The sequence below is a fragment of the Sprattus sprattus genome, assembly GCF_963457725.1.
Source record: "Sprattus sprattus genome assembly, chromosome: 2".
NCBI classification, from domain to species: domain Eukaryota; kingdom Metazoa; phylum Chordata; class Actinopteri; order Clupeiformes; family Clupeidae; genus Sprattus; species Sprattus sprattus.
Window position 1 is genome coordinate 45,003,294 of NC_137921.1, and position 68,565 is coordinate 45,071,858.

At 40.9% G+C, this 68,565-nt stretch overlaps 1 protein-coding gene across 1 annotated transcript; it reads right to left on the reverse strand.

Moving 5' to 3' along the window:
* Positions 1-28,084: 28,084 nt before the first annotated feature.
* On the reverse strand, positions 28,085-54,433 carry ptprc (protein tyrosine phosphatase receptor type C). The gene is made up of 33 exons (XM_080860241.1): positions 54,392-54,433; positions 54,182-54,285; positions 48,052-48,066; positions 47,847-47,882; positions 43,459-43,509; positions 42,114-42,176; positions 41,979-42,011; positions 41,527-41,871; positions 41,199-41,363; positions 40,170-40,283; positions 39,953-40,072; positions 38,007-38,147; positions 37,648-37,785; positions 36,363-36,562; positions 36,077-36,140; positions 35,847-35,955; positions 35,658-35,692; positions 35,459-35,559; positions 35,236-35,326; positions 35,060-35,133; positions 34,863-34,899; positions 34,646-34,743; positions 34,388-34,513; positions 32,906-33,063; positions 31,617-31,752; positions 31,139-31,285; positions 30,888-30,978; positions 30,589-30,725; positions 30,294-30,428; positions 30,058-30,180; positions 29,485-29,645; positions 28,761-28,896; positions 28,085-28,567 (listed from the first exon to the last, which is right to left on the reverse strand). Exons 2-33 carry the CDS (start codon positions 54,243-54,245, stop codon positions 28,241-28,243), a joined length of 3,771 nt encoding a protein of 1,256 aa, XP_080716367.1. The 5' UTR covers positions 54,246-54,285; positions 54,392-54,433; the 3' UTR covers positions 28,085-28,240.
* Positions 54,434-68,565: the final 14,132 nt, after the last annotated feature.

Consider the following 68,565-nt stretch of genomic DNA (forward strand, 5'->3'; position numbering starts at 1 on the left):
GAAACTACGACAACAGGACTGCGACTGTCTGCGTATCCACGCAACTTTTAATGAAGCGGCTTTGCGTTTCAGCGGTCTTTGCTTGGTGCCAACGGACTTTCTGGGACGACACAACCTACTTCTCCGCTGCAATAAAAACTGAACCGTAAGTGACGATATTTCTATTCTCCAGAAAATATATCATACTTTCATTTGATACGGTCTTTAAATTGTACCATGCGATGGTGCACCACCCCAAAATGGAAACACATTAGACAGTGCTGATTTTAACGTCTTATTTTTAGTTTTTTTTGTGTGGTTAGCCTAAATGAAAAAACATATTTCGAAAAATAAATCTTAAAGTTAACATAATTGAATTATTTTCTGTTCTATCAAATGGCATGATTTTGTATTATTATTTGTTATTCAGTCTTTGGCATTTCTTTTAAACTTGTACTTTTATGATAACCCAAATAGCCTCTCACTTGTCTATACCGGCCGGTAAAAACCAGGTGATCTGCTTTTCTTCTGGCCGACAGGCCTGTGTGGGCAATTAGTAGAACAACGGAATCTGCATGGTGGATTAGTATGTTCGCATGGAAGCTAATGGTGAAATTCACATTAGACTACTGTAACCAACCTTTTCTTTTGTAATCCCCGACTGGCATAGTCTAGGCTACTGTAATGCTGTTGACACTGGGGTTGGAATGTTCTCTCGCTCTGTTTTTTTCCCGTCTGTCTCCCTCCCATATGTCCCCCTTCATAAAATAGCGTTATAAGCCTTGGAAATGTCACTCGTCAAGACCAAATAACCCAATTTGATCCACGGTTCAGATTGCTTATCAATGTTATAGTATTTAACATTAACAACACATTTGATGAGCACCTAATTCGATGAGCAAGTAGTTGAGGTGGTTTCATGGATTTGAACAGGATGGATTGGGTGTTCAAGCACCGGAGATAGTGAGATGTGGTCCAGTTGTTCAGCGGTCAAGTGTGTGTATGTCTGTGGCCCTAAAATGCCTTGCAGTAAGAGGTCCTGTGTTTTTAACATACCATAGATTCACTTTGTTGGAGGGCACACCATTGGAAAGTACCTTTAAATGGATTGTCAGACATAGAAAGGAGAGATGGGAAAGAATGGATGAAAAAAAAGCCCACAAAATAATACTCTCAAATTCATGACAATCAAACCAACTGACCAGCTGTTTGATGTCTGAAAGCCTTCAGATGTTTTTAATTAAGACCTATAAAATCAGTCTGTCTCGTTCTCTGGAGCTGTGTTCTAAAGGGGAGAGGGGGGTTGAAAGAGAGAGGGGATATGAGGAAGAAACAGAGAGAGGTAGAACACAGAAAGTCACTTAAGTGGTGGATTGCCTAATCAAATTTTTATGGTGTTCCCATTTTTAATTTTTTTTGCTGGTATGCTGTTTCTTTGTCTGGCTGTGCTGCTCTCTGCCCCTCCTCACTGTGATGCCCACTGCTGCCTGAGACACCTGAAGGCTAGACAACATAATGATGAACAGAGTTCCAGCTTGTCTAGAACACCACGAGTCGTTTATTTCCCCCATATCTGTTTTTCCTTCACTTCTTCTATGTGTCACATTCCACCCTTCTGTCAATCTTTCTCTTTGCATTTTCTCTCTTTGTCTGTCGTCCTCGCATTCTGTGTCTTCCTCTCCCTCTCTTTCTGTCCTCCCTCCCTTGCCTCGCTCTCCCCCCTCCACAATCAGGCAGGCAGCACGCAATGTTTGCAGAGGCCAGCTCTGCCCACTTGTCTACGAGAGGAGCTGGGCTTGAATCTGGCACACACACACACATATCTGAACACATGTGAGAGGAGGGAAAAATATGAATGACAAGACTGTATGTGTGTGTGAGCAGTTGGCAAGCACCCACAAAATTGTTGAGTGGCAATTATGGTTCATAAAACATTTTTATTTCCTTATTTAACTGTGTGTGCAGAAATGCTTCGTACTGAGCAGTATTGATCAGAGGCAGTAGGGTGAGATGAGTAAAGGTGTGTGTGTGTGCGCATCTAGGTTTGAACATCAAACAGCAAATGGTATCTGAGTGATTTTTTTTTCTCCCTCTTGAAAATTCTAAATATTTTCTTCCCATAATGTCTTTTTATTTTGGGAGAGAGGGGTGTCACCTTACTGAATATATCTGGGATTTATGTTTCTTGTTTTTTTAATCTTTTTACACACTTGAGTATTTCATGTTTAGTTTTGTTCTCGTGCTGAATTCATCAAGGAGAGGATCTTTTCATCTCTCCGCCATGGTGAGGAGACTCCATCCGAAAGAGACGTTGCCTCTTGTGATCCCTCATCAGCAGTCAAAGTCGTTATAACTCTCACTGGCTCTGGCTGTCATCATAACAACCGACATCCGTTTAAAACACACACACACACATACAATTCATAATCCAGCCTTTTTTTCTTCACTGTATTGTTTTAATAAGGTGGCCGTATGTTGCTGTTTCTGTGCTGATGCTAAGGTTTTTTGCCTTAATGCTCAACTGTGGTCGTGAAGTGTTTGCTTGCTGGAGCAGCTTCTGACTCCCGTGAAAAGGGACAAAAACTGCTTCTGCACATTTGCGTCAGTCCCAGCCCAAAATTAGCCCCTGTGTGCCACCCGTAAAACTTGGTCTTTGTTACAGTGCAAGTATTTTATTTACCACTGCCATTGTGCTGAGCCAGAAAACGATATATGCAGAGACATGAAGACGTTTTGGTGAGCTTAGTACGGATGTACTGTTTAACAAGGCAAATTTGTTGTTTTTATGTAATTGTGTTTTTTGTTTAAGTTAGTTGTGAAGCTTGATTTATGCCTTGCTTTTACATGTTTATATGATTAGAGTCGGTTTCTCTGTGGAGTGGCTGCTTTTGTCTTTGGAGAGATAATGATTTCCCCGAGGTTGCTGTTGACACCAGTGTGACTGCTTTGTTGGAAGCAAAAATCACCCGTGTTTAGTCGTCTCAGACCAATATGAATTTTCAACAATTTTGTTTTTCACTCGGAACAGAGAGAGAGAGAGAGGAGGTGGCCGGCCATAATGGCATTAAGAGGAGGAGAGATCTTTTTTCTTTTTCTTTTCTTTCTCAACCCCCCTCCATCCCCACCCTGCTCTCATTCTTTGAAAGGGTGTAATAAAGCGCTCAATGGAAGCAACAAGCTGTTCTTCTCTCTTTCCTGCGATGAGGAGCATTCTACCTGGCCATGAATAGGAGGCCCTCCATGTGAGAAGAAGCATTTATTAAAGACTTATGCAGGCATGGGGCCAAGCCATATAGACTGAGACCTGTGCAAAAAGAAGGAGGGAAGGAAGGAAGAGGTGTGAGAAAGGGTTAGGGTACGCTCTTCATTCAAAGCTCAGGGTCTGACTATTTTAATTTTTTACTTATTCTACTTTTAATCACAGGGATCTCTCCTTAATTAGCCCTCACCTGTAGTTAAAATGTGTTCAGTTGTTTGAAATCTCTAGGTGCTTTCCACACATACTTTCATCCTGTCCTGGAATTAAAAGATCATAAGGGCAGCCATAATCGTGCTGACTTAATGTTATTTACCAAAGTTTGAATGGCATCACCAAACACACAGTATGATTTTAGTCCATCAGCAAGTTTTCTTAGGGTGTGTATGTGTGTGTGTGTGTGTGTGTGTGTGTGTGTGTGTGTGTGTGTGTGTGTGTGTGTTTGTGGGTGTTTGAGTGATTCCCATAGTTAAATATAATGTCTCACTGAGATATTTGCAAGGGGCAATGAAATGTCAAAAGAAAAAAAAGAAAGGCCTCACGAGGCAGCCTGGTTTATGTAACATGATTTGTGTGTCAGAAGAACTCGTCACGGTCTGGCCTGGGGATGGAGGCTTCTGTCACCCCCCTCCCTGCCTTTGCCTGGGAAAAGACTACAGCAAGAAAGAGGTTAATTGTTTTTTTGGGAATCTTTATCTGTCAGAAGAAAAGGGGTGTGAGTGTGTGTATGAGTGAATGTGTGTGTGTGTGTGTGTCAAGGGGTGGATAATTGAGCCACCGGTCATTTGAGAATTATGGATTACTAGGAGGCTCCAAGAAAGGGGAGAGGTGGGGGGGTAGGGGGGGCTAGAGGGGGCAAAAGAGAAGAAAAGAGGACTGCGTGTTGTGGGATGACACAGCAGGAGTTGTCTGGACCTCTCAGCCAAGAGAGCAGGGCCGTGTTTAGTTGGGGCTTCTGTCGGGATTGACCTCTGACCCCATACATGCTCCTCCCTGCTCCAGGTGCAAGCGTCAAACTGTGCCACAGATAACGCATACACACACTCTTTCTCTATCTCTCTTGTTCTTTCTCCCACACACACACCTTCTGCTTTCTCACTCTCTCACACATACAGCGACTCACACCAATTCCCTCTTGTGCATGCGCTGCCTCTATCTCACACACACACAAACTCTCTCTCACTCACACACACACACACACACACACACACACACACACACACACACACACACACACACACACACACACACACACACACACACACACACACACACACACACACACTCTGATGAACACAAAGACCCTTAAGCCTTCCCACCCCTGGGGGGAAGAGACTGCGTGAAAACAGACGTCCTTTTCAAACATTTTTCTGCTTCTCCTGGTGCTGTTATGCCCCTGTATTGTTCCTGTGTCGGGGTGTGGTCGACACTACAGCCTAAGGCAAGCAGTGCCACTTCCACCTGCTACTGCACTTCATATTCATATTTATAATAACAGCGTACAGACATCGCTCATCCAAAGCAAAAATAAAAGAGAAAACACAGTTGTGATGGATTAGGAATATATTGCCAGGTGCAGGGACCAATGGGAGGACTGTCGTGTGTAATTACGGCGGGGCTCTGGCACTGCCACAGCCAATCACCTCGGGCATGGGTTGATGGCTGTCTGATAGCATTAATGGGCCCTAATAAAAGCGACCCTAACGGACCGAGCTATTAGCACGCGAGCCACTTAAGAGCGGCGAGGTTAATGAGGCAATTTCCATACACTCTCTTGCCATCTGGATGGAGAGACAAGACAGATGCTTGGTCCTGTTTCAACAGTGACACGAGGATGGTGAATGCGGGTGGGGTGCGGGGATGTCATTCCGACGCAGGCAAGAAGGGCTTGTTGGACAAATGTGGCTTTTTGCTTCCTGCTGTGTGGAAAGGTGAAAGGTGCCTGCTACTGGATGTCCCCATGGAAACTGCTAGGATGGGTTTCGGGGATCCCTACACATGCTCGGTGGTGCTCTTTGCTATTGTCTTTATGTGAGCTGTGCCGGCGTATGAGGTGTATGGCAGAAAACAGCCCAGTGGCAATGAATGGAAATGGAGGAATATGATCAGCCGTGTCCAGGTGACTGCTGTGTGATGGGGAGCCGGTGCGGTGACCGGGAATATTGATTCAGTCCGAGCCCTATGGAGGGGAGTCATTTTACTCCCGGCTATCCAGTTCTCCTCCTGTCTCCCAATCAATGGAAGCACCAGAGAGAGAGAGAGAGCTGTTTATCAGAAGGGTCCACTCATGTGGCTTTTCTCATTTTAGGGTGTGTGTGGGTCGGGTGTGAGGTTACCAGTAAATAATTGTAACCTTGCCCAACCAACCACAGGAGACAAAGCTAAGCATGCTGCTATTCCTGCTATGGAACGTCTGAGCATGGTGACAGCGTAAGGAAAGAAAAATGGAAAGATGCTGAAGAACGTTGAAGGATGCCAGCCATGCCCAAGGTCCCCCTTACACACACACACACACACACACACACACACACACACACACACACACACACACACACAACATCCTCCCGTATGCTGGCATTATAACAATTGCCCTGCCCGCACAGCCAGGCATGACTGGCCCCGTGGAACCAACTGTCTGACAGATATCCTTCCAAGCAGCTCTGAGCAATAACAGATTTAATCACAGAGACTGGAGCAGGGCGCGAGTGGGAGGGGGGTAGGGGTGGCGAGTGGAGGCGGGAGGCTGAAGGAACAGCATTGGGCCCATTTCAGTGGGGCTGTGTGTGTGCGATTAGCAGCCCAGGCAGAAAGGAGGTTGCTGGGGATGATGGTGTAAGCCGAGCCCCGGAGTGATCAGTGACAGTGGGAAGGGGCGCAGCTGGATGTATTAGAAATCCTGTCGTCTCTCTTTTTTATAAGGGGGGGGGAGGTGAGACTTTTAATTTGTAATAAAAATATATTTTTTTAAGTATTGTAGTTGTTGAGGTGTTGGGTTTGGGGTGAATATGTTAGATTACCTCACAGTGTATCAAGGAGAGCGGCTCATTCATTTATACACACCCTACACACACACTGGGACCTTTATTTTACACATGTATTAAGAATCACTGTCATCTGCTCAGCCAAGTTTATCTTAGCCTGAGGATGTCTTTCTCCATTTTATGAAGAAACAGCGATTGTTCTTCGTCAGTCCTTGAGAGATATTTAGTGTTTCTTTGTTAGGATAGCTAATTTCTGATTACAGATGCCTGTCCCTGACTTTTTGTCTTTTGTGCAAAACAGACGTGTTTGGTCATATTCACTTAGCAACACTGTCTCCCTTTGCCCTGCCCTTCAACAGTAGTCTGTCATGAAAAAAAAAAATGTTGACATAATGTTGACACAGTGTTCTCTTCCTGGCCTTAGTCAACATGACGGCGTTAGGATCGTAATTCTGTCTTTTACGCTACCGTGACGTATCCCTCAGCAGGCTCTAAGATTGATGGCGTCTGCTGGTTTGTCAGATTGCCTAAAGATGAAACTGAGACAGGTGACACTTCATATTATATTCCCAGTGGTGTGACTAATTGGGATGACGGCCATTGTGGCTCAAGGGATGAATGGCAAATCCATAAAGAAGGGGCAGAAACCCACAGTCTCATAAGGGTTTCCCACAGTGCTTTGTAGCTTAGGGCGACCTGGCTGGTGGTTTGACGCCTTACAACACTTATGAGGGCAAATGTTGGTTAAATTGAATTAGGAAAAAAATATGAACATTTCGCAATGATAAATGTCTCAACATTAAGGACATCAAAATTGAAATGGCATCCTTTACCTTCTGTGAGCTAGCAAAAGCTAAACCCGTTGTGAAACAGAAGTCAACTAGAATTAAATATAGTAATTCCAGTGTTACATTTCCTTGCATTGAATTCTAACATTTTTTGCTGAATTTATGATTGAATTTCCTGAGAAGTCCTGGAATAGGCCGTCTGGCTTGAATCAAAAAGGCTTAACAAAATGTATTTTGAACATATGTATTTGCATTTTCCAGGAATGAAAATGGAAACTCTGTGGAACTAATAGACTAACTGTGTCTGCATTCATGGACAATATATAAAGTGAGTGTGTGTGTGTGTGTGTTTGTGTGTGTGTGTGTGTGTGTGTGTGTGTGTGTGTGTGTGTGTGTGTGTGTGTGTGTGTGTGTGTGTGTGTGTGTGTGTGTGTGTGTGTGTGTGTGTGTGTGAGAGAGAGACACATCATGTGAATAGAGTATCGTTTGGAACAGGGGATGTATAGGGGTCTAGGGTTCTTGCCTAGAGTGGACTGTTTTGGTTTGACTAGTCAGCTAAAGGGGAAGGTAATGAATGTATTCTCAGCCGTTGTCTTCCTCACCCTCTTTCTACACACGCACACCAGGTGCACCCAGAAGACCCCCCCCCCAGCCACTCTGGTATACATCTCATTTCAACGGCAGCAGCAGTTCCCTCAGGGCACTGTGCCAGCCCATGCCACTCTCGTCGCTCCCCCGCATCTGCCTCCATGGTGCGCAGGCCTGCCCTACCCTAGCCTGCCCTGCCTCTCCGGCCCACTGTTGGCTCAGAATAAATCACTCAGCTCTTCCAGTGAATGAGCTCCTGATGAAAGAGTCGCAGTGAAACCTGGAGAAAGGAAGGCAGTGGAGGCCCCCGGCGTGAAATCACTGGGACAAATGGGTCCCGTAAAGTCCCAGCTGAAGTTCTCTGGCAGTCCCCCCTTGTGGAGTCAGCAGCGCCTAGTCGCTTAGTGAGGTGGATGTTTTTATCACTGCCTGGAGTAATAACAAGCTGACGCAGTGTGACCGGAGTGTGTTAGTTCTGTCCATTATCAGGGATCGGCTTAGTTTAAGTAGCCAGGCGTTTATGCACCTGGGTCAGCTGGAGTGGACAGTGGAGACCTCTGGTTCCCAGTGGAACCACCGCCAGGCACTCAAGAAGCCTCCGAGGAGGAGAGGAGGCTCAGGAAGGCCTAGAGGAACTCTCTGCTCAGTTGTGAGGAGCAGGGTGGAGGGTGGAAACATTTATCTTCCGACTGGAATGGAGTGCATTTTGGTGGACTTGCCAAAGAAATGGCATTTTTCAGAAACTCTGACTCACTTTGGTTTCTGTCAGAGTAAAATGTTTTTTTTGAAGTCCAGATTTAGAAGTGTGGTGTACAGAGAGCCTACATTTAGATTGTTTTATTTTTTTCAATGCTACTGATCATTAAATAATTCTGACAGTGTCCAGTGAGCATTTTGTAGTATATTAACTAGCTCTTTTTTTATGTTATATTAAGAACAAACAACTTTTTATATTTCTTGTAAGCACAATCAATCTTACAAAAAACTAAACTGGCATAATACTGTATCATACCATTATTATTGCAAATGTATTCTGCCTGTTTTTCAAAAGCATACTAAATGTCTTCTTTCGGTACAGCTGCTACACACACCCTATACAGTGGAATACTGGGAATTGACACACATTCTTCATTTACAATTCTAAAATAAACTCCGCTCCAGACATCCTGCTGCAGTGAGACAGTGTGTGGGGGAAAGAAATGAACCGCAGTCGGAGGAGCGTTCCTGGGTGACTTATGTCTCCAAATGCAGCTCCGTCTCAGTGCACCCACCGACACACAATATAGAGCTAGCGCTTACAATTTTTTTTTTTTTTAAATGGAGCCCCGCCTGAATTATTATGCAGCCTCACTACAGAGTTAACCTCAGCCCTTAAAATACCCCTTGACATTTGGAAGGCTCCACGGCGTCCTCGCAGAACCTTTTTCTTCCCCCATCCTCCTAGCAGCTTATGTGTGTCATTCACTACAATCCCCCTTTTCTATAAACATGATTTCTCTCCCAGATAATACCGCCGGCGCTGTGTCTATACGGCGTGAAGCAAATTCTAGCCATACTGTAGGAAAGAGGAGCGGTGCGTTTTTTATTTTGAGCTCGCGTTTCATACCGTAAATTTCCAAGTCAATCATGCCGCCCTGGGGGGTGGAACAGCCACTGGATCTGATTGCATAAACCATTAGAAGCGCTCAAATGAGTTAAAGTTTCAAAGGGAGCCTTCAGGGGGTTTTTAAGATCATGGATGTGTGTGTGAATGTGCGTTACCAAAGCTTATGACACACTTGATTTCTCTTCTCTTTTTCGCTCCTTGTTCCAGGTTAATGCCACATTTAACAGACTATTTCTTTACGCACATGCGATTTAAGTCTGTGCAAAAAGTTGCAACAACTGCGCTCTTGTGTCGCCGTGTGTTTCCTGCCATTGTCTTTGGACCACAGTCACTGTTAGACCACAGTTGTAGGCTAGATTTGGTGGCTAGCTTGGTAATGCTGGTGCTCGAGTGCTTTAGTATGGAGCCGTGCCATTAGACGTCCGCATTTAAGCTATCGGAAGTCATCAGCCTCTTAGCCTAATGCAGACACTACGGCTGGAGAGTGCCGGCAAAAATAACAGGAAAGTGCCACGCTGCTCATCCATCTCCTTTAAATCTGATCTCAAGTGTGGTTGCAGGAGACTCGTCCAAAAACAACAGCAGCACACAAGTTGGATCAAGTAGATTAGATTCTGCATCTGCTTACTTCCACTCTGTCATTCAGTGGTGTTCTGGGTGTGTGTGTTTTTTTTTATATAAATGGAAAGAACAAGGTTTCTCTTTCTTTATTTAAGGACATTGTGCCAAGTGCATCTATTCAGATTTGTCATTTTTCTGTCAGGATGTGTGTGTGTGTGTGTATGTGTGGTTGCATGTGTATGTTTGTGTGTGTTTGTTTAGAAAATCGTGTATATATAAATGTTAATGTGTGATTATTCTGACATGGATGTTGTTTGTGTGTACACGTGTGTGTTTGTGTGTACACGTGTGTGTGTGTGTGTGTGTGTGTGTGTGTGCACAAGTGTGTGTGAATGTGTGTGTGTGATAAATCTGGTGGCACGTGGCCCCGCCCTCTGGTAAACACACCCTTCACACTCAAGCCCCAAACCACAACCAATACTCACACACACACACACACACACACACACACACACACACACACACACACACACACACACACACACACACACACACACACACACACAGGCATATACACACCCCTCACTGCTGGAACCTCTCTTCTTCTGTCTGATTGATTAATGAACAGATCCCAGCATGGGCACAGCTGTGAGGGTCTGGCAACTTGCCGCGAGGAAGACACACACAAGTGCAAGCACATACACACACACACACACACACACACACACACACACACACACACACACACACACACGCTTGAATGCATCAGACTTCACATACAGACACATACACTTGTGCAGGCAGAAACACACACACAAGGCACTTCTACCCAAAGATTCACTACCACACGTCACGCGTCCATACACACAAGAATACACACACACACACACACACACACACACACACACCCACACACACACACTGTATCACTGAAGTGCACACCCACACTCACACACACACACACACTACACATTCACACACAAAATGACACTCTCTGGCTATGTCTTCGCTTGCCTAGTTGATAGGCTTTTATGATTCGCTTGGCATCAGTGGCGGGATGTACTTGGCAATGCAGTGCTTTGCTGCAAGGGTGATTTTTCAGGCACTGGAGGGTAGCAGGAGTTGAGGTGGCATTTACATACTCGTGTTTGGTGCTGTCACTGCCACCTCTATGGCAAAGGCTCCACTCAGTCTTGAGCTGTATCTACTGGACAGTTTTATATCACTATATGTTTATATACATTAGGGTGTAGAGCCTTTGTATTGAACTGAAGGTGAGCCTGGGAGTTTGAGTTTTTTTAGTTAGTTATTTTTCTGCCTGTTAATTGTATGGCTTTTGGGCTTCATGCAGTGAGTATGTGCTGTAAGTGGCGAAATGAAGGCATCTTTGTTTTGAAAAGGTTGCATGTTTTAATGAGGTGCTCGCAGCTTGTTGGAGGTCGCACGCGCATGCGCCGGCCTTATGTGGGACCCTCTGGTAGTGCTGAGTTCACAGAAAAGTTTAGGAGGCTTAAAAGATGACCTTGGGAGTCCTGCACGCACGCACATGTACACACTCACACACTCTCCTCTCTCAGTCTGAGTCTCTCTCCTCAGTCCTATCCTACTCAAGCCTCTTCATGTTCACTCTTTCTCTTTCTCTTTCTCCCTCTCCGCCTGTCCAGGCACGCTCTGCAGTTGGAAGAAGAGGGTGAATGGGGCCACACAAAAGAACACTGTCCAGGCCTTTCCAGGGCAGGGGGATTGTGTGTGTGCAAGTGTACGTGTGTGTATGTGTGTGTGTGCACATACAGATCAGGGAGGCGGGGGTGGCAAGAATGTAAATTAAATATGGAACACGCCCATATCAAGACCTATATGAAGAAGAGAATTTTAGAAATCCTTCATTACAAAAATATAAAATAATATTCATGTGTGATGAATCTTAATATAGCATTAAAGCAAAAGAGCCCTTTTATATTTAGTTTTTTTCCACTGATGTACACTGTCATTTTTGCATGACCAAAAATTCAATTGACGAATTGTCCCTTTGAATTTTTCATCTTACAATATTTAAAACCAAGAATAAACATTTGTTAAAACATTCATCAGAGGCTTGAAAAAGATTTTGCAGGAAGTAAAAGGACATAATCTCCCCCAAAAAAATCATGAAATACTGTTTCTCTTTGTAATCAAAAAGGACAGTGCTTTCTGACTTCTGGATTCAAAACAGTGAATTAATTCATTGTCGCTCTTCCATGAAGAACCCTCCACTGTAAATCCCCCAGAGAGAGAGAGAAAGAGTGTGTGATAGAGAAAGACACGGGATAGAGAGAGAGGGCAAGCAGAATGGCGTAAGGCAGCTCATTAGCCTGACTGCGAGCTTGTCTCAGGGAACTCTGAGGGAGTAGCAAGACTGGCTGGTTGGCTGGCTGTTGACTGTGCGCCGTGCCATATTTGCTTCACCCTCTTCCTTTATCTGTGCAGCTGTGCCTGAAAGAAGACGAGAGGAGATGGAGAGAGGGTTAGATATCTTGGGGGGTGGGGGTACAGTGATGTGAATAGGCACACAGCTGTTAGCAATTTTATGAGCTGCACATAATGACCCTGGATTCCGTCTCGCTGTACTGAAGTTACCTTTCGGCGCGGGCCGACGTACAGTATCATACAGTAGAGTGAGCCCAGGGGCCCAGTCTGCACTAAAGACAAATGTTTGATTTGTCAGGCCTCCGCTCATGTTACGCTAACTGGCCATCTGTAGAGAAAGAATGCTGCCATATACCTTTAAAGAAGATTAGAAGCAGATTGTTTTTTTTTCTTTCCTTATTTGCTATTTTAGGGCACTTTCAAAGATACATGTCATTTGAATGTGTGGACTTTAAAAAAACCTGAATAAAGTTTGTTCAATATTTTCTCCCCATGGGATTATGTGTTATTTCGTCTATGATGAAAACTTCCTGTATAATCTCTTCTCTCCTAACTGCTTTTTAAGGGTTATCAAAGAAAGAGAGGGAGAAGAGAAGCGATATGGAGTGGTGAGCTGTGAGAGATGAGAGAGAGGGAGCTCTTGAAGGTAGGCCCCTGAAGTGGACTTAGGCTGGGAGATGAAGACTGGCTAACAGAACTGCCTGGGGAGGAGACTATAATGGGAGCTCACGCTTCCTTGTCAGAGGCCCCACTCCCCTCCAGCCCCCCCTGGCTTTACTAGCAATCAAGGATGGCTTGTATGTGTGTGTGTTGGGGGGGGGGGGGGGTAGTTAGAGCAGGTCCACCTAGAGCATACATGTTGCCCTTGGACACTCGTGGATGTTTTTTTATATTTAGAACCTTTCGCCTATTCTCCTATCTACAACTGCGGAACACCACAGAAACCCTTTGCTGGTAGAGAGGAAACTTACTTACACTTTTGTCATTTAATGGTGTGATCAAACATCTTGAAGAGAGTGACGAAATTGAACAAACAACTTGTATGCCAAATTGCTGACATTAAAAGCAGGCAACAAGTTAAGTGCAATGACATTAAAACTAGTAACTATTAATCTTCTCCAAACACCTGAGAAAGCTCAGAGATATGTTTGTTCAACCTTCGTCATCTTTACATTGTAGTCCCTCCAGCATTACGGGTTATAGTTCTGAGAGGGTGACCAAGTGGAGTAGAGAGGTAAAGTGTTTCATCGTGCTATCATTTAGTATTCCTAAGATGGCTCCCAGCCACTTAGCTTAAGAGCATTCTTTAGCCACGCTAAAAGCGCCAGTAAATCTTTTCCACGCTGTCAAGTGGGCAGACAAGCTGGGGCTGCCGGATTATAGGTAACATGGGTATAAAAAGTGCCGGATGGAGGGCTATAATTTCTCCCACTCTCTGTTTTCTGGAGCTTCACTCTCTTTCTTCCTGCTTCCTCATTCATTCCCTCTCTCCCGTTCTCTGTCTTTCACTCTCTCTCTCTCTTTCTGACACACTCATGCATCTTTCTTCCTTTGTAGTAAAAGTCAAAGCAGTCATTGCAGTTAAAAAAAGGGGGTGGGGGGGCTAGTGGAAAGGCTAAGAGGCAGCCATTTTCTCAGTGGGCCACTTGTTATATTCCCACCCGACACACACCCTAGCATATCCCCTCTAATCGTTGCTTTCTTTATGTCTCTCGTTGTCTGGAGCTACGTGGGTTTCTCTCTCTCTCTTTCTCTCTTTCTATATATATATATATATATATATTTAGTTGTAATAACTGTTTTGAAACTGGTACTTTCTTTAACCTTCATGATCTATCTGCATTTCATTCATAGAGGATGGCGCATATGTGTTTCACCCCTCACAATCCCCCCCCCCCCCCCCCCCCTCCTCCTACTGGTGCCTAACCACCCCTCACACAACCCCAGGTGCCCCCTCCCAGGCCCTGTGACGGTTAGTGCGTGCCAGGTGATCCCAGCCCCTCCAGCAAACAAAACATTGGGCTTTAATGGGCTCCTGTAAAGCAGACTTAAATGGAACAGTAAAGGAGATGGAGGCTCCTCTCCCCTTTATTCTCTCAGGGTTTACAGTGTTTAAAACCCTCATTTTCTTTTTTGGGGGGATGTTTTATCATCTCTTTAGTTCCTTTAGTGTGTGTGTGTGGTGTGTGTCTGTGTGTTTTTAATATGGCGCCTGTCAAACTGTGAAGCCTCAAATCTGTTGCCTGCATTCTCAAAGAGCAAAGGTCAAGCCCTGCTCTACTTGGATTGTGTGTGTGTGTGTGTGTGTGTGTGTGTGTGTGTGTGTGTGTGTGTGTGTGTGTGTGTGTGTGTGTGTGTGTGTGTGTATATGGATAGTATTGAAGAGAGGGGGAGCAAACTTTCTTAGTTCAACTTTAGCAGCAAAGATTATTTCTGGGTAAATCCTCCATAGCATACCATACTTCAGTTTCTTTTAAATTTGTTGAAAACCTGCTCAAGTGTCCACTCGAGAGGTCAAAGCTCCACTTAAGATAACCCCACTCTCTTAGGTAAAGTTAAGTCTCAAAGTAAAGTCTCTCAAGTCAGTTCCCAGTGGCACCAGTTGTCATGCATTATGGGCAACTTCATAAGTCTTTTAATTAAATCTAAGTTAATTAGGTGAATACAACCCAGCACCGCAACACAGTTCTATTTGATTCCCTGATCCTGGTCTAACTAGCCTTCAGATTAGTAAATAAAAAACACAAAATAGTCAACTTCCTATAAGTTTTTCCTGCCTTGCCTTTAAAGACTATATTAATCTCAAAATTATACAGGCTTAGTGACTAGCATTTTTCACACAAAGCTGTGGAAGCTTCCCTGGGGCCCTTGACAGAAGCAGTCTGGGTTTTGTGGCAGTGCTTGGCCGAGATTGAGGGGGCAGGGGAGGCTGGGGTGGTGTTCTCTGACTTCTTTATAAAGCTGTCTGTTTCTGGGTCCTGCGCTAATTGCACTCAGGAATTGTGGGTACTGTACCTTCCCCTTAAATCCTCTGCCATTTGACTCGCCTTGGGAACCTGTGCCAAGAGTGCGGGCGCTTTATCTCCGAGCAGGTTATTAAACATCCTCTTGTACATATTATCCTGGAGCACTATCACCTACTCTCCGCTATTACCTATACCATTCACGACACAGGATGATGGCTTTAGTACACACAATTCGATATTTGTTTTTTTGTTTTTTTAAGGAAACTGTCTTAGTTGTTTATGGTTGGGGGATTGAGTAAGTAGCAGTGATATTTCATTCACATACAGTCCATTTCTCAGAACTCATAACAAGCTGACTGTGGTGCATTACGTTTCCTGCTTCCCTGTACGTTTATGAGAGAATATGGATACTTTTTAAAAGACAGACCTTTATTACACTCTTTCTCTTTTCTATTCTTTCTCTATTCTGTCCTGTTCATTAATTATTTCTTCGATCTTCTTTCTTTCTTCCCTTTCACCCCCAAAAAAATCCTCAAATTCAGTATTGCCTTGTGAGCAAAAAGAACGAGCACAAGTGCTTGGGATATCTTGTGCTGTCAAAACAATCGTCCCTGACTGTGTTTGCGACTGATAGCCACAATTCTGCAGGGCCCCGTGGCCCCTGTGGCTCCGTGAGTAAGTGGATTTTTCTGGCTGCAAGCTGCCCCGGCCTGACTGATGCTTGCGTAGACTAAGGGTAAATTCACTCCTTAAAGCCTCCCCATGAATTAGGTTACTTACCTTCTCCTGTTCCTCGGCCCAGGCGTGCTTCACATCAGTTCAGGGTCATTACCTGCTGCTACTCGCTCTAATAAATGGGCCTTGATAGCATCTGCGGTAAGCTACCATAAGAACAGATGAATACCCCAGGCGGGATGTTTGCATATCATTGCAAACAGTGGGGGGGTGAAGTACGGGTTTTTGTCTTTTTTTTCCTCATGTAGTTTCTCTCTCTCTTTCTCTCTCTACCTTCCTTTCTCTCTCTCATGCTCTCTTTTTCCTTTATCTCTCTCTTTCTCTCCTCACGCTGTCTTTTTTTTCTAAGGGATGAAACCCCATTTGCATTTGTGTCTTGTCTTCTAACAAAAATATTTACCCCCTCTTTGCAAGGGATCAAGGCTTGCAATCAGGCACACGCCTCTCCTCTCCTCTCCTCTCCTCTCCTCTCCTCTCCTCTCCTCTCCTCTTTTCTCTTCTCCTCTGCCCGTCTGTCCCCGATATTGTCATTTTAAATTACAGACCCAGAGGGCCCCACAAAACACTTCTCCTGAGGAGCCTCCTTTATTACAGTGTCTGTGTCTTTATTGTACCCTTTCATCTCCTCCAACGTCCTACCTACCTCTTTCCCCTACCTCTCTGTATGGGGAAGCATTTTAAGTTCCCTCTTTGAAGTAAAGTGTGTTCAGTTGCTTATACTGGGGAGGTGGAGATGGTGTGGACAGTGTGGGGGTGGGGTGCGTTGGTGCCACTGGTTGTTGGGAGAGAGAGATTGGGTTGTTTGCTTACTGATAGTATAATGGCTGCTCTTGTCCCTGCGTTGACAAATGTGCATTGAACAAATTGAGAAGGGGAGATGGTATCTCCTTAAGAGGTATTCTAGTTTTAACTGAACACTTTTTAAAATATCTTTCCCTAAAACGAAATAGGCAGTCATTTATGCTTTCCTGGCAGAACCCTGCAAACCACGTAGTATTTTTATACGAACCACACAACTGAATGAATCTGACAACAACTGGCTGTATCCGATGACACATTTAAGTAAAGCATGCTCGGTCTTAGAAGTTTCATGCCTGTCCCGTGGAGATGGAAGGCCTTCTCACTCAGACCCCCTTCTGACACAAGTGGGCCCACGCCTGGCGGTGCAACTCGGTTTGGAGTCTCAGACGTGCTCAGGGGATGGAGACAATTAAAACTTCAGAAGGCACGCCGGGTTGCAGAGCACTGGGTGGTCCCCGAGGAGGACGGCATAAAAGACTCGGCTGTCTACACCGCCTTGTGGTGTCCCATCTAGGGTACATAAAACATGAAAAAAATGCAGCACGATATATTGACACTAGATGTGTGTTGGAGATTGGGTGTCTGTTTTTAGAAAATGGTTCTGTCCTTTCATTAAGTGGTCCGTATGATGAGTTTTGTAGTGCGTGTGGGAGTATTGGGAGGGGGGCTGGATCTTAATTTCAGTAAGCCGTTTCACGATTCATAAACCTGATTCATGTGCCACCTCAAAGTGTTAAGATTAATCCTGTTATGTTAGTTCCCCCCTGTTTGTAGTCCAAGTGTTTTCTTCTGTTCTAGCCCCCCAGCGAAATTGGCAGAAAATGTTGAACCTTCCTTCGTTCCGCACATCACTTAACGTGACTTTCCTCATTTGGTCCCGTGGTGCAAAACTTTATGGTGCAAAAAAAAACGTTATTGTTTCGACGGAACGTGGGTGGTCTTTTAGAGGCCTGACACATACACGGATCTGCTAATGAAGAAATAAATTAGAGAACGTGTGTGGGGTCTTCAAATAATTAATACTACCCACATACCCTGTTTAAGCAGCAGACACACACACTGATACCAAACAACTTTTGATTTCTAGAAGTGTACTAATTACCTACAGTGTCACCTACTGGGTGAACTTGTCTGGTCATATTAAAAACCACTGACGAAACAATACTCTTGCAAGGCAACAGATCATGGACCTTTTGACTTAATCTACCGTAGGGAAAACTCCTGCCTTTAAATCTTATAACAACATGCAGATTCCTCACTTACTGGTTCATTAAGCATCTAAACCCAATGCATACCATTGTAACAGGCAAAGTCAATTCTTCTTTATGGAATAATAAATCTATATTTAAGTATTGGTAGTTCTCCACCTTACTAATGATCTACAGAAATCATGATTTGGAGTGAGTCAGTGTGAAAGACTTAAGGGGCATGGGATAGGCCGACAGACCCAGCTGCCTAGGAACTGTAGACACCAGGAAAAAGTCACACAGGATGCAGGGCCATCTCACCCTATAACAAACACCAGGCAATGCAAGACCACCAAGGGATGACTGCAGCTCAGATCAAGGCATCCGATATCACTATTTCACATGGCGATGGAAAGTGCAGGGTGCTGATCCACACACACACAAACGCACTCCTGCAGGCATCTTAACAGCCACAGAGGGGGCCTGACACTTTCCTGTCTCCTACCCAAAGCCCACCTGGTTCCAAGGCCTCTGTTGGAGCAGCCCTCAGACATTGTGTCTCCCGTAGACAGACAAAGAGGGGATTTCTTGAGGTGTAGACAGCATGGTGAGAGCAGCTTTTGACATTGGGTCCAGCAAGCAGTGTTGGTTATATGAGTGGTGTGTAATTTAGCTCAAAGTGTGAGATGCAGATGTACGTGGTTGGAATTTATTAGGAGTACCAGGGATGTGGTGTCTAAAATGGCTTGACTACCCTTCAATTGACCTGTTCACATGTTGAATTTGAATGTTTGCTGAAAAGAGTGCGAGGGGTAAATATGTCAGGCAGGTTCCAAAAAGCACGTCAGAAAGCCTCTCTTTGTCACCTCTCAAAAAAAGATAGACCTGGAGATGACCACACCAGAGAATGTGTGATTTGTGTATTTGCACTCAGGGGTATTGTAGGAAATGTCTACTTCTCACTAAATTCACATCACTATTTTACGATGAGTAGCGCAGCTTTTTCTGAACCAGCGCTGTGAGATGTCTGTGTTTTTATGTGCAAATTGTTCCTGCGGCTTGGCTATTTTGTGCGTAGTAAAAACAGCAGAGTGCATATACTGTACATGGTGTAGTACAACATGTTTCCACTTTGGCCTTTAAAAATAAAAAAAAAACATCTTTAAATTTGTACTGGTTTCATTCACAGTTCCTTTTTTTTTCTTCTTATTTTTCTTTGTGCATGCCTGTTCTTGGGGGAAGTAGAAGGGGAGTGGGTTCCCCAGCATATAGAGGGAAATTCCAACAGACCTCAAATGCACGTCTCTAAAGACACTCAGAATACTTAACACACTCTCTTTCTTTCTTCCTCCCCCTTCAGAGCCAGACACAGAGGAGACACCACCTTTGGCAATCTGTCTGCGGTTTCCCGCCACTAAAGCCTTTCCACAGGTCGCCAGGTAATTACCCCGAGACCTGCACATCTAATTATGGGTTTGCTCACTTGGGAGGAATGAAATAATCTGATGCAATACAGAATAGGAGATATTTGTACACACATATATACACACATACAAAACACGCACACACACACAGCCATAGAGTATACAATAGAAGTGAGTACACCCCTGTGTCAAATCAATGAAGTTGTATCACCTCTCAATAATTGCATTAATAGAAGTTGAAGTATTTCTTATGAACAATAAAAAAAAATCATATTTTAGAAAGACTCTATTGAAAATACAGGCCTCAAAGTATAAACTTAATGCAACAAAAGTGAATACGCTTGTGATCACTGACACAACAGTTAGACAATCTGTGATCTGATGAAACTAAATTAAGTACACCTGTGATTTCCAATATGCCGCCATGGCCATCATTCGAAAACGACCCCATGGACAGTGCACTACTTACACAATTTAGCTCTGAAAAACAGAGGGGCAAGTGCTTGGCACAGGGGCTATCAATGGTAACCAGAGTGTCTGGGGGTGGGAGTGTGTTATAGGGGTGCTTGAGTGAAAAGGTGTTGGGGAGATTATGTTTATAGATGGAACCATGAATGCCTGTGGATAAACAAAACACTGGCTTACATGATGACTCCCTGTCTCCACACACTTTGCACAAAAGAACTATTCAAGCATGATCACGATCCAAAGCACACTACCAAAATCACAGAAAACTGTGACCTGGCAAAGTATGTTGCCTGACTTAAATCTCCGTGAGGGGGATTTGGAAGGTAGAGCAACACAACCCCTCCAGCAAAGAGCAGCTGGAAAAAACTGCCCCTGAAAAATGTGCAACACAGGTATCCTCCATGCCAAGGAGGATTGAGTCTTTCATCAAAAATAAAGGTGGACATGTGGAACATTGAAAAAAATAGCATTTGAATCTCAATCATGAAAGGTGTACTGACTTTTGTTGCATTGAATCCTATTGAGGGGCCTTTATTTTTAATACAGTAAATATAAACTATATATGTGTGTTTGTGTGTATATGTGAATGTATACTATACACTGTATATTCTCCAGAGTGTGTGTGTATGTGAATGCTTGTGCGTGTTTGTGTGTATGTGTGCACACATCAAGGGTATCCTTCCCTGTGTCCCCCTCGTGATTGTCTGCACCCACTGTCATTTCCGAGGGGGTCTTTTAGTGTGAGTATTTATGTGCGTGTTTATGGCGCTTGGGTGCGTGTTTACTCTGTGAGGCCTGTGTCTCCGCGTGAGTGTGTCGGCCACGGCTCTGGGTTGCCTCTCATTAAACGTCATGCCCGCAAGGCTTGGCCCAAACATCAGGAGTAACAGTTATAATCATCCTGCTGGAAATATCCCGCTCTGCGCCATAACAACTGCGCCAAGATTATGGGATGCCAGCCCAAGACCAAGGTTGCCATGGGAAAACCATGCTCTTTTTTTTTCTTGGTTTGAAAGAAAAGCTCCCTGTGTCTGTTTCTCATTTTGGGGAAAACAGTTGGAGATCCTTTCTTTTTTTCTGCTTTTATTTTGGTGTGTACTTACACTATCAACATTGGGAAACATTAATTCACATTTGAAAATATGAGGTCCAATTAAGACAGTAGAGCCAGGCCCCTGTGTTAGTGTGTGTTGGAGGGTAATTCAGTATTAAAGGGGCCAACATCTGAGCGGGTTTGTGTGGGTGCTCTGATTATTTCGGACCCAGAGGCTGTGGTTTGGAATTTAATGGTGAACCCATAACAGGCAAAGCTTCATGGCCACTGGCTGATGCCGCGGCCGCTTGCAAAATTGGGTGGAGTAGTGTTTGCAGCCAGAGCAGCGTGTGAAAATAATGATCCTCCTTGCGCTGTGACATCAGCTGCAAGGTATCAGGGGAGGGGAAAAACTAAAACAACACCACACACACCTTCCTTCCACCATTCCTTTCTGGCTGCACAAGCCTAGGTCCACACACACTCACACACACACACACACACACACACACACACACACACACACACACACACACACACACACACACACACACACACACACACACACATACATACACACACACACACTCACACACACACAGCGAAGGCATTCTTAGGTCTGTATCACCTGCAGGGGCTACAGCCCAAAACATATTTCACCCCCCTGCTCAGGAGCCCTTCGAGGGTGCAGATGAGCCCATTCTGAGAGCTAAATGATGCACTGTTAACCAGGCAATCCACACATTTAACATCCTGCCTTCAAAATGGTGAGAGCAGTTCGGTACCCAGTGAGCAGTCTGAATGGAGAAAGATGAATAGTCTCTCTCTTTCTCTCTCTCTCGTCTTCTCCCTATCATTTTCTTTCTCTCTCAGCAGAGCACGCAATGATGCGTGAACACAAACAGCTGTCTGTTAATGGATGAGCATTGATGTCTTTCATTTGCCTCACAGTTATAAATAATGTCTCCAAAAATGGATTGTTTGAAGGCACTGGAAGCTGAGAGAACATCGTTCGCAGATAATAATGTTTGACACCCTTGGTCGCCCCTGCCTCCTTTAAAATGACTGTATATGCCACTGTCAATGGAAAAAAAGGTCATTTTCAAAGTGTCACAGAAGTCGATGACATACTGTCTCTTTAGTGGGTTTTCTTGTATATAAATGTGCCCTTCTGTGATAACACCTCCACCAATACCCAGTTGAAAACAAAACAGATACAACAAGGAATAAAAATGAGAATATGAGTGAGTTATGAGATTTTTTTCCCCCCTCTCTGCCACCCACCTCACTAATCCCGGCTTCATGTCCGTGACCTGCATCAGTGGGCTCCTGGTTGGCTGTGGCCTGAGGTGGTGGGCTGTTAGCACCTGCAAGGAGCTCTGGGAATCAAATCACTCTCCTCTGGCCCTGGGTCAGCATTCCTCCTCTCTACATTTATCAGGCCTGCTCACCTGTCTCCCCCCAGAGTACGATTACACGGCATGTCCATTTTAAGTTAAAGTACAGAGACTACATAGAATTAGTCAACGTGTTTTAAATGCCAAAACATGTGGTTCTAGATTTTAATTTTCTCCGTTTTGCTTCATCTGAGTTGAATAAATTCTAACATGAAAAGAGCTGTACTGAGTGTGGTTTGTTTAAAAGAGCCCCTCAGTGCCCTGTCCTTAAGGCTATTCTCTGTCTAAGCTTTTAAGTGCACAAGACAAGACACATTTTCCTAATATGATCACAAATTACTCTAGCTTCACATGAAATGTGCTAGTAGATACTTAGTCGGTCCTACTGAGTGTGACTGCATGAGCCGGTTTAGGCAGCAGCAGGAGAAAGGGCAAGTAGCCCATGACATGGCTCTCTCAGGTTTAAGTCAAACGGGGGAGGCATTAATTTATGTCCCTGTCTTTATCTCCCTCTCCCTTCTTTGTCTCTTCTTCCCTCTCTCTTCCTCCTGGTCTCTGTTGTCTCTTCATCTCTCTGTCTTTTTTTTGTTTCCTCTCACTCCCTCTCCCTCTCCTTCTCTCCTCATGTGTAATTAGAGGCGGTGTGAGTGAGTGTGACACCAGGCATCCTGGCCTGTCCTCCCCCACAGGAGTGCTCCAGCAGGAGGATCGCACAGACCCAATTACAGTAATCACCCCCATCAAAGAGCACATGTCACTGGAGGGAGCCAGCCAGCCACTGGCCGGCCACCACACCATGCCAGCCAGAGGTGAGAGTGTCCCTGTCTGTGGAGTGGAAATGTGTGTATTTTGTGTGTGTGTGTTTCATGAGCCTCTTTACATCTGTAAATATTATTGAGAGTGTTTCCTATCCAAATGTGCTAAATGTTTAATCGTCTGCATGTACAATTTATTTTGGGAATCACACGTTCTGTGGCAGGAGAAGCATGGTAAGAAAATACTGCAGAAACTGCCACGAGCTCCAAGTGCCATGGGCAGCAAACTCACAGAGCCACTCTCTTTGTCCTAGCAGGCACACACACTGCTTTATGCCTACGGCCCACCTGCAGGCCCTCACTGCAAATTACCACAGCAGTCCTGTCCTTCAACAGGGATTTACATTTGCTGTGTCAGGACTTGTTACCCGCCCGGCAGTCTGATGCTTACGGTTTGTTTTTATGAGGGCTTCACATGTCCTGAAGTGTTTGTCATGTCACCTGCCATATATAGTTTGTGTAACCTCGAGACCATCTATTAGACAAGAAGGCTAGACATGTAATCAGATGAAATGTTTGTTTAATGTTTGTATAACTGTCATGGTTATTGGTGCCATTGTTGAGATTTTGCAATTTGCCCTTGTACATCTGCAGGTTCAATAATGTATATACTGTATTTAAGCATTGAAGCATGTTTATGAAACTGATGTCAAATGCCTCACTAAGACCCATAGGATGCAGTACATTGCAATGTTTCATAAGTGATGTAAACATTTTTATAGGGGGCTGGTAGCCACTGGTAGCAACTGACAAGAAAGGAAAAGAGAGGGTGACAGAGAAATGTTGAGAGAGAGGGAGACCAAGTGAAAGACAAAGGCCTTCCATCTTACCAAGCTTCTCCAGGTTTCAGTGTCACCACCACCCATCAAACTCAGTCTGCTTCGGTGAACATTCAACGCTGTCGGTGAGTTTAGGCTTAACTGAAATAAACCATCGACCGTTGATTGTGCCCTGCGGCCAGCCTTACCTTCTCAGTTCATACACATACACACACACACCTTCTGACGCTCCCATTGACCAAAAAATAGACGTCACTGATACGGCCCCCAAAATCCCCCCTCCTAAACTCTACTTCTGGAAGAAAGAAAAAAAATCCATAAAGGTCACAATCAACATTCATTGCTGTCGGTGGGTTGAACTATGTGGGAAAGCTCACTGAACAATGAATGCAACTGTGACCCAGATTTCTCTGCCACAGCTCCGCTCAGGAGATTTCCACAAAGTGCTGATTGCATTCATTTATCTCTTCCATGGAGGACATCTGAATCACTGGCACTAAAGAGGCTTGCACAGAGACAGCAGTTTTTGTGGCCTCATCATCGGTAACCGGTATTTTTTTCATGTGCGTGTGTGTGTGTAGACTGCACTACGTGAAAGAAATAAAACGAATATTTGAAATACACACTATCTGTCTCTGCATTTTTTATTGACTGCTTATGTGTTAGGTAAGGTCATTATAAACATTTTACAAGCCTGGCTTAGTGTTATCATTTCTGAGGCGATTATGGCCTCCACAAAGAAACCATACCGTACCAAGGCTCGACTGCTAATGTGAGAAGTCCACACTTCATGCCCATGCTTTGGTTATAACTCAGCCATGTTAGCACCCGAGGGCCAGTGCTCTAGCTCCTGGGTCAGAGGGGAGACCGTTTCTGGACAGACAACAGCTCTGCTTTAGAGCGAGCCGCCTGAAGCCCTCTCACCCCAGCTAAGCCTGGGTTAATGTATCCCCAGTGGGTCCTTCAATGCTCCATTTTAGACCCTCAATTACGCCCATTGTAAATGGGTTATTTCTGGGGGAAAGGAATAATCCAAAGGAAAACTATATTTGTGGTGAAAGCCATCATCATCTGAAGTTTTTTTTTTCCTTTTTTAGAAAGCAGGCCTAGAACTAATAATAACATGGTCTTAGGAACCTTGACTGTTGAAAATAACTCCATGGTGATAGGCTGTGTGTGTAGGAGGGGTGAGGTACAAACCACTCAATAATATTTATTCAGTATTTATTTCCTCAGCTGCACTGAGAACATTAACCTTGACATACTGCAAGATTGCACGTGTATAAACCTTTGTTGGATAAGAACTTTGGCTTTATTTATGGGAGTAGATGCACATATTGGCTTTTGAGAGGAACATCAACCTTTGCCTTTTCAAGTTGTGGTCATAAGTAAGGTGTCGATTTCTTCTGGTAACAAGTTCATAGCTTATGTGAAGGGTGTTTACTGCAACCAGTGCATTTCACATCAAAGTGAACTGTAAGCAGCTCTGGTTTAGATGTACAGAGTGCATCATGCGGGGATTTGGAGAGGCTAAATTGTTGTGGGTGAATCTTAATTAACGGCCTGGGTGCCTTTGTCCATTTCTAGGCCAATCTAAGATTAGGTCGCCAATCGAAGATTATGTCGCATCCTTGTAAGGATTTGACAAAAAGGGGGGGAAAAAAAATCCAATGAAGTATGTCACAAAGTTGAACTATCCTATCAAAGCGCAGCAGGGTTGGTCCCCTAAGGAGCCCTGCAAGAAGTGGTGACAGAGATTGACTTTTCATTATCGCCTTGTCAAAGTGATATTTCCCAGTGTGGGAGTCAATTTGTTGGATTAATGAGCATCAAATGGCACATATGTGTGTGTGTGTGGTTTGGGGGGGGGGGGGAATGCATTTATCCACTGCTCAGCAGCTCTGGATCGCATTGCCTGCGTGGGGCTGAAATTAATAGCATCCTAGCATGGTGGGATTAACACAACTTCTGTGACCTCTAAAGCGCTGCCTCTGCTGTAGACTCTGGTGCTGTCGGAGCGTCAAGAGTGGCTTCAATCATAATTGAGATTCTCTTCTTCAGTGTTCAAATTCTGTTTTTGGGTTCCTCTGAAGAAACACGGAAATTACACGCTTATGAACAGAACAGTATTTTAGATGCGTTTTGTTACCCACCATACACAAAAAGCTGAAATGTAAGTATTTTTGGTTTGTAGAGGACAAATATGTCCGTTTGTTATGATTATTGGTGTCAAGAGAAATTAATATACATAAATATCAGGAGATAAGAAAAATTGTTTATCAACTCCATGCAGCAAATTAATCAAGCAAGTTGTATTGCCTCACCCCCCTAAAAAACTAAATGTTTTTGCTATCAGGGCTTTAACTATGACCTTGACCCTAACCTATAGCACAAATCTGAACTGTACAAAGGCATTGAGAGGTATAGTTTAAGACTTGATCTCTAGCTCAGTGTCAGTCACTGATCTGTACACCTCACCTGAGTGTCATGTGTTGCCTAGTAGGATTTAACTACATGGTGTGTGTGTGTGTGTGTGTGTGTGTGTGTGTCTAACTGTCTGTCCATGTCTAGACTCTGACAATGGCCTCTGTAAAGTAATTAATATTGCGTCATGGAGCAGGCTAATTTACACCTGCCCATGGGTGACATTAAGTGATACATTTAAATTTCAAGCACTGGCCTCCAAAAAAAGTGGGTAAGTGATAGTCTTAACAATATAAGCTGCAGCACTCTTACACACATGCATATACATAATTGAATTAGACTGGACATTGTCCTAACCTCTGCAGGGATAAGATGATTCATGAAATGGTAAACAATGGCCACCATTTTCCTGTATGGCCTAAATAGAAAATAAAGCACAACCATAGAGACCGTTTCGTACATTTCTACAACCTATGCCTGCGCTGATACAGTATGTTTAGCCCTGGTACTATTATCATTACAATAACTTTGGAAACAGGTGGACATTATAGCAGCGGCTTGCTTCGCCTGAGAAAGACGAGTTATAGTTAGAGGAGCCCTGTTAATACAGGCTAACGAGGCCGATCCTAGTGTATGTTGCAGCTGAATGCAAATCACCCGCTGTAGCATCAGAATAAATGAATTAAAATCGCGGCCGTCTCTGATCAACATCGTAGACACACAGGAGGCAGAAGGCCCAGAAAAAATATGCTTTACCACACGGATATCAACTTAGTTTGAAGTAAATCATTTAATAATATAGAAATAAAAAGGGAATTCTAGACCTTCTCAGAGTTTACAGATCCCACAATTTGGTTAAGTCCCACTTCACTGAATTGTTCTTCTTTGAAACCCATAGGCCTACTGTTGGATGGCTCTCTGCTGGACTGAGCTTAGTATTGAATACTAAGTGTTAGTTTACTGACTATAAGTATCCTGAGTATTTGGTAGGCCTCTCGACCACATCAACGTTATAAAGACCGTTTGTCTGACGCGAGTAACTCACAAAATGGTGTTATGGCGACACCACCTGATTCAGCTCTACATTGAACACACGTACAGGTTCCCCTCTATATTTGAATAGGCTGCTACAGCATCCACACACTTTTTTTAAGGAATCAATAAAATAATTAGATGCATTTCAACTCAGTCTACAAAATATTTCCCAGATTATTTGAAAGTTTCTTGTTTTTTTTTCACTTCGTCTGCCTGTAAGAGAATATCTGTAGGTGTCATGTTGTCATCTGCTGTCAATCAGTGTTGTCACTTTGAATCAGTTTTAATCAGTAGTTTTCACAATATTCAAGATAAGCGACTTTTTTATATAGACTCTCTGACAGTAAAGGATTTGAGAGGTTTGCCTCAGTTAAGTCTCTGTAGGACGGTTATGATGGCTTCACATAATCAACAAATTGCCGGAAAGCTAAGACTCTGCGACACCATTTTACAAAATAATAGAACGTTATGCAGTGGTGTCAATCCTTCGATTTCCAAGACAGGGTAACTCAGAAGTGAAAGCAGGGTAATCGATCTAATATGGCATTATTAAAGTATGAGTATGAGTATGGACTCATATGTGTGGATAATGAAAGGACACATGTCCATTTCAGATGTAGGCCTATCTTTTATTTATTGTATCTCGTACAAGCAAGAAATAAAATGCAGATTTTTTTTATAAAATGGAATAGTTTGAAAAGAGCAATGTAGTGCAGCAAAGCATACATTTATCAACTTTTGTGATGTATATTTTTTTTTACATGGAAAGGATGAACAACAAAAACGCAAAAAAAGACTTATAATTTAGTTTCAATAGGAAATTTTGTTTAGAACACCATAATGATTTTTACAATACATTCGATAAAAGCCCAAACATTCCTAAAAGATATGCAAACTATTTCATAACAACTAGTATTTGATCAATCTTACAAAGTCCAGAAATAACACGCCATTTATTTATTAATTTATACAAACAACTCAGATATGCTTTAAGTTTTTTTTTTCTCCCTCTCATACCTCAAGCATTATAGTTGGGCCATTGGCAGTGCTGGGCTGAGCTGCTGCCTCACCCACCTCACTGGCCCCCCCTGCTGGTATTAAGTTGCTACTTTCAGCAGCATCTGCTTCCTTTTCCATTTCGGCGTCGTCCTTTGACTCTGCCTGCTCCACTTGCACTGGCGCTGATTCCGCCACCTGCTGGTCAACAGTCGTAGTGCTTGCGGGAACCTCATTCACAATCTGCACCGAGTCCGTGGGTGACGCGGACGTCTGCCTGACTTCGCCATTCTGCGCGGGGAAGGCACCCCCCACAGCCTGGTGCAGGAACTGGTAATGCTCCTACGCAGAAGTCAAAACAAGATTATGAAGCAGATGTGAGATAGTAGTCAGTGGTATGACTGAGACTGATTTTTCAGTCAGAAAAAGGCCACAATGTTCCGTTTATCTTAAAATCACTAAATAGAAATGGAATATGCTAGACTGACAAAATATTATGAATCCTCCTAGTGTTTCCACTTATTGTGAGACTTACAAAATCGGAGATCATTCCCTGACGTTCCTTCCGTAAACTTTTGCAGACCTGGAAAATGTCAACCAGGCTCTCTGTGTTTGCACTTTCCAGAAGGTTCCATAGGGCACAGAAAATGCCACTGCGAGTAGTTCCATTTCTGGAAGGAAAAGAAAGAGTACAGATTACATTAATTTACTAAATATACATAGGCTTCTGTGCACCAATACTTTCTTCAATTATCCACATAAATAACCAACAATGTAACAAATGCATGTTCTGACATTAATCTGACATTCAAGCTGTATATTACATGGGAATGATGTAAAGTGATGCTTCCATGCAGTGTTAATAATATTTAAACAAACTCCCATCGCTCTAGTAAAAGAGGATAATCTTTCTTCATGAAGAAAATCACACTTCATGAGGACCAAGGCCCAAGGCCAAAAAGTTGTTACATGAAAGCTTAACTTGTACTAAACTAAACATCTCACTGATGTTTCCTCTTATGTGACGTGTACTGTATATGCTACTATATTCAAATGAAACAATCAAAGTATCATTGTTTATCAATAAAGCTTAAGCGACTTCATATTTCCATTCCATTTCCCCTTATTTTTGTCTGGTGGAATTGGGCGTGTATGAGTAGATGTAAGATATCTCCTCAAAAGAGCTTCTTGACAGGAAACATGCACTGAACTGTCTCATGTCTAAACTGGATTAGACTGGACCTAAGAGTAAGACTCACTGGCAGTGAACCACCACTGGGACGCTTCTGTCCGCCCTGCTGCTGCCGATGCTCTGCTTGATGCTTTTGATCATGTCCACCAAGTCCTGGGGGTTCTGCGGCAAACCCTGCTCTGGCCAGCTCTGGAAGTGGTACTGCTGCACCTTCCGAGCGTCTTTCCTCTGCAGAGGACAAAGGAAAAGACATTTTAATAATCTCTGGGTCAACTCTGTCCAAGTTAAAGCCCACGATTCTAGTGAAAAGTTGTTGATATTTGAGATCAACAGCCAATCAAATGATACCTCTCCCTTTTGAACTCCTAAAGCAATTTGTGAATCAGTTGGAATTGTTCATGGCTTGGTCAGAGCTACTGTATTCAAAAAAGTGTGCATTTTTAAAATGGTATTAAGATTATGTTATGCGATAAAAGACGCGATGGAGTAACTAGGTTGCAATCATAAAATTTTCCACTCCTTGGTTTCCTAAAAAAACTGAAACCAACTAACTTGTGAAATCATCGTGTAGTTCATTTGCACTTCTCTATCATACGATGGAACACGTTCACCTCAGGATAGGAAACATAATCAACATCACCTTGGCATGCTGCAACTGGATGGTCCTTTTGATGTAGGCTGGAGATGTGACGCTTGCTGTGTCCTCGACGCTAATGTCCTTGTAGTTTTTTTTCTCTTGGCCCCAGTACTCAGCACACAGCTCCTTGAAATTTTTTAATTTAATACAAAAAAAAGACTTGTTATGTCTCAGTGACACTTTGTCCTCATTGTGAGAAACTTGATACCTGTCTATTAGTAACATCTTAACCAACCCACCTGGTCACCCTCCTTGCACTTGGAGAGCATGACAATGTTTTTGACCTTCTTCTGGTAAACCATCTGCCAGAACTCAGGGATGGTGCCTGCCAACGGTCCTTGAGCAGCAATCAGACTTCTTGGACTCCAGTAGCCCTGAAATAAAAATGAAAGAAAATGTTAATTAGTTAAGTTAATTAAGTACTTAACTTAACTAATTAGTTTTAGGCCTTATGAGGTTTTTTTTGTTTGTGAGTATATTTTACTTTTAAATGGAATTCATCACATTATTTGAGTACCCTTTGCAAAGACTTACATCAATATATGAGGCATTAATGTACTGGGTGGACTCTTCCTCATCATCATCAGAGGAGTAATCATCATCATCATCATCCTGATCACTTTCGCGGCTGCTCTCCTCTTCTTGTTTGACTAGAACTCTGTTAAAGTCATCTGAAACCAAAACAAACATAATGAAGATTGTAATTATCTCCACTACAATACATATCATCTAATGTCAATTAGAGTGCAGGTGAAGGACACTCATCTGATCTCATCTAATCTGACCCCATAAATCAGTGAGTGTTCTGTTAGGAATGAGGGAACGGTGCCTACATGGGATGAAGGTCGAGTAACGGTTCTTTTTCTTGTTCTCCTCAGTGATTGCAGTGTTGAGGGTTCTCCAGTTTCTGTACTTGGGAAGTCTCTGTAATTAAATATTATTATTAACTATTACTAATTATTATAATTAATTAATAATAATATATTATGTAAGCAAAGAAAAAGGGTGTAAATAGATGAAACAGTCAAGTAAGGACATAATCAATCATCAATTAATCAATGATCAATTGAATGGATGATCACACCTGGAACTCTCCCTCCATAAGGGTAGGCTCGTCAAGGTCCTTGGCCTGGAGAGCGGTGATGGCGGAATGAAGCTCTGTCAGGGGGACCTCTGTGTCTCCGAACTGGTTGAACTCAATCAGAGCCTGGTGGATCAGTATGTACTGGGCCTAGGTGAACAGCCACACACATACACAGAAGCTTATTAGGGCTGGGGTGACTCCAAAAAAGTCTGAATTTCAGAGAAAATGGTTAGAAACTTCTGAGGTTAAAGTCAAGTTTATGGAGCGCATCATTACCTCCTTACCCTTACCAAACACACACACACACACACACACACACACACACACACACACACACACACATACACACACACACACACACACACACACACACACACATACGCACATACGCACACACGCACACACGCACACACACACACACACACACACACACACACACACACACACACACACACACACATATGGTTCTCCTCCTCACCTCCACTTGCACCATGAGGCAGCGCTGGCGTCTCATCTTCACCACGTAGCCATAGATATCCATGACGCCCTCTGCATTCAGACTCTCCATCATGGCATCGATGCCGATGTAGGTGCCCGTCCTGCCCACCCCAGCACTGAGGGGACAACAGCAGAGCAGAGAAACCTCGTTATCAGGCACCTGACAGGCCTACTCCTCCCAATCCCGTCCAGCCCTCTGCTTCTGCCTGATGCCTAAATCCAGACTGGTCTCCCTTACCAGAGTTTTGAGTTCCCTCAGACCATCTACATACCCTGCTGTTTTCAGTTTTCACCTGTTGGTTATTGGGTATTTCTCTGCCTATTTCAGATCTCCGTCTTTTATGAAGTCTTGATTTAACGGCGTGCCATTTTTCATTCTGACTGCTCTGGTAAGTTTCAAGTTGATGAGGATTACACCTGCATTCAGCGCAAGGATCCAGTCTCGTTGTCTGTGAGTTTCCTGACAGCACTGGTGTAGTCCTCAGCAAACTAGCGGGATGACTGATGAATAGTTGTAGAGAGTTTCATCACCACAGAAGAGAATCAAGTTTTAGGGGTAAGGTTTAATGGACACTGTACTGAGGACATCTCCACTGGCAGAAAACAAATTGAGAATTCCTCAACGGGACCACAGAATCAGAATGAGGAGGTGAATTTCATCACAACTGACCTGGCTCTCAATGGACTGTGAATTGAAGAGGATTTAACTTTGAGGCTGTGACAGTCTTGTGACAATCTTTAAATTCAACTTTTGAACAATAATATTAAATGTTGTTTAAACAGGGTGGGTGACAAAAACCACAGCCATGTTATGTAAACCAAAAAAATATGCATTAGTTCTTATTGCTTTGGACATGCTCACACTCTCGGACTGATTCAAGGGACAAAAAAAGTCTAAAACTTTAAATAAATAAAGACTGAGACTGATTATGTGTTAGAGTAACAATACACTACCCCTGATGTCTCTACACACACAATATCTCAAAGCCTATTACCCTTTTAATTGTGGCTCCAGCTGCATGTCCAAGGCCAGAAGACAGGATTAAAAAGCTATGGTCATCATGCACCCTAAATACACACAGCACTCTCAAACATTACGGGTTCGATAGGCACAGTAGGCCTCATTAACAAACTATGCAAACTGCAAACACAAAACGTACATACCGATTTTTTTTCCTACACAGGATGCTATATACTTTCACACATTCACACTGTTCCACTTTGGAGGGTGTTTTTCTGTTTGTGGCGGAGGTTGTTCGAGGGTCCCACCTGCAATGCACGACAATGGGCCCGCTGAAGAAGTTGCTGAAGCTGTTGACTCGGCGACGAAGCTTCAGCAGCAGGTGTGGCTCGCTGGGGACGCCATGATCAGGCCAGCTGGTGAACTGGATGTGGGTCACTTCCCTCTCAGTCGACTTATCCTTCAGCTGAAAAATGTACAGGTGTGAAAGTGTCAGCATATGCATACACAAGCACACGCACTAACACACACAGGCACTGAATGGGGTGAGACGTCAGAGACCAGAACTAGAAAAGGTGAAACCCTGACTGCACAAACAGTTTTCTACGGGATCTTTAGTTATTGAGGTAGTTAAAGACGGAGTGTCTCTGTAGGAACCCTTTCCATGTTGTCAGCAACAATCCTGTCAGTGGCGAAAACAAATGGTTTACTCTGATGTTCTGGCTGATTTCGATCGTAAATTGTTTCCTTTCTTGTCAACAGTACATCTACTGATGCGCAAACTTGGACACATCATCAGTGTTGTTTCCTGGAGTCACTATTGTTGATTACCACTGTTTATTCATGCAATAGATTCATGCATAGGTCTTTTGAAGCCTAATTTGAGTAAATCAAATCAAAGTCCAGGAATACTCAACACATATTGAAAAATCATGTTTTCTGTTTGGTTCTTTAAACAATAATAGGATGCTGGTTTACTGCTCTGAATATGAACATGAACTTGTGATTTTGGAGTTCAAACCCAGGCACGACATTTTATTTCAATTCAATTTAAATAACATTATATTGTGGATGTATAGTATGTTTGGTTGGGTATGGTTGTGTAAGTTCTTATAAGTTTATGAGATCAGATGAAACATAAAAAATGTGTGTTCTTGTGTGTCCATTGCATGAAATAAGACATAAGAATACACACACATTTTTTAAAACCATAATAGAATAGTATAATAATAAAGAAAATGATTCAAATACAATATTTTAGATAAGTCTATATTTTAGATAATCTGTCTGATGTCTGATTTGTATCTCACGAAATCTAGTATAGATCGCCAAATCTGTCATTTTGATTGCAGAAATTCACAAAATCCTGGGAGAACTGCTATTTTAATTGCAGTCTTTAGTAATAGTTCTTTTTTAATGTGATTTCTGAGACTGACAGGGTGGTATAAGTAACCAAAACACACATTTCATTGGCTATTTTAATGGCAGTGGACCTGCTGTTGATCTTGATCAACATCTTGGAGCTTGCACTCAATAAGTTGCATGCTAGCCCTGTGCTATACCAGAACATTTCTTCAGAACATAGGGCAGTTTCTACAGATATAAATGAGACCAACCTTGAAACCCTTGTGCATGTCATGTAGTTTTACAGTCACAGTAATAATCTTATTTATGTACCTGCTCATTTATGAACAGCTAGGCTTAAGTTTAAACGTCAAGGCTTCTTCAAGGCAAAGTAATATGATGAGAAAAAAAACAAAGAAAGAAAGAAAGAAAGAAGGCTGACTTACATTGATTATGGTGAGATGGCGGATGATGTAGTCAGGACAGAGTTCTTCTTTCTTAATTTTCAGCACAAAGTCTTCATAGATCTCCGTTTCTCTCTCCATGGATGGCCAATACTGAGCACATTTGTTCTACGTCGCCAGAAAAACAAAAATATAGCGGTCAATGAGAAGTTGTAAGTATGATCTCTGAAAGTGTTCGTCAAATTGCCAGTGCATTACCATGGACCAAGTGGTGCAAAGCTGATGCTCTCATCCACTTACCCTGTTCCCTTCCTCGCAGCGAGTCACCATGACGATGATGGAGGATTTCTGCTCCCAGATCATTCTCCAGAAATGCAGTATGGTCTCTTCCTTGGGGCCTGTGCATAGACATCTCATTACTCCAAACGAACACATCCGCCATACAGCAGACACAACATAACCCCGCAGCAGATACATAGCTACAAGCGCCCACAGAAAACACCTCACAGAGCCTCACCTTGGGCAGCAATGTACTTCTTTGGCTCCTTGAAACCCTGCAGAGATAGAAAGCAACACTTAGAAACTTCACTCATGCATAAATGGCGTCGTTGGACTGTGAGTCCACTGCATGAAGGTCATTCAGTAGGCTGGTCTTGGTAATGTTTTGATTACCAAAACCATGCCTTGCAAGCATAAGGATGTACTAAGACTCACCTCGATGAAGCTGGCATTGATGTAGTCCCCACCAGCTTCTCCCCCGCCTGAGAGCTGCACTCGATTGTAGTCGTCTACAAATGTGAAAATATCAAGCAAATACAGGCTGTCTTCACAAAATGAACCCCAGTAAAGCATTATTTAGCTTGTTTGTATTAACTTCAAAATATGCTTACATGGAAGGATGTCTACGTAACGGTTCTTTGCTTGGTTTTCAGGATTCTTGGCCTCCTTGACAGTGTAATTACTGAATATTCTGGGAATACTCTGCAGGCAACAGGGCAATCAATCAATCAAGCATGGAGTCAATCAATCGATAGAACACATCTCTGAGTGAATACTGGTACATGGTTTAAAATGATCCATTCATCGATGTAAGTAGAACAACGAGGTATGCACCTGAAATTCTGCCAGGAAAAGACGGCCTTCGTCTGCAATTTTCTTCTTGTAGACATCTAGGAGGTTGTCAGCGGCGATGGGTTCAACTGTCATCAAGGGGTCTGTATAGATGGTGTAATATGACCAAGCCATGAGAAATAACTGAATAGACAGTGATTCTCTGCCTCCTTGATTTTCATTGATAAAAAGATTCACTTACTTGTTGAAAGTGGGATTTCTTCTTCGTTGCTGCCACTGTAAAGGTCAATTGCAATAACATGATATGTTTTTGAGGATTTTTTTCTAAGGTAGATGAGTTTACTTGTGCAGTAGATAAGAAAAATAAAGCAAAAAAAGTATGGTTTGGATTACGGTAAAAGGTTAAGACATTGCTGAAATGAATACGCACGGATTCTTCTTCTTCTGGAGAATGTAGATTTTATACAGAACAAATAGGAGGGCAACGGTGGTCAGAATGATGAAGAAAGCCAAGATTCCAATGACAGCTTTGTCATTATCTGCAAAGGAATTCCATGTATTGCATTTTGTTGGATGATCAAAAGAATTTTAAATTAAAAGAAGTTTTCTACTGGTTTCAACATTTTTATTTTAATACCATCAATATGCAATTATACTCACATGATGTATAAATCACTTCTGTTTTTGGTGGTGAAGTTAGTTTTTCTTTATTTATAGATACAACCTGTGCAGAGAGGACTGTATAAGCATTCCGTGCAGGACAGTAAAATGTCTGTGTGTATGGCAAATTGTCATATAGTTTTTAATATAAATATAAATATAAATAGACATATAAATAAATATATATATATATATATATATATATATATATATATATAGTATGTGTGTGTGTGTGTGTGTGTGTGTGTGTGTGTGTATATATATATACATCCATTGCCAAATGTACCTCTATCGTGTATTGTGTTGAGTAGCTGAGGTCGTCAAACTGAAAATGACAAGTTTTCCCAATTTGTTTCTTATTCAGTATACTTATTTTTGCATGAAACTCTCCAACCCCACCATTCCATGGTCCATGTTTACATGTTACTTGTAAAGCGTTATTTGAGGGCCGATTCTTTACAGTGAGGCTTGTTGGTGGAGCAGGTTCTGTAAAGAAATCACTATAATTATTTTGTGTTCCATAAACACAAGTCAGTACCCAGCCAGTCTTCTGGACCAACCAGTCTCTGTCGTATGAACTCTTTCCACTTGTGTTTCAGGCTATACAGGTGTACATAGGTTGCCATGTTGAACATCCACAACAATTACAGAGTTACTTGTTTAGCACTTCGGAATTTATCACACTAAAACGTAATGCTATTCAAAGGGCAAGTAAAGCTGAATCACTGATCAGTGCATGAATACAAATATGAAGTATGGGCAGTTACAGAAACAGGAACAGAGTAACCTTGTATATGACTGCATGGAATGATCACACACAGCAGGAATAAAGCAAACGTTTACTGTCAAGGGTGTGACACGTTCTTTAAACAGACTGCTCTATAATGTGTCCCAAAAACTAAAAATAAAGGTTAGTAAAGAAGCCATGGTACCCTCTATTTGCCCCCTTTGTTCCAAGTATCAAAAAGCTAATATTTATCTGGAATACAGCCATTTTAACCTCAACAAACTGGAAGATTTGGCATTTTGACAAAAGAAAAAAATGATATTTTGTTCATGTCTGCTGATATATACATCATGATTAATATTAGTCACGGAAGAAAGGCTGTTTGTTTAATTGAATACCAATTCTCCATTAACTAAATTTCTATACGAACAACTCTAAAAACAGTTCTTAGTGGCACTTTCACTAAACACCCAGTTTACATGCTGTAGAGGTGAGATATGTCCCTGGTTCTGGCTGCAGATATAGGATGTTGTAGCAAATTTATTTCATTTGAGGGGGAATGTGTTGCATTACAGGTTGTCTGCATGCTTAGTGTGCAACAACAAGTCAAGATTATGAAAGCTATAAATAAAAACGAGGCACCTTTTTTTTTTATTCTAGGATGCTTCAATTTCACTCCTAAATCCTTTAAGGGTGAACATCCCAATGATATTCTATTAGCTGATTTACTTAGAATAAACCATACCAAAGACATCCAGGAGACTACAGTTTTTCATACTTTTCAAGTACACTGTTATAGCAATGGTGGAATGCAAGTTTAAAAAATATTTAAAGAATAACTTACTGCCAGCCTTAGTCTGGAATCCATGACTTGTTGACTTGACAGTTTCACCTTTATATTTCATGGCTACTTCACACGTATAGTTTGTATAAGGTGCTAAACCACTGAACTCAATCTTTTCATTCTGGTTGATTTTGGTCTCTGAAAAACAAAACAGACATAAATCATCATCATTGTTCATTTACTGCAGATACTAAATGGAATACAATGTTTTTCTATCATTTCAAATTTTAAGATACAAATTAATTTCAAACAAATTGATTTAGAATAATGCTGAAGTTGGTTAATTGTATCAACCAAGAGGACCTTTCAGTACATCCTTGTATTTGAAAGTTAAGGAATAAACATATTTAATCACTTACCGTCATACTTTGCTACATTTAGATTTTTACATGTGGTCTCCAAGGTGAAGTATACACTAGTGCAACCTCCAAAATCACTCTCTCTGTGGAGTGTGAGGGATGTGTCTGTGGGTACGGGGTCTTTAAGGTCAACCTTTACACCTTTCAAGGAAACAACATTGACAGACATAATCACACATATATTCCATATGTAATCTTAATTTGACCACCCAGATAAAGGTTAAAAAGGTTAACAGAAAAACAGTATTTCATGAAGCAGAAAACAAGGAATTACGAAGGTTTTGGCAAGACCCCAGTCAAGTCAATGGAGAAATTGCCTCTAAAAATATCCTTCGTGAAGTCAAACAGTGTAAAATAAACGTGTTATTATTGCATTTCTAGTGAGAAATCAATGTCAAAATTGAACAATATAACAGAAAAACAGTATTTCATGAAGCAGAAAATACGTAATTACAAACATTTTGGTACCATTGATTTAATAGGAAGCGCTCAATCCAATATGGCGGACAAAGACGGATTGAGCGCTTCAGAGTTCAGAGTGTTGTATACAGTATATTCAGGCTTCGTTTTGTATATATATTCAGACTTCGTTTTGTATATATATTCAGACTTCGTTTTGTATATATATTCAGACTTCGTTTTGTATATATATTCAGACTTTTGTATATATATTCAGAGTTTTGTATATATATTCAGACTTTTGTATATATATATTCAGACTTTTGTATATATATATTCAGAGTTTTGTATATACAGCCGCGGAAAAAATTAAGAGACCACTTTGAAAAAAGTATCAGTTTTTATTTTTTTACTATTTATTGGTATGTCTTTGAGTAAAATTAACACTTTTGTTTCATTCTATAAACTACTGACAACATTTCTACTGAATTTCAAATAAAAATACTGTCATTTAGAGCATTTTTTGCAGAAAAATGACAATTGGTCAAAATAACAAAAAAGATGCGTTTTTTCCAGATATTGATTTCTGATCTCTTCCTAAGTTAAAGCATTAGTATTGTGTAGTTTAAGTAAGGGATAATGTATTGTCCGGAGGTCATTCTCCAAAAATAATTCCCGACGGGGCGAACAACACCCCGACGCGCAGCGTACAATACATTATCCCTTACTTAAATTATCCCTTACTTAAAATACACAATTTTATTTTTCGGACAATACATTATCCTACACAATACTAATTTGCTCTGACAATGTTCCCCAACTCTGAGGAGTGTTTTTTCCAGCAGGGCAATGCTCCATGCCACACAGCCAGGCCAGTAAAGGTGTGGATGAAGGACCACCAGATCAGGACCCTGTCATGGCCAGCCCAATTCCGAGACCTGAATCCCATAAAAAACCTCTGAAATGTGATCAAGACGAAGATGGATGGTCACAAGCCATGAAAAGAAGCCGAGCTGCTTGAATTTTTACGCCAGGAGTAGCATAAAGTCACCCAACGGCAATGTGAAAGACTGGTGGAGAGCATGCCGAAACACATGAAAGTTGTGATTTTAAATGAAGGTTATTCCACCAAATATTGATTTCTGAACTCTTCCTAAGTTAAAACATTAGTATTTTGTAGTTTAAAAATGAATAATAGCTTGTTTTCTTTGCATTATTCGAGATCTGAAGACACTGCATCTTTTTTGCTATTTTGACCAATTGTCATTTTTCTGCAAATAAATGGTCTAAATGACAATATTTTTATTTGAAATTTAGTAGGAATGTTGCCAGTAGGTTATAGAATAAAACAAAAATGTACATTTTACTTGAACACATACCAATAAATAGTAAAACCAGAGAAACTGATCATTTTGAAGTGGTCTCTTAATTTTTTCCGCGGCTGTATATATACTGTATATTAGACCTATATATGACACAATCTAATCCCAAGACCTTTCCAGGATTTCCATGACTGAACCTACATAGTCAGAAATATCGCATCTTACCGCATTTTGACACAGTTTCGTTGGCTTGAAGAGTAAAATTAGAATTGCTGTAGGTTGCGATGCATTTATATTCTTCAGATGGTTTTAACTCTTCTTCTGTATATGATTTACCATCTGGATCTTCAAAGATAACATTTTAGTTTACAATGCACATTTACCATAAACCACATTTATAACATGATAGATAAATGTCTTAATGTTTTAACCAAAATGATACCTTTCTCAGCTTTACAGTTGATAGCCAAATTCTTATTTTGGCATTCTTCGGGTCTGTTTGCCCATTCAATCTTGATAGGGTATGTCTTGTTATACGACAGTATTATGTTCTCAACTGCAAAAGAATATTTTGAACTTTTCAAAGCAGTTTGTAATTCTTTGCACACATTATTATTTTTTGTAAAATGTAAAATATTAGATCAGATTATGCAAACAAGAAGTGTAGCTCTCACATTATGCCATTTACGCCCCTTGCACAAGGAGGTACATGCACAACGATAAACAGCTTTGGCACACAGTTGTACACCTCTATTACACATAATAGTCACACTTTGTACCAAACCTTGCATTTCACATTTCAAAGTAATGATGCTTTACTTTTTTGTCCGCACACTTCTTTACACCAGAACTTTTAATTTCTTCTGAATGATTTAAAGCTCCTCTTTGTTTTTGTTTGTCTAACTGATGCCTCTTGCAATGTTATCGGTATTTAAGCATCATACGTTTCTCTGTCTTTCAGAACAGGTCACAACAGAACGAAACTAAACTAAATATGATATCATGTTATGATTTGGTTTGATGCTGTAAGCCTAGACCTCAGTTCAGGTTTTGATGGGCTACAATCTGAGGTCCTTCCACTGGAGTCCCTGGGCAGAGTCTCTAAGCCACAACACAGTGGAATGTATGGGAAAGCAACATCAGGCTACTAAAACTCGAGATTCCACTAGTGTTGTCTACCAGTAAAAAGCATTGTTTAAAAAAAGCACAAGTTCTCACACAACCCATAAGAAAAATGAATGCTGGCCTTTGAGATGTAAACCCTGATGGTCGAGGTGAAATATAAAAACAGACCGTACCATTTACAGACAAGACACAATATTGTAATTTCACCATCTCTGCTTTCATACGTGCAAACACATCTTGTTTCTGCAATGTGGAGTTATTTGCTTTTGATGATATACTATGACTGTGTTTCCGTGAGTAAGATGTGTGTTTCCCAATTATTATAAAACATTATACAATTCCATACCGATGGGTACATGCTGTTGTATGTCTTCGCAGCTGGGAGCTAGGGCAAATGATCTCACCACACAGGTCCTATTCTCATAAAAACACCGTTCATCCGATTCCCATTGTGTCTTATAACACATTTGCTTTGTTGATTCGTTCCACATTGGTGTGAAATCTCCCTTACCTAATGAATGAATAGTAATTAGTATGGAGCACACTGAGAATACAGATATATCCATATAACATCTAGATTTCAGATTCTACATCGAAGGACTATGTCCTTTGACATTATTGTGCAATAGGAAAACAATTAGTATTAAGTACCATAACATTATGAATGAACTTACGTATGTTTCTGGTTTTGAACTGGTTTTCGGGACCCTTGAGTCTACAGGTGGTGTTGTCATGGCGAATGGGGATGACATTAAAACGGTAGTGGGCACAAGGTTGGAGATTTATGACGGCTGATGAGCTACCGTTAAAGGTACTATTGAGTGAAGGGTGATTGTCGAAAACAACCATGTACTGATCAACAGCTGCTGGAGTTATACTTGGGTTAGTTGTATCAGTAATGTTGTCGGAAGTGGTATTATTAGGGCCACTGGTGGTACCAGCTGAATCTCCGTTGAGGTCCGTTTCATTGATTTTGATCATCATGGTAAAATCAGACATGTAGTAAATGCTAAAGTTTCCTGCAGAATACAGAAACAAAGTACATTTTGTTTAATTTCAGACACCATTTGTCAATAGACATGATTGGTCTATGAAATTTTGTAATTTCAGTAACACTATCACTTACTCAGGCCAACACAGTCTGGTATTGTCGGGCCATCTGAAACGCAGAAAAATGGGGTCAGTAAAAAATGATGACAAATGATGAGTGTGCATCACAGTACACAACAAACAAGCAAGTGTCCCCTAAGTGAGAGCCAACCTGTGACTGCTGCTGGGATTGTTGGGGTTTGAGTGGAGGCAGGTTGAGTGGGGGTCTGAGTGCCTGTGAACCAGAGGTGAATGCTCTTTAAAAGGGCTGAGGTGCTGTTTGACAGACAAACTGGTCTTCTATTTTACATATGTGAATTGAATGCGCTTTACTGCCTTAATATTGAATTCAAACAAGTGTTATTTGAAACATTGACTGTAAAAAGATTGACTGCAAAAACATTGGCCCTCATTCTCGACAGCAGTTGGGAAGACTTTCAGAAGGATTTCAGAAGGAACTCCACTTCGGTGGATTTAGGAAAACATTTGCCATTCTCCATTCTCCACTTCTGAACTTCAGACAACTTTCAGAACGCGAAATAGCAGTCGTAACTCTGCCGGAATCTTCTCAAATGCGATTCTACGGGCCATCTTGTGGTTATTTGAGGAATCGCGTTGAGGAATGACATTTAAAAAAACTCAGTGTTAAAAGGGTTAACGGTTGAATTTGTGAGAACCCGTTGGTGATTGCGTTCACGTCAACTCTACAGACATCCTCGGATTAAACTAATTATAATATATAATAATAATAAATACGAGAATATTTGTATCATTTACAATCACGTTTCACTTTGGACGAAGCGTCTGCTAAATGACTGAATGTGAATGTAAATGTACACGAACACTGCAAATGTAAGTGAATAAATAAACAAACATTAAACCCAATCTCTAAGAACTGTCACTGTACTTACTGCAATTTATACTCCTACTCGTGACCAGTCTTCACACTTACGGTGGCTATTTTGGCTGACTACACTGACTGCATTTTTTACTCCTACTCGTGACCTGTCTTCACCCTTATGGTAGCCATTTTTCGATTTCTTTTTTTAAAAGTGACTTCTTAAATGTGTTTTACGGACTTCAGAAGTTCAACGTAAGAAAATATCTCCATCTTATTAATAAACACCTGTTACGAGTTGCTTTCGTGTGGATTTGGGAAAATCCGACAGCACACTTGGTTAATGGCTGCGTGCCCTAATAAGGAGCTGGCGGGGCGTGTATGTATGCAAATCCACTTTCACGAGAACGCGCATCAATCTAAGAAACTAATCGGAAGGAACACAGCTGAGAAGACTTTGGCTGCTTATGAACACATTTTCAAGCGTGCGGGAATGCAGCGGAAGCGTTTCTCTTACGTTGTTTTCGCGAAGTCGTGTAAGAAACATTTCTGAAGAATTACAGAAAAAGATTGAGAATGAGGGCCATTGACTGTAAAAATAAGAAAATATTTCTCAAAATAACTAAATGGGGTTTGATATTTTGATACAGAGATAATTTATACTGTGATGTGATTGTACCATTTGCATCACTGATGTGACTGGCGTTACTGGCGATGGAGGGGGGAAGAACTGCAATGCATGAAAGCAAAGTTAAGTGCATGATTAGTTACAGTATAAGTACTTGGTATGTAAAGTTACAAATAATCTGTTCAAATAATCTGCACACAACAGCTACCACTACAAAAGATTTAACACTGTTTGTATTAAATGAACCAATGGCATAATGAATGAGAGTTACACTACATCACTGTGACAGAAACTCCATATGTATAATTATATATATACATATACAGAGAGAGAGGTAGCTAGATAGACAGACAGATAGACAGTTAGATAGATCGATGGACAGATAGATAGATATATAGATAGATAGATACGTAGATAGATAGATAGATAGATAGATAGATAGATAGATAGATTGATTGATTGATTGAGTAATTACTGCATGAAAAGTTTGACAAAACAGGTGAATGAAATTAAATGTTAAACACTCCTGGAACTGAGTAACTGACAAGTGTAGCCAGCTTTTACCTGCTGAAGTGTTTGAAGTTGATGTGTTTTGTTGACGTGCGGGGGTGTGTGGGGGTGAGCTGCTGATGTCTGATGGCAAGGAAATAATAATCCATAAATGAGTGAGTCTGGGAAAGGTATGGAATTGTCACCCAGAAAAAGGTCTATTCCACCAAAGCACATTCCCTCCTCGGTGCATATGATTAGTAGCCTGACGATGTCATACTCATAATTCTAGTCAGAATATGAGTCTGAGATCGGACAATTGGGCTGTGATTATGGGGCGTGTTTCAACGAACCAGGAAAGAAAATTCCTCTTCGCTGAATTGGATACCTAGAACCAATCAGCGCAACGTAGTATTACCATCTGACAGATTAAACTTTTACCTGCTCCCGTAGGAAGGACGGCAAAAACATCTTTTCAATCGACAAATGCCTTGATCGCGTTTCTCTGTTCCTCTTTCAAAATGAATGCGCTGTCAATATCTGCTGAGAATTGCCTGCTCACGTTACTTAATTAGCACTCAAGGCTAGAAGCTACCATTAGTTTCAACGATTATTTTGGCCAACGCGTTAGCATAACCGATCAATAATGGTCTAGAGTGCTTTAGTTAGGACCTAAAATCCTCGGCAACACTCGTTTTGCGTATACACAACTAACCGAGTCAATGTAGACATAAAAAAGTCGTGTAGATAGCTTAAATCATATAAAATATGTCCCACTAAGCTCCCGAGACGGCGCCATCTTTGTTCGATGTATATTCCGGTATATTCTATCTATATCTGTCCATCAACGTATAAAGCCCGCCCTTACAATTTGATTGGTTTAGATTGCGTTTCAACCTTTTTGAAACGTTAAATCTCTCCCAACTAACTCGATTCCAGACTGAATCTCCCAGCCCAAAAATTTTGTGGGCGGAGTTCAGGCTGGTATCCAGGCTATATGATTAGTACCATTTCCATGAATTCAGTTTAGAATCACGTTTTAAAGGCTAGCGTACGTTTAATGACGGTTTCTGGATTCATGTGTAAGTTTAAATAAAGGAGGGTAAGGTATCTGGATCATGAACTTTATCTTATTGCAGTTTATATAAATACAGGCAGGCTCGATGCTCAAAATGCTTCTGGAATGGTGGTTTTTAGGTATATCACAAAGCAAAAATGGTGTCTTTGGCATTGAAATTGAAATGAGTTGTTTGATTGTTTGAATCTGAATCTTGATAAGTCATGGCAGATGACAAGAGGCTCATACCAAGACCTTTGGATGGCTATCAAGCCTGATGTACTGTACTAATCAGATTTTTCCCCTACTAATTCACAACTCACAGAAGCAGAGGACATGCGTGGAGGTGTAAGTACTTGCAGACAAGCAGTTGAAACCAAGGGGGTGCAACGGCGGTCTCTTGAACGTCCGCACAGTAGGCCATTTTGAGGACAGTATGCTTCTGGTAGGGATCAGTGGTACGTTAGGTAACGTCAGTGATCTTCACAATCGTTTACACTCTTATCTGGCGGAAATTTTGACGGATTTACAAATGACTTGATTTACAATCGTCATTACCTTGGTAATAATTCTGGATGCTTGAACATGTTGAAATGTGCAGCTTAATTGTGTATCACGGCTATTGTGTATCAGTCATTTTACATCAATTGGCGAGTAATTGTTCTTTCTTTTCAATATAACTTAAGTTGCACATAATACAATTGAAGTTGCACATGATTTCCAATCGGGTTGGTTTGTTAAACATCTTACATTATGATTTCGACAGGAAATTGCTGACTTTATTGCCAATGAAGATGCCAGAATTTTGTGCAACCTGCTCTATTGAACACTCCCTTGAAACGAGACCTGTCAGAGACCTGTCAATGTTATTTTCATATGAAAACCTATGTTTATAATTCTTCATAAGTATGTAGTGCCATAAGAAATATCTTACGTTTATAACAAACCAACCCGTTTGAAAATCGGTTGAAAATTGAGCAAGTTCTGGTTATTTAAAAAGTACCACTACCAACACAATGTTAAGGGGGAGTGAGCTATACTGTCCTCAAAATGGCCGAAATGTGCGGACATTCGACTCCGTCGGCCAGAAACGCAGGCAGGATATCTAGCCTTTATTATAGATATCTATGGTTGAAACAATGGGAAGTGGGCATGGCGTTGTAAATACCTGGTGATGAGGTGGTGATTGGGGTGCGTGGAGGTGAGGCATCTGCTGTCCCTCCTACAGCAGATGTGTTTGGAGGATTGGTTTGCGTGCGTGGAAGAGAGGCAGCTGCTGAACTTCCTTCAGCAGCTGTGTTTGGAGGAGAGGTTTGGGTGCGTGCAGGAATGGTAAGGTTAGCTAGTTTTTGGAGGGAGAGCATGTAGAATGAAAACAGCCTTACTATGACTTAGGCCCAATTTATGCTTAGCCTGGCTACACTTTTGAAACCGTTGTAGACAGAAATAACGTCTTGGTCGACACTCTTAACCTTCGCCTGGAAGTGTCTACTACCAAGAGAATGTTTTACTGTCGCTGACTACGTCACATAGTGTCGCGCTCAACAGCTGTTTTTTAAATGGATGGGATAGAGGAAAGATTAGCGGAGCTAGTGAGGGAATACAGTATATCCCCACCTGTAGGCTACTGTATAATGCCTCCCTGCCCTATTATGAAGATGCCCAAATGATTTCCCCCAATGAATCTGCCACGAAAGACAACAATGTAACGGCAGAAGAATCAAAAGCTACCGTTGTTGTCCGCCTACGTCAGTACGTTGAGTGTCACTCGACCGTTTAGCGGAGGAGACTGTTCACTGAAGCATAAATGCAGCAACATGAGTGACACTCTCTTTTTTGTCGTCGACAAATGCTGAGCGACACTTTCCAATATGTATAAATCAAGCGATAATGGATGGCCATAAAATTTAGGGAAATAGGAGCGACACTATTTTCATGTGATGTGGCCTCACATGCGTCTTAGTGGACAAGGACTGGGCTGTAAAGAGGTTGCCTCTTTTCCTCTCCAAACTGAATTATATTTCTGACGATGGATAGATATAGAATCCCAAAACTAGAGGTCACATCCTGACCTAATTTCTTGGTTGTGGGGGACTGGAGAGAGTGAGGGTGACATTAGTCCATCTCCTCAGTGTTAATCTGACAGGCTTGTTCCATTTGCTGTTGTCAGGAGTCAAAACAGGTGCCCCTCTAGAGGTAAATGGCAAATGTGGAGCCATCATTACGTTGTTGATGTGCTGGGTGTGTGGAGGAAAGCCACTGATGTCTACTGGCAAGGAAATGATAAACCATAAATGAGTGGATGGCTATCAATTGGATGGCTATCGAGCCTGATGTACTGTACGATCAGATTTTTCCCCTACTAACTCACAGCTCTCTGAAGCACAGGACATGACTGGAGGTGTAAGTACTTGCAGACACGCAGCTAAGAATATTGGAAGAAGGCATAGAGTTTTTAATACCTGGTGATGAGGTGGTGATGGAGGTGTTTGTAGGTGAGGCAGCTGCTGAACTTCCTACAGCAGCTGTGTTTGGAAGATTGATATGGGTGCATACAGAAATGATATGGTTAGCTAGTTAGCTAAATGGCAAATGTGGTGCCATCAATACCTTGTGGTGGTGTGTTGCTGATTAGGGCTGTGTATTGGCAAGAATTTGGCGATGCGATAAGCATACAGGAGGCAAGGCCTTGGTGTTTTGTTTTTGTTTTTATCTGTGTTCATCCATGACTGATATTGGAGTGAAATGATTATAAATTGGCACAGAACTGTATCCAAGGCTATAGAATGTACGAATATTTTAGCAGTCAAAATATCATGGTGAATGAATTAAAAGAGCCTGGTTTCTAGTTGCTGTTGTTAACTATTAAGAAAATAGCAAAAGAGGATGCTACCTGCTGGTGTCACAGCTGGGCTTGGAGTATCTGCACCTGAGAGATTAGAATGAAAAGGAGAGAATTTTAAAGATTTCATTGAAAAGAGCCTTTGATGAGTTTCAAACAGTAGAAGTCATTTTGGTGGTGATTATGGTGAAAATTAGATCTTGTAGTATGAAATGATAAAAATGTACAAGGATAACATTTGAAACATGTATCTTACTTTGTGCGACTGCATCTAAAATCAGAAAGGGAGGAAGAGAGAGACAGATTTAGAACTGATATGGCAACTTATTTACATGGAAAATAAAGTTTAATAAGTATATTGTGACAAAGTCAGTTCATGAAATCACTGTTTGATGAGACCAAAGTAAAGACCATAGTAAAGGGAAATCATTTAGCAGAATGTCTGTAAGACATCCACTCAGATGGCACATGCTACTAGTAAATGAATCAAGATATAGAGTCATTATTGCAGTAGAGTCATTATTTCAAGACATTGTCATGATTTGATGATAATATCTTAAATAATGAGGCATTAAGTTGTAATTTCAAGATACTATCTTGTTAATTCAGATACTATCTTATTTCAAGACAATAAGTAGTAATTTCATGATTATATCTCAAAATAACATGATACTGAAATATTCCGATATAATCTTGAGATTCTTAGTATCTTGTTATTGAGATCATGTTATTTTAAGATCTCAAATTATTTCTAGATCATATTTCAATATTTTGAGATAACAACTGGTTCCAAGTGGTAGGAAAACTGCCCTCGAGTGGCAGATGTCAATATCCTACATACAATCCTTCTATCTTTTTAATAACTACTTATTACCTTGGCATTTTTAGATAATAACTCAGTTTTGATGTATAATATCTAAATCATAATTTCAAGATAGTATCTCATTGTGTGTGCGTTTGAGAGGTTTTGTATTTCACACATAGGGATGGGATGTATATTCGCAAATCGTTATATTTGCAAAAGATATGGGCCCATTTAACCTGTTAATCTAGCCTACTGCATTTTCGTACGACCGAGTCACTGTCACTGTGTGCTGTAAACAGTAACCTAATACTTGGACACCAACACAATATTTCATTCATAATAAGGTCAATCTTAATTCAGACAGACAGACAGAGAGTTTCATACAGTTATATCCTCCTGGGAACCAAGAAAGAAAAGTGTAATCCTATTTCTCTTTTTTGTGATTTCCTTAAAAAAATGTCCACTACAGAGGACACAAGTCTATGGGTTGGTTCTCAGAAGGTTACCTGCTGTTCAAGTAGGCTAAATATTTTTGCCTTGACCTACAGTAAATGCTGAATTGTGTCATCATTTAACACTATTGGAACTATAGGTGCTTCTCAAAGTCAAGGAAGGAAGGATCCTTATCGGCTGCATTTCAAGGATGCTACGTCATCAAATCCCACAATTTCTCGAATCCTTCATATTCTACCAAGGACTGAGTCCTTCGTGCAGAGAATTTTCAAGGATACCATTGGAGTGTCTTCAATGTTCTCAAAGCACCTCAATCCTATATGCGCATGGACCAGAGCCCTAAAAACGTAGCGCAGAATTTTAAGGCGGAAGCTTTTCAATGCACACCTGCACACTTGCCAGGTTGTTCCATTATTTGTTCTCTGAATGCTAGGAAGGAGTCTTGCCTAGCCTCTGAACGGCCTGACTTGAAAGGACTCAGAAAGACCTGTCCTAACAAGGAACCCTTGACGTTGAGATACACTCTATGTTGAAGGTATGATGCAGTATGCTCTCTTGAACGGCAGTGAGTTGGTGTGTATTTTTTATCAATGATGCATTGCACCACCTTGCTTTAGAAATGCATGCCTGGCTTGTAATGAGGGTTCAATGAGCCGTCAGTCTGTCGTGTGTTTGTAGAATAAATGATCTGTCACATCTGTCAGTGCCATTCTCTTTTGAACAGGTTGGCTCTAATTGTAATTCTTAACAATTATGGTCATTAGCAATTTAGACTATGTATAAGCAGATTACAAATAACTAGAATATACAATTTTGTGTATGCTATGGGCTATAGGCTACTTATAGCATGACCTGTAACTGTCATGTCATACATACATTTACAGTTAATAAAAGGTTAGCTTGGAGTGCATATGCAAAATTCCCAGAATCACATCTATTCCACACTTCACGATCACTAACTATTCCACAGCTTGTAATGATGAGACTTGACAGCAGGTTTACTCCAACACAATGCATACTTTAATTGGTTCCCGCTCTTACACAAAGTGTAGGTTGGAACACTGCCCTCTTGTGGCTAAAACAATGCCTAAGGTAATGATGTAATAACTCCATTTCAATAACTGAATAACAATTTGCAGATTTATTTCGATATTTTGAGATATTATCTTGAAATAGCGACTTAATATCTTAAAATAACAAGATTCAAATCGTCCGTAGAGAACCATTCAAACAGTTAAGAAAATACACCTTCCTCATCATATGATATCAACAGCACAACATTAACACATTAGCGTTGGTGGTCAACAGCACACTACAAAACACATCTGTCTGTGGGTGTTCTCTACAGTAAAGCAGAACTAAAGAGCCAGGGGGTTTCTGTGTGTGCTCTCTGCCTCATGTAAATGTGTGTTGTATGCTAAGGTTAGGCTGGTTGGATGAGCTCGAGGTGCTGCTGGAGAGGAAGAGGTGTTGCTAACAGCGGTTTCCAGAAGCCAGTGGCATAACCTGGGTGCTATGGCAACTCTGTATGTAGGAGAACAGTATTTGTATTTTGAACGCCTCCACCGCAATTTCCTGTTCCACTCTCTCACTCCACCTCTGCCTCTCTCTCTCTTTCTCTCTAATTCTCTGCCTCTCTCTCTCCCTCTCTCTGTTGTCCCTCCATGCTACTGCTTTTTTTGAGGCGTTTTGGGTTTGTATTTTCTGTTTCTCATGCAGTGTACATGCATGTGTACCTAACCCCATAGTCTTCTCAGAAAAATGATTCAGTGTCAAACATGACATAAGTGATATGAAAGGACTATGACGTACAGTAGGCATTCAGAATAGGATTTCGGTTTACGTAAAGATTTAAAGTTGACCCTCAAAGTAAGATGTCATACAACAGGCCATGTATGGTGTAATCCTAGCAAATGTCCATTTTAATATATACTGTGTAATGACTTATGTCACTTCCATCTAATTCTGTAGTTTTAAGTAATTCAGTGGTTGAGTGTTACAGATAGATACATGGACAGTTAGTTGTTTTTTCCATAATTAGTTGAATGAACAGTATGATACTCAGTTGTTGACACACACACACATTTTTCTAGACTTCAATTCGATGACAACAGTAAAACAACAACTACATGTATCGCCTTAGTCTAGCCTGGATACCAGCCTGAACTCCGCCCACAAAATTTTTGTTCTGGGAGATTCAGTCTGGAGTCGAGTTAGTTGGGAGGGTTTAAACGGCCCCGAAAAGTGATCTGACCATTCAAATTGTAAGGGCGGGCTTTATACGTTGATGGACAGATATAGATAGAATACCGGTATACATCGAACAAAGATGGCGCCGTCTCGGAAGCTTAGTGGGACATATTTTATATGATTTAAGCTATCTACACGACTTTTATATGTCTACATTGACTCGGTTAGTTGTGTATACGCAAAACGAGTGTTGCCCAGGATTATAGGTCTTAACTGAAGCACTCTAGAGCATTATTGATAGGTTATGCTAACGCGTAGAAAAAAAAAACATCCTTGAGTGCTAATTAAGTAACGTGAGCAGGCATATCTCAACAGATATGACAGCGCATTCATTTTGAAAGAGGAACAGAGAAACGCGATCAAGGCATTTGTCGATTGAAAAGATGTTTTTGCCGTCCTTCCTACGGGATCAGGTAAAAGTTTAATCTATCAGATGGAAATACTACGTTGCTCTGATTGGTTCTAGGTATCCAATTCAGCGAAGAGGAATTTTCTTTCCTGGTTCGTTGAAACACGCCCCATAATCACAGCCCAATAGTCCGGTCTCAGACTCATATTCTGACTAGAATTATGAGTATGACATCGTCAGGCTAGCCTTAGTCTCCTGTGGGTAATGAAATAGGTTGTCTCTCTGATTCCATCTATGCCATGTGCTGATGTGATATGGTTAAAAGATGACATGGTGTAAAATGTGCCCCCCTGATACAAAACAGTACACAGAGGATGACTGGTGCAGTTATCAAAGACTCTCTCACCCCATCCCCCAACTCTCAATCAATTTTTCTCTGCGTTTAATATTATTCGGTACATCACAAAACACATTCATTCTCCCTCCATCCCTGCAAAAAGCATGGTGACTAAAGTATGAGTAATTGTGTTAATTAAATTTGTTAGCATTAAGATTAATATTATTTGTATTATAACCTGCAATAGAGAGAGAGAGTGTACACCAAATACTCTTACATTTATATTGAAAGAGATTTCTTTGAATTGTTGACAATCATCAAAGGGTAAATTATAACTTAAAGCTCTCTTGATGTGTGTTTGTTGATTAAACGGAGGCTTTAACCTGTCTTGTTAACATACTTTACTCCACTTTAAGGATAACCACATATGATATAAACATCAGTTTTCCATCCTGAGGCCTCTGTTTAACGATCAACCAATGTACTAAATGTGTCACTGGGCTGTCATTAAGGCATTTTTGGGGGCATTTTGTGAATGCATACGCTTCTTCCCCTGCATATTTTATTCTGGTTGTTTGCTTTTAGGGCTTGCTTTCCCCTATTCTGGCCTGCAGCGAAAAGGTCAGAGGGGAATAGCAGAACACGTGGCAAGACTGAAGAGCAGTCGAGAAAACAGGCCAAAGACACACACACTGGATGACACTGAACTCACTGGCCCAAAATCTTCAGAAGGTAGTGGAGGCCTCTCTGACTAATTTATCCTCCAACAATAGACACATAGGGGGGCTTTAATATATTTAGATTCAGCTAAATGCACTCCACATGGTTTACATGGTACAGATTGTGTGAGAGTATGAATGTGTTTTAAGGCACAGTGATAAAGTAATGAGAAGTCTTTTGAGCTCTTAGAATCATGTTTTTTTTCTTTCTAAACTTTGCAGTCTACACTCTCTGAAGTCCTCTTTTTGAAGCACCATTTTAGCTAGCTGTAGCTGTCAGGAAGAGAAGACATCTCAAAATGGAACAAGGAAGTGGTAAATGCTCAGCCTCTGCAGCACTTACAACCACACATTTGCACAGCATAAAATAGAGGGGGTTGGGGGAGAGAAAAAAAACTTCAAGCGCCTACAGTCCTCTGCACTAAACAAAAAAAATTAAACAGCACACTTTAGTTGTCTAACTAATGCAGTAGCCTAGGGCCCCTCAGAAGTGATCTCCAACATATCTCATAGATTTTGTAGACATGTATCAACCTTATAAAGTGTGAGCCAGACTGAGACATATACACACTACTGAGCTGAGAGGTAAAGCTACTGCACTGTTAAATGAAAAAAATGAGGTAGTAGAATGTCAAGAAAGAAAGAAAGACTAAAACTCTGGCACTGCTATCATGAGTGACATATGCTATCAGTGCTTTTTCGCTGAAGTGAAAGCAAAGCTGGAGGGGACACACCCAGACGGCCTGGTAATCTTTCGGCAGAGCATCCTCCAGGTAACAAAACACCTGCACGGGAGACATTTTCAACCCTGCGCCATGGAGAATGTGAGATACAGTTTTGCAATTCTCTCTGTCATGTCTGGAGGTATCAATCAAAGCACATCGCCTCAGGTTCGACACAGTGTCTGTGTGACACATGAAAGCTAACAGAGCCAATGAAGTGGAGGTTGAGAAAGGATAATGTTCACAGCCTTTTATTATTCTCTATGGCTCCCATATTTCTTATTTCGGCATATTTTTTCTCTACTTATAGAGTCTTGCTTAAGCACATATGTGGTTTTTCAACCAAGGGTCAAAATTGCCTCAAAGATGCTTGTATGAATACAAATGATCCAGAGATTGAGATGTACTTGGTAATTGTTCTTTTGTCATGAGAGATTTGGGGAACTTAAAATATCTCTGACAGACATTATCATGTTAGTTCTCATTTCTTACAAGTGTGATGAAACAATGGCGTTTCACACCAACGCAACAGCATGAACAAACACATCAGTGTAAAACAGTGAACCCTTCACATAATCAACTTCGAACATCTCTCACTGAACCTCTCTCCTCATAAGACTTTTGAACTCTTTTCAAGTTTGACCCGACACCACAATTAAAGAATGAACAAAATTCAAGCGAGAATGTAACATGACTCCTACAGACTTGGAACTGAATAATCAAGGCTTTTTACATGAAATTGGGCACTTACGTTGAGTCGAGCCAATGAGGGTGGCAAGAGCCAAGAGGGCCTTTAGTCCAAAGAGACGTGCCATGACCAAGAGCTACTGGCGCTTGGCTCAGCCACCATACGTCCTGTTGAAGAGTGACACAGGACGCCCTGTCATTCAAAAGGCCTTTCTTTCATCAGCTTCATAGACAAACCAATAAATACTTCAAAATTCACAAAAAAATCCCTTACGTCTCTTCTCTCTGTTGCTTCTTATCTGTTGTGGCACCTTCCTGTGGCTTTTTAACCTTAAATCCTCACCCGGTCCTACTCCTAGATGAGGAACACTTCAAGTGACATCAGTGAGGCGGTAACTGCAGAGGAGCTGGTGGCCCTTTCTCAACAGGAAGCTGAATTTTTTAGCTACGCCACAATCTCTTGACTTCCACTTTCTTCTCACAAAGCAAAGCAAAGCAACAAGAAGGCTTTTAAGAATAAGAGTTTGCATATTCTTCATTACAGGGTCAGATAATATTCTCAAAAGTTGCAATTAGTCATGTAAAATGTAAACTGTAACCTTTTTATTAGTTCCTGATGGGTGGGGTAAAAAAAAAAACGCAGATATGATGCGGCTAAAAACATATATAAAAAGTGCAACATACATATGCCTTAACTGAATTCCTTTTTAATTGCAAAAGCACTGTAAGACTGTCCTTCCATGAAATTGAGTGAACTAGCCGGTGTTCTCTGTGCAAGGTGTAAGGTATCCTCAAGGCTGAGGAAAAGCAATTAGATGACATGCAGTGGCGGATGTAGAATTTTTCTTTCTTGGGGTGGCAGAGAGTTATTTAACACTCTAAGGTCCAAGGCCTTTTAGACTTTTCTAAGTTGTCTGACATGCCTTGATGTTTTTGTACATTTTGCTTAACTTAAAACATTGATGCACAAATGGAATATATGATTCTATTCTAGACGACCTCAGCAATAATATCATGTAAGTAAAAGGAATGTAGTAAAAAAAAGTTTAATTTAAATCAAATGTAAACATACCCTTGGAAAATCCTTGTTTCAGAGGTGCTCAGACTTTGTACATAAACACATTGTAAAGATTTATTCACAAGACTTTTTATTTCTGAGCCTTGTAAACATAGGTGTTGGCTAAACACATGTTAGTTTAGCATTCAGAAAGTATGTCTTGTTTCACTACCACATATTTATAATTTCAGAGTGTCCTGTACCATTCCTAAATCTGTGCCCCTACAAATGCATATTGATGAGTTGGTGTGAACAAACCTGTGACACCTCTCGCAAAGACAAAGGCCATATCCTAATGGCCCTAGAATGTCTTTGTGGCCCAAACCCCCCGGAGTGAATCTTGCCACATCATGACCCAATGGAGATCACTGAATCACCATCTCCTTATCATATGAATAGCTGTCATTTGCTAATGGGTGGGTCCTTAGCAGCAGAAACCCCACTCAGATACTAGAAAGTGCACCACATCAGTTCTATTCCCCTGACAAAGTGCTTATTTATTTTAAAATTTTGAACTGTATATATTATAAAAGAAAAGGGTTCAATGTTTCCGTGGTTGTTCTTTTTATGTCTCTAAGACGAAAACTCGCGGAGCTTTACATTTTTTTTGACAAAAAAATAAAAATATCCCGTACGAGGGATATAGACCTTAGACAGTTAAGGGTGACATTGCTATACACACATTGTTTACAATTATGCTAGGGCAACATATCAGAACCAAATTGTCTTTTACAATATATGACCTTGAGTTGTATACAGCTGATGGTGTATTATGAGGAATTATTAATATATAAATTCCTAACTTGAATAAAACTGGGCTACCGACTTTGCTGTGTAGGAGGGCCTTTACGGATCCTGATTCTAGCATGTGGCGCATTGTCACATTTCACCACCCCTCCCATCCTGTATAACTAAAATGTCCATGCACCATGTCAGGTAAAATAATTAAACATAAACCAAAGCTAAACATAAATAAAAGTACCATACACCATGCCGGGCAGCCTCTCCCTCTTTGTTTCCTTCTATATCATATTATGCTAAAGCATTAATACTGATGAAGTGGCAATATTACCTACTGTTAATCGTTTGCCAAAACAACTCTCTCTCTCTCTCTCATAGCGTGACCTTTACCCGCAAATACTTTAATTAGGAAGCTGAGCACTTTGTCTCTTTCTTCCTCTCCTAGTCTAGACCGACTCTGCTGTGAGATGCTGATGAAGTATCTCCACCTGATCTACTTGCAGGAACCCTCTGCCTATACTTACACATCCTCACCACACTGCCATGCATTAATTCTACCCTGCTTATAATACATCCACATACTCTGTGCTAGCCTATTTACCCATGATGTAAATAATTGCCACCATCAAAATAGCTTTGCTCTACTTACCCCTGTAATAGAAACCAAGCACACTGTATACCCTCTAAGTTGCTCTACAACACTTGACGGCTCTCTCCCCATCTTATCCACAGTTACCACAAGTATGCTAGCATGCTATCCTGATACGTGTATGAATTTGTTTGCCATGTTTCAGATTCTCTCCCCTCCCTTCCATTTTCTCTGCCCCTCTACCAGGCCAGCTCCAAGCAGATGCCCCTCCTTATGAGTCGAGGTTCTGCTCAAGGCTTTCCTGAGTTTTTCCTTGCCCTTGTCACCTTGAGACAATTTTATTGTTATAGTGTTATATAAATACATTTGAATTGAACTGAATTGAATTTAAAGACAGATTTCAGTCCACTACATTTTACTGGCTGTCATACGTTGAATAAGCGGCAAGATAGCTTACAGTAAAGTTTCTACAGGCTGCAAGCAAGTACGTTGCAATGTTTGCATAGACATGTGAATGAAGGTTGCATGCACGCTATTGGCTGCTCTCGCGCTTTTGATTTATTGGTGCTTGTATCCACAAAACATGAGCGACAAACTCTTCATTCATCTCTTTTTTGAAGTCGGTTGCAGTTTAGTCACTACAGTTTTCATTTGCATTTAGAATAACAGTTTTAGGTGTTGGGTACTACATTACAATTAACACAATCTGTGTAACTTCTAAACATGTTTTATGTGGCCACAATATGGAACCTTGACATGCTGTTCTCTAATGTGTCTCAAAATGCCTGTGGTTGTTTTTTTGTTGCCTGAAGAAGATAACAGCTATGCTTTTACCTGTTGATTGGGTGCCATGTTTTGATACTGTAGTGCACTCAGGACGTGTCCTGCATAATGAAGAGTTTTGCTCTGCACTAAATAGTGTGTATATCATATGTCCAGATTAACTGCTGAGCTTCCATGCCATAAGATCTACCCATTGGTATGGCCTCACTGTGCCACACTGGTGCATGGTGGCTGAGCTGTTCTGATTCTGGGGTGGCAGGATAAATATTCTTATAAATGTAACCAGTGGACACATTGGACGGTTCACAACACAAAATGGAGGACCCGCACTCTGCCTTGGGCTGGAAACATGAAATGAGGATGGAATGTGGAATGAGGAGAATGGGAACAAGGAAGGTGAGAACGAACAAGAAGTTCCCAGACATGGTTTACAGATGTACCGGTATAAGCAGTACAGTGTGTGCAAAGAGTGCAAAATGGCTGAATTGATGTATTGTGAATATTTCACTTTTTAATGGATTTTCCTGACAGTCATAATATAATATGCAAATAATTCAGACATTCTGTCCATGTCTACAGCTAACCTGGGATAAAAAGAAAATATATGACTGTCTGTATAAGATACCCTTGCAGTTTGAAATATTGAAGATCTGAGACACTGGGTCAAGCTGTAGTGAATGTTAATCTGTATCTGTGACTTGGTATTTTCACTCTCTATCTACTTTAACTGACAAAGCACATTTGCTGTGATGTTTGTACTTACAATACATTACTCTTCCACAATCTTAACAACCATAAACTTAACATCTCATCTGCTATCACCTTGCTAAAACTAGTATTGTAGCCCAGATGTTATACACAACTTGTTACATTTGGAGGCAATTTCATCTGCATTGCATACAGGTTGCATGCATCCAGTGCTCTAAGCAATTTGAATGAATGCGACATATATCAGTTTAATAAAAATCATGACATTTAACATCACATTACTCTCTTTGTCTTGTCCCCATTTTCAATATAGAGTTCTCTCAATAATCTCTTAATAATCCCCATTCTTGAGTTCTATAAAGTCACTGTGAGACATAACGCACGCATGCCATGACGTAAGCTACCACTTCCTGCAAATGGTTCTGTTTCTCACCTCGTTTGCGGAAGTCAAAAGCAGCTAATTCTGAGACAACTTAAAAAAGAGTCTTATCTCTTTATTCCCTCCCCCCACACCATCCCACACTGTTCTCAAAATATGTTGTGCCTTGGGAAACTGAAAGAGAGCAAAGACACTTATTTTTCTTCAGCCAGATCTGTAACCCAAAACCACAGGTTGGGCCAAACACCACTACCTATGAAAGTTAAATATCACCTATACAGGAAGTTGCAGGGAAGTTACACACAAAATCTATTCAAATGTATCTGTTATTTCAAAACATAAATAAAAAGCCTACATCATAACAACACAGCCTGACCTATCAGACAGAATACACATTTCTTCTCTCTCCCTCTCTCTGTCACTCTTTCTTTCCTCTCTCCCTCTCTTTGTCACTCTTTCTCTCCTCTCCCTTTCTCTCTCTCTGTCACCCTTTCTCTCCTCTCTCTCTTTAGAGGCTCAGAGTTTATGTTCCACTTCACCTACCTCTTTCAATACTCATAACCACTAGTCTGCAAATGCTTTTTTTGAATTGTACACAGGTGTCCTTATATCTGTCAACCAGTTGCTACTTTCGGGTTTCATGCACTAGTATGGATGCATATAGGCTACTATTTTTTGCTTAAGCATTTTGGTTTTCAAAGACATTCAGACCTCACAGTAGCAGCAATAGCAGTGGTTACTTCAGTGGTTAGGTCAGTGACATACAGAGACACAATTACTGTGATGATGACCGGCTATCAAAAGCACTCTTCCTGTCACTCATCATAAAAAAAAGAATGTTAAACTTGTCATTAGTCAATTACGTTTGCTAACTGACTGGCAGATACAATGGTTAGGTACAACAGTAGAAATTGGAATTTTAAAAAGACCTTTCTATTCCAATGATTAAAGAAACTACAAATAATGAACCATCATCATTAACAGGCCCAACAATGTGTTTAAATGGATGCGAATGGGAACAAGTGTGACCCATTTTGGGGCATTTCGATTACCACACAGAAGCTATTTTCATTTTACTTTCACATATCCATGAGACCTTCATTCTGTGTCAGTGCCCCAGAGTGCTCTGGTCTTTTGTGCTGCTTTTCTACTTTTTACTTTCTATGTTTGTGCTCAGAGTGCTGTTGAGTTCGTCTGACTGGACCTATCTAGAGGGTACATGGAAGAGTTGCTTAAAGACTAGCATAAGAATTGGGTATTTTGCCGAACACTGCATTATTTTTGAGTTAATTCGACACTGTCTAGTCAGCCATTAACATGAACTGGAACACCTAACTTAAATTCTCATTAACGAGTATAGGTATTTGCACACACACACACACACACACACACACACACACACACACACACACACACACACACACACACACACACACACACACACACACACACACACACACACACACACACACAGACACACACACACACACACACACACACACACACACACACACACACACACACACACACAATACATTAATATAGCCTTATCTATCAACACAAATAAAGAGTGTGGTGTGGTGAAACACAGGATGACTGCATTTCCCCTCTGCCCTCCGGACACTTTCGACACTCCTGTGTGACCACATCATGCCTGAAATTCCAGTGACAGTCATCTGGAGCTCAACAGAGTGCAAGCTTTACTCCTGAACTAAATCTTTCTGCTTATTTTTGACCTGAATAATAGAAGACAATGAAAGTCAAAAACAAGACTTGAAAACAGACTTTTTAAAAAAAAATCAACCAAATGCATATAATTCTGATACCTGGGTAATAGGCTAAAATGGATACGATTTCCTTTGAGGCCATGTACTAACAATTGTTATTTTCCCGACGTGTAAGACTAGGCTTTACTTTTTGAGGCCCATAAAAAAGGTACCGGTAATATAATTATCTTTTCTTCAGGGCTTGGATCATGCCGTGGACATAAGGCCAGTTGCCCATACACATATTCACATTCCCATCTGCGATGACTCATGTATCTCACAACCCATTCTCAGGTTCTCATCTTTGAGTCAGATGAGAGCAGCCATGTTTGCACGCGATGGCACTCTGCACGGCATGAGGAGCTGTGACCCGCCTCTCTATTTTTAACTGGCTTCCTTTTTATGTGTCTGAGAACAGACAAAGGGACGGGCCGTCAGGGAGGGCGGGATCTATTACACATAAGATCCAATGAATGGTTTAAGACAGAGAGAACAGGAAGAGAAGAGACAGAAAGACTGACAAGTGCTACCTTCTCTGTGTTTGTCTTTGGAATATCTTTTACATCCACATCCACCAACGCTTTGCTTTATGTCACAAAAGTAACAGAGTAATGATCCCCCTTTAAGTCATATATCCTGTCAATCCAACTGTCAAAGCATTGACTAAGGACTTGGCCTAGATGATGTTTGTATGTTATTCACTTCATTGAAATCATTGCAGCCAGTGATGATGTGTAGTCTATGGTATGAGAACACGGTATCGTCAGTGTGACAGTCTGGAAACTGGTCACTGTGGTGCTGCTCTCACATCCACATCTGTTCCCATACTGGGTTTGGGGATCTCACAAGAAATAGCTACAGTGCTGGTCACACACTTGTGTTATGCAGGTTGGTCAGACACACCCTCCCCCCCCCCCCCCCCCCTCTCTCTCTCTGTCTCACACACACACAGACACACAGTATTCTCTTTTTCAACATTCCCTTCCTCACACCAATGGGCCTGTAGTATCCCATCTGATCTTTGGATGTGCATCCTTTGACACTAATCTTTGGATGTGCATCCTTTGACACTTATCTTTGGATGTGCATCCTTTGACACTGATCTTTGGATGTGCATCCTTTGACACTGCTCTTTGGATGTGCATCCTTTGATACTAATCTTTCGATGTGCATCCTTTGACCCTTATCTTTGGATGTGCATCCTTTGACACCGATCTGTGGATGTGCATCCTTTAACACTGATCTGTATCTGTTTTCAACATTTAGGTTCTTTTGGATTTCACATGTACTTTAAGTCCATGATGTTCCAGTCACCTATTGTAAAATAAATAAATAAAATGTACTGAAACTGCTGATGAATGACTTCATCTACTGCTGTTCAGCGCTGAAATGACCAAAGAGTTAAACCACAGTGCTTATATGAAGACCTTGTCTCAAACTTAAACACAGTGGTTGGTGTTGCGTGTGTGGGACTGAACAGGAAATACTGTTTCTAATGAATACGTGGTGCTGACCTCATGTAGCTTCACTGGTAAATGCTCCTTTACACATTAAGCTTGTGCTTGCTAAATGCGCTTGCTTAGTTAGCGTCAAATAAGCCAGCGTCTTCTGCACTGCACAGGATGAAATAGTGTTAAATATGTCCAAATATGTCCGCACAGGAAATGCTAACAGGAAATACAAAAGACACATTATTGATAGCTGATTCTTTCCCCCCAATCAGATTATGTGACTAGACCATGGACCATTAAGTAAAGGACACATGAGTGATACAAATTTGTTCAAAATTTGGTAACACTTTATAATAACCCTCCATAATAAACCATTTATGAAGCATTTGTTCATAGTTTGTTTATCATTTACAAATCGTTACCCCAACATTTACAAACCTTAGTAATGTATTTGTAAATGAGTAGTAATGTATTTATGAACCTGTTTTCTAATGATCTATAAGAGTTTTTTATAGGGACATTAGTTAGCGATTTATAAATGAGTATTAATGTATTTACAAACATTTTTCAAATGATTTTCTAATGATCTATAATATCATATATAAGGACATGAGTAAGCTGTTTTGAAATGAGTATACAGCCGCGGAAAAAATTAAGAGACCACTTCAAAATGATCAGTTTCTCTGGTTTTACTATTTATTGGTATGTGTTAAAGTAAAATGTACATTTTTGTTTTATTCTATAACCTACTGGCAACATTCTTACCAAATTTCAAATAAAAATATTGTCATTTAGATCATTTATTTCTAGAAAAATGACAATTGGTCAAAATAGCAAAAAAGATGAAGTGTCTTCAGATCTCGAATAATGCAAAGAAAACAAGCTCATATTCATTTTTAAACTACACAATACTAATGCTTTAACTTAGGAAGAGTTCAGAAATCAATATTTGGTGGAATAACCTTGATTTAAAATCACAACTTTCATGTGTCTTGGCATGCTCTCCACCAGTCTTTCACATTGCCGTTGGGTGACTTTATGCTACTCCTGGCGCAAGAATTCAAGCAGCTCGGCTTCTTTTCATGGCTTGTGACCATCCATCTTCCTCTTGATCACATTTCAGAGTTTTTTTTATGGGATTCAGGTCTCGAAATTGGGCTGGCCATGACAGGGTCCTGATCTGGTGATACTCCATCCACACCTTTACTGGCCTGGCTGTGTGGCATGGAGCATTGCCCTGCTGGAAAAAACACTTCTCAGAGTTGGGGAACATTGTCAGAGCAAAAGGAAGCAAGTTTTTCTTCCGGGACAACGTTGTACTTTGCCTGGCTGAGGTTTGTAAAAGACCATAAGGATTGAACCAAAGCGGACTGGAGGGTCTCCTAGTTCGTCTTCTCTGATGAGTCCAATTTTCAGCTTTGCCCAACACATGGTCGTCTGATGGTTAGACGGAGACCTGGAGAGGCCTACAAGCCACAGAGTCTTGCACCTACTGTGAAATTGGACCAGGACCCTGTCATGGCCAGCCCAATTTCGAGACCTGAATCCCATAAAAAAAACTCTGAAATGTGATCAAGAGGAAGATGGATGGTCACAAGGCATGAAAAGAAGCCGAGCTGCTTGAATTCTTGCGCCAGGAGTAGCATAAAGTCACCCAACGGCAATGTGAAAGACTGGTGGAGAGCATGCCAAGACACATGAAAGTTGTGATTTTAAATCAAGGTTATTCCACCAAATATTGATTTCTGAACTCTTCCTAAGTTAAAGCATTAGTATTGTGTAGTTTTTGCTATTTTGACCAATTGTCATTTTTCTGCAAATAAATGATCTAAATGACAATATTTTTATTTGAAATTTGGTAGGAATGTTGCCAGTAGGTTATAGAATAAAACAAAAATGTACATTTTACTTTAACACATACCAATAAATAGTAAAACCAGAGAAACTGATAATTTTGAAGTGGTCTCTTAATTTTTTCCGCGGCTGTAGATGTATTTATGAACATGTTTCAAATGATTTTCTAACGATCTAAAAGATCATTTATAAGGACATTAGTAAGCTATTTGTAAATGAGTAGTCATGTTTGTATCAACATTTTTCAAACCATTTTCTAATTACAGTGCATGAAATGCCCTGTATTGTTATTCCTAGGCTTTTTATTCTTCTTCTGCTAATTATTCTTTGTACCGACTTCTGCGATTAATTCAGCTCGAACCGCTTAAAGTAGAAACTTCATTCAAACTTTGCTGCGAAGGTCTTGTGAAGGACACTTATGCTATGTATTTTTAATTTTTCTGAACTTTATACTTTTTAAGATATTAAAGAAAAACAAATCTAAATTTTCCCATTGACTTACATTGGGCCATTATGACATCATAATAGGGTCATTAAACTGGCTTGCACCTGTGCTTCACTGACACCTGCGCCAATGTTCCAAGGCTCCTTTTCTCTCTGTCCCTCTCCATTCAACTGTACTGATTCAACTCTATCCCTCTCATTCTACTTTCTCTCACACTCCATCTCTCTGCTTCACTCCATTTTCTTTTCTTCTTTCAGTATTTTCCTTCTTCACTCTCTCTTTACTGTCTTTATCTGGAGCCAATCTTGTTCACTCTTCTTTCCTTTCTTTTTCTTTCTTCCACTCTTCTTTCTTCTTTCACTCTTCTTTCTTTTCTTCTTTCCTTCTTTCACTCTTCTTTCCTTTTTCCACTCTTCTTTCCTTCTTTCACTCTTCTTTCTTTCCTTCTTCTTCTCTTCCTTCCTTCTTTCACTCTTCTTTCTTTTCTTCTTTCCTTCTTCCACTATTCTTTCCTTTCTTCAATCTTCTTTCTTTTCTTCTTCCTTTCTTCTTCCCTTCTTTCACTCTTCTTTCTTTTCTTCTTCCACTCTTTTTTCCTTTCTTCACCCTTCTTTCCTTCTTCCACTCTTCTTTCCTTCTTTCACTCTTCTTTCCTTCTTTTACTCTTCTTCCCTTTCTTCTTTCCATCTTTCACTCTTCTTTCTTCTTCCTTTCTCAACTTTTGCATTTCATGCACTGATATTTTCTTCAGGAAATGGATTTTCTAGTTATTTATAAGATCATTATTAAGGTATATAATAATGGTCTGCTCACATTTTGTAAATAATTTACAAATGATTAAGCAAGCAAGTTTCAATGAGTTAGTAATGATTCATAATATCCTTTATAAGGTATGTGCTGATGGTCTGCTCACCATTTATGGGTCATCATGAATAATCTTTGTCATGCATAAGCTATCGGCCAATTCATACGTGAAATAATATATATGAGCACATGTAACACCTTAGTTTATGCTTAATATAGGTTTTTAGAAACCATTTACTTACCATTAGTAAAGTGTTTTGCATGGGTTGATATAAAGTGGGCATTGTCTAAACTTTATAAGCATTTACAAATGGCCAGTAACTGAGGAACATACTATAGAAACCATTTACTTACCATTAGTAAAGTGTTTTGCATGGGTAGATATGAAGTTGGCACTGTCTATACTTTATAAGCATTTACAAATGGCCCGTTACTGAGGAACATACTATATAAACCATTTACTTATCATTAGTAAAGTGTTTTGCATGGGTTGATATAAAGTTGGCACTGTCTATACTTTATAAGCATTTACAAATGGCCTGTTACTGAGGGACATACCATTAGTCGACACTTCTGCAGCAAAACTCCAAAAATGACCTCAAACATTAGGTTGTTAAACATATCAATGGCAAAAACACACAACACAGCATCGAGGGAATGAAGTGAAATTGGAAAGCATTTATTTAAAAAACTATAAATTCACATTTAAACATTCTAATATGCTAAACACAACAGCAACAACAACAATGGAACTTTAAATAAGGGGATTAGCCAGGTTTTTTTTATTTATTGGCAAAAGTTTGCCAGACTCTTTATATGCTTTTAATTTGGTTACAATGCTTTAGTCCCCCTCCAGTGCATCCTTACACCTCTGTGTAAAACTAGAGAGCTCCTCCTTTTGGGGGGCGCTCTCTTTGAGCTCTTCATAGGAGGAAGAGGAGTCGGAAGAAGAGTCGGATGACACGTTGGAGGAATCAGGCCCCGACTTGGATGAAGCGCTTGAGTCGGTTCTCTGCGACTGACTTTTCTTCGCCTCTGGTTGACTGCCCTTGTCCTTTTTTCTTGCTGCTTAAAACAGACAATGACCGAGGATGATTAGTGGAAAATATAGGCATGTGGGTGGCACACTAGTAAGTGTGATGGTCTCTGGAAGATAGTTTTCTGAGTTGAAAATCATCCCGTTACTGTTTTTTTGTTTTATTACTTACTGTATTAAAAATATCATAATGAATTAGTTATTATTAATTAAAGTTTGGCTTTCTGTAGAATAAACAAATACAGAATACAGAAAATAAATATACATATGGAGCAACCTGTACCAATATCCTTAATATTTAACAATATACATAATTACATAGTAATTATTAATTATTTATAATATATAATTCACCATTGTGCAATTACATATTAATAATTTTTTATATATAATTCACTATTATGCAATATACAGATTTGCTATGCAAACAACTGAAATAATAATTGTAATACCAATCACCTGCACTCAGTGTATTATAAACACTAGAATTACAATGCAGTTACATAAATATACCACAAAATGGCGCTCTAAGACCACAAATGGAAAATACAGGCATTGCCTGAGAGTCTAAACTCTAGCTACCACCACGATCCGAACACGTGGATCTCCGTGGTACAGTGTAGGAGACAGGCCAGAACAGGTCGATGCAAACGTACGTGAGGAAATGACTAGAATTAAACCACTAGTGTGTTAATCAAAATAAACACGAAGAGAGTCATGCTAGCAGGAACATACAATTATGCACTTACATCATCAGTAACGCATACGGAAACACAATGTTAACTTTATGTTAGCATAAGAGATTATAAGCACGTGGTATTAGACCATGAAGGCACGTATGGGCTGGCACGAAAAGGTTTCAAGTTCAAGTGTATTGTCAAATATGGCAAATTGACTTACTCATAGCCAGTTGTTCCCTGAGTGTGGTCTTAGCTAAATGTTTGGGGGAAAGAATACAACTTTTCAATAAAAATGTTCACACCGCTAATTTCCAATAATGAAGGTTAATCATATGCAAATTCAGCAAGAAGGGAAATAGTTTTGTTCATCTAAGGTTACCAGCTAGGTAGTAAATATCAAAATATGGACATTAATGCCTATCGGAACGACACTCAGGCGTGAGACAGCTGAACACGTTGATGCTAACTATCAATAGCTGTCAATAGGCAAGCTAGCTAGCTAGCTCTTACAGCTGGTTAGCTAGCTTACCACCGAGGCTCTCATGTGGAAGACGTTCCCGCTGCGTCCTCCTCAACCGATTCGTCTACGGCAGGGGTATTCCTTGCCGAGCTCATCGTGTGCAACACGTCTATAAGCACATCTCATCTCTGCAACAAGTTGACATTTGTGTGCCGACTCCCTCGTTTGATGAATCTAGTACCCACCTGATTGGCTGCCCCCCGCTGTAGGAACATGAATGGGTTTTAAATCAAAGTAATTCGTGTTACATGTTTAATTTTTTTTATGCATGTCAAAGATTATTCATGATGACCCATAAATGGTGAGCAGACCATCAGCACATACCTTATAAAGGATATTATGAATCATTACTAACTCATTGAAACTTGCTTGCTTAATCATTTGTAAATTATTTACAAAATGTGAACAGACCATTATTATATACCTTAATAATGATCTTATAAATAATTAGAAAATGGTTTGAAAAATGTTCATACAAACATGACTACTCGTTTACAAATAGCTTACTAATGTCCTTATAAATGACCTTTTAGATCGTTAGAAAATAATTTGAAAAATGTTCATAAATACATCTATACTCATTTATAAATCGCTAACTAATGTCCTTATAAAAAACTCTTATAGATCATTAGAAAACAGGTTCATAAATATATTACCGCTCATTTACAAAGACATTACTAACGTTTGTAAATGTTGGGGTAACGATTTGTAAATGATAAACAAACTATGAACAAATGCTTCATAAATGGTTTATTATGGAGGGTTATTATAAAGTGTTACCCAAAATTCTTACACATGATCAGGCCACAGGAAGTACACTCCTGAGGAGTCAGAGACACAGCATGCTCTGGAAAACATTGGCAGTTTACTGTTTAAAAAGTGGTGAGAGAGACATTTCTTTGTCACTGGTGATATTTAGCGCCTAATGTACTGTTTCTTATCACAGTACAGCTATTTATGATTATAGCTTTAGTTATTTATGGTTTCTTCACTGTTGCAGAAATTACTTGAGTTCCTTAGTGTATGAGGAACCAAGTCTTCCCATAGGTTTATATAGATATATGGTGTACAACATATCTGATTTACTGTTTTATATGCAGAGATGGGCTGTATTTCAATTAAATGTATTCCAAATTCGTATTTCATGACTTTTGAGCATTTTGACATTTGTATTTTGCTGGACAGAGCTGAGGGGCTGGTGCTGGTCAATGGCCTCCACATGTCCAACCTCTCCACATCGGTAGCATCCCTCCGGCTGGCTTGTTTGTCGGATGCAGTGCTTTGGCCCAGAAGAACACAGGTTGTGCCAGGGAGCCAGGGAGAGTTTTGACAGATGAGCTCCCTCAGACGCTCTGGCTGCAAGCCCCGGATGAAGGCCTTGCTGGTCATCACTGAACAAGGGATAGGCACAGGTCTGCTGAGAACACCCCTGAGCTCTCTCTCTCTCACTTCTGCGTTGAGTGGCAACACCTGGCAGCCCCTTCTCCTGCGTGGGTCGCAGGCTGCTCCGGGTGGACGCACATCCATTCTATAACGGGACGATACTTTTAAGCGCCAGATCCAGTTCCTCTAGCTGATCTTTTGTCTTCTCAAACGTGGTCAATCCCACTGACTGACACCAATATAGTCAGTTTC

Excerpts from the sequence above, each read along its gene's own strand:
- ptprc (XM_080860241.1), bottom strand. The coding sequence starts at position 54,245 with ATGGCACGTCTCTTTGGACTAAAGGCCCTCTTGGCTCTTGCCACCCTC. Across the intron at positions 41,872-41,978 it reads ACCAGACTGTGTTGGCCTGA|GAAACTTTAGCATTTACTAC; the intron begins GTAAGTGATAGT and ends TGTATTCTGCAG. Across the intron at positions 30,726-30,887 it reads TTACTCGACCTTCATCCCAT|ATGACTTTAACAGAGTTCTA; the intron begins GTAGGCACCGTT and ends TTTTGGTTTCAG.